This window comes from Lepidothrix coronata, unplaced genomic scaffold (genome assembly GCF_001604755.1).
Source record: "Lepidothrix coronata isolate B3197 unplaced genomic scaffold, Lepidothrix_coronata-1.0 Scaffold11, whole genome shotgun sequence".
Lineage (NCBI taxonomy): Eukaryota > Metazoa > Chordata > Aves > Passeriformes > Pipridae > Lepidothrix > Lepidothrix coronata.
This window is the reverse complement of record NW_016690191.1, coordinates 7454371-7523318: the sequence shown is the minus strand read 5'-3', so window position 1 is coordinate 7523318 and position 68948 is coordinate 7454371. Positions and strand designations below refer to the sequence as shown.

The 68948-nt window shown below is 41.1% G+C and overlaps 6 protein-coding genes and 1 long non-coding RNA gene across 10 annotated transcripts in view; 4 read left to right on the top strand and 3 right to left on the bottom strand.

The window, feature by feature from the left end:
• Nucleotides 1-207, top strand: part of CUNH15orf48 (chromosome unknown C15orf48 homolog) — a 4446-nt gene extending 4239 nt beyond the window's left edge. For both annotated transcript variants that reach the window (XM_017805091.1, XM_017805093.1), the window contains exon 4: nt 1-207. This exon is cut by the window's left edge and continues 1765 nt beyond it. The gene's annotated coding sequence lies outside the window, so the exon portion shown is untranslated.
• The window catches only part of LOC108492602, a 2403-nt gene extending 455 nt beyond the window's left edge, over nt 1-1948 (bottom strand). Inside the window, exons 1-2 of the long non-coding RNA XR_001873168.1 lie at nt 1866-1948; nt 1240-1327 (exon numbers count right to left, since the gene is read on the bottom strand). This is a non-coding gene — a long non-coding RNA (uncharacterized LOC108492602). The remainder of the gene's footprint in view (nt 1-1239; nt 1328-1865) is intronic.
• Nucleotides 1949-10554: 8606 nt separating this feature from the next.
• On the bottom strand, nt 10555-27843 carry SLC30A4 (solute carrier family 30 member 4). Its single transcript, XM_017805090.1, has 7 exons — nt 27417-27843; nt 22479-22625; nt 17083-17236; nt 16102-16339; nt 15702-15807; nt 13322-13456; nt 10555-12677 (listed from the first exon to the last, which is right to left on the bottom strand). Exons 1-7 carry the CDS (start codon nt 27805-27807, stop codon nt 12523-12525), a joined length of 1326 nt encoding a protein of 441 aa, XP_017660579.1. The 5' UTR covers nt 27808-27843; the 3' UTR covers nt 10555-12522.
• Nucleotides 27844-31832: 3989 nt separating this feature from the next.
• BLOC1S6 (biogenesis of lysosomal organelles complex 1 subunit 6) lies at nt 31833-37224 on the top strand. Its single transcript, XM_017805001.1, has 5 exons — nt 31833-31896; nt 32610-32754; nt 33817-33904; nt 34485-34571; nt 35330-37224. Exons 1-5 carry the CDS (start codon nt 31833-31835, stop codon nt 35447-35449), a joined length of 504 nt encoding a protein of 167 aa, XP_017660490.1. The 3' UTR covers nt 35450-37224.
• Nucleotides 37225-40736: 3512 nt separating this feature from the next.
• Nucleotides 40737-50514, top strand: SQRDL (sulfide quinone reductase-like (yeast)). Of its 3 annotated transcripts, XR_001873145.1 has the most exons (11): nt 40737-40791; nt 43995-44246; nt 44588-44758; nt 45180-45233; nt 45790-45984; nt 46849-47058; nt 47533-47716; nt 48538-48605; nt 49507-49685; nt 50030-50176; nt 50416-50514. XR_001873145.1 is itself a non-coding variant. In XM_017804997.1 (10 exons), the coding sequence occupies exons 2-10, from the start codon at nt 44013-44015 to the stop codon at nt 50085-50087; spliced, it is 1353 nt and encodes a 450-aa protein (XP_017660486.1). In that variant the 5' UTR covers nt 40737-40791; nt 43995-44012; the 3' UTR covers nt 50088-50395. The 3 variants fall into 3 exon arrangements, 2 of the variants coding, with proteins under 2 accessions (XP_017660486.1, XP_017660487.1); XM_017804997.1 differs by lacking the exon at nt 50416-50514 and having other exon boundaries at nt 50030-50395; XM_017804998.1 differs by lacking the exons at nt 40737-40791; nt 50416-50514 and adding an exon at nt 40828-40846 and having other exon boundaries at nt 50030-50395.
• Nucleotides 50515-50767: 253 nt separating this feature from the next.
• Nucleotides 50768-53650, bottom strand: NMRK2 (nicotinamide riboside kinase 2). Its single transcript, XM_017804999.1, has 8 exons — nt 53366-53650; nt 53125-53215; nt 52676-52721; nt 52349-52535; nt 52121-52192; nt 51361-51467; nt 51070-51161; nt 50768-50959 (listed from the first exon to the last, which is right to left on the bottom strand). The coding sequence occupies exons 1-8, from the start codon at nt 53389-53391 to the stop codon at nt 50954-50956; spliced, it is 627 nt and encodes a 208-aa protein (XP_017660488.1). The 5' UTR covers nt 53392-53650; the 3' UTR covers nt 50768-50953.
• Nucleotides 53651-55815: 2165 nt separating this feature from the next.
• On the top strand, nt 55816-66315 carry LOC108492553 (CDC42 small effector protein 2-B-like). The gene is made up of 4 exons (XM_017805002.1): nt 55816-56658; nt 58053-58266; nt 58683-58784; nt 59318-66315. The coding sequence occupies exons 2-4, from the start codon at nt 58213-58215 to the stop codon at nt 59390-59392; spliced, it is 231 nt and encodes a 76-aa protein (XP_017660491.1). The 5' UTR covers nt 55816-56658; nt 58053-58212; the 3' UTR covers nt 59393-66315.
• The last annotated feature ends 2633 nt before the right edge of the window (nt 66316-68948 follow it).

The following is a 68948-nucleotide window of genomic DNA, read 5'->3' as shown; positions in this document are numbered from 1 at the left end:
GTGTTCTTCAGTACACCAGTTGTATGGTCTGTAAATACTATGAAATAATTGTAAGTAATTTTTATGTCATTTTTATATTTAACTACTTTTCAGTGATGATTCCAGTAACATATTAAGCAGTATGACTGCTATCAGTCACAGATTGTTGCTTCTCTCATCCTGTCCTGAAGCATAACAGCTTTGGTAATAAACTGTTTTGCCTTGCTAGCTGATCTGTTTTTTGGTTTTTAATATAGATTTGTTGGGAGGGTTGTCACATAATGTGAGAAATCAAAATATTTTTCTGCACTTCAAAAAGATTGTGAGTGTTATGAAAGTTCTTGGGATTTTGTGTCTTCTCTGACTGTCCCTAAAAATCCATCTCTTGCATAGGTGAGGACTTTTGAAGAGCACACCAAGAAAAATTACTGTACCTCCCCAGCTCAACTACTATGTGTATAGACTTAAATCTATACACATAATATACAAATTATTTCCTTGTTCTACAAACAGTAAAGATTCAATTGGCTGAATTTTATGAGCTGATGTTTATCAGAAGAGTAAGACTTCCCTGTCCTGTGTTAAGCAAATCCATGACTTCTTATTCCATGGACAGTTTAGAGGTTATTGAAGTAATTTACAACTTTTTTCCTTCTCTCCATTTTGTCTCCTACTCCATTCTGTTCTTTGGGTTGGGTTGGGTTTTTTGGTTGTTTCTTTTAAACAATGACTATCTTTGCTCGCCAATTCTAGTACTTTTTCAAAGAACTGTATCACCTCCAACTTTCATATTAATTACAAAGTTTAATTAAAATTCTCACTGGCTTGTTAGAGTTTCAAATATAGATTAGAAACCATTAGAAATGTTTTTAATAGTTCTGATCACCATTAGAAATGCATCATTAGAATCTATGGTCACATTTTTCTAATTTTTTCTAAGTAGTCTATTTGTAAATACCTCTCTGGAAGAGAAGAAGAACAGGAGCTTGCTTTCTGCAGTGTACGTGCAATCAGTTACTAATTTTTGTTATTACAGTCGTACTTGAAGGACTTAAAACTGCAGATCTCGTGCTGTTGTGGTTACCAGAGAGCTGTATGGAGTTTTCAGTGCGAGGGTTTTTTGCCTATGATAGCCCTGGTGTCAGCATTTCTCCTTCTGACGTCCCGTAGCCCCTGTATTTCTTTACCACAAGGTGCTGTTAGGATAGTACTGTACTGTCTGGTTACTTCATCGCCATTCTGCAGAAAATAGTAACTTACAGAGGGGGCTGATGCAACTGTTAAAGGAAATGGTTCATCCTGCAGTTGTCGCCTGTCTCAGTGCAGAGGGGGCTGTCCCCAGGACTAGCTGTGAAAAGCAAAGAGAAATGGGAATGATTCACTGGATCTGGCCAATATTTGGTGTGGGACACCTCCCAGAAAAGCTTAAACAAAGCTTGTTTCAGATTAAACAAACAAGGGCACACTACTCAACACAGCTTTAGTTTGCTGTGTGAAGTCTTTGCTGTACAGCACATCCCTGCCGTAAGGGAGCACACGCATAACGAGATTGCCTGAAAGTGTCACTGAAATGGAAATAAAAGCGTTAGCAATGACCTGGCCTCGGGCACTGCTGTGGGACAAGGTGAGTGTTGACCTTCAGGTACTGCTTTGAACAGGCAGCTTGTTTGCCAAAAGCTCTCTCCGCCCTGAAACATCCATCACACTCCTGGCACCCTGCAGAGCCCTCAGCCGGGTGTGTGACACCCCACCTGCAGCGCCTTCTCCTGCGCGCCTCACCCTGACCAAAGATCACCCAGGCTGTGTGATCACCGAGGCTGCACCAACCCTGTTTATGCTGTACCTTGACCTGATGAATAAGGGGGTTTGGTTTAATTAGCTTTTACCTTCAGATAATCTTCTTGTTGTGTGTGTTTTGGCGTTTTGGCCAGCGCTGTTACTGGGGAGGCGCTGCCCTTCCTCAGGGCTCACCCAGAACGTGCGAGGGCCCCTCACACAGCACAGGGAGCCCAGGCCTACAACAAATGTCACCCTTATGAGTGAAAAGCTGCCCCACAGTGTTACCCACTGCACCTGTGGGGGGATGAGGGCGGTGTGAGAGAGCTGTAATGGGGGGTGGCAGAGCCCTCCTTAGGAGATGCATTAGCAAGTGAGAGCCCAAGAGATAGTCTGGCTTCAGGATACAGGCCATGTACTAGCCAACAAGGTTAGGAAATTAATTTAAATATACCCTCATCTATTAGCAGTGAGAGCCCAACAAGGGGTTTGGTTTGTGTTTCGTTTTCATTTTAAGACATCCAAGGTTTAGCCCCAGTGCATCAGGGGCCCGGCTGGGCCTCCCCCCACAGCACTGCCTTGGTGCTGGGCTTGCAGGTGAGCCCCTGTCCTGGCTCTTGGCCTGGATTTGACCATATATAACATTCCCTAAAAGGTGTTCTGTATAAATAACTTGGGCTTCATGATGCAACATTTTTAAGGTGTAAAGCAAGTCACTTTTGTGACCTTGTTTCCATAAGGTTTACAAATGTGAATGTCTGTGAAAATTCAGATAAATGTGCTTCCAGTTTTACCAGCTGTCAAGCAGTAGAAAAATCACTCTCTTCAACTTGAAACATTTGATCTAGAATATTATTAGACTCTGGTATTACTTGCTTGCTGTCTCTCACACCCTCCTCCTATTTTCTACTGATACTTCTTTCTTCTTTCACTTACTGGCACATATTTTATTCTTGCCAAATCTTTTTCTGTCTCACCCATAAAAACAAACATATCAGAAAAATTTAACATTTTTCTTGGCCTAATTTATTTCTACTATTTCTACAATTTGATGGTGCACTTGCATTGTGTTCCTGAAAGGTACACATGTCAAATGAGTAGATTAGAATATAGTTAGTCTGGTGGTTTGAATTCAGAAATTAAGCAGAAAAGGCCCTACTTGTAATGCTTGTCTTCCTTCTCCCTCCCCCTCTTCTACTTTGCTTTATTTATGCTGGTGGGATTGTAATAAATGCACCATTGGAGGTAAAAAAAAGAGGATCCTTACTAGTAACAGTAAGGATGCATAGACTGAAAATTTTTCAAGAAGTCTATATTTTCAGTATGTGCATAAATAACAGAAATACTTAAAAACTGTCTTTCCATTTTTTAAAAAATGAAGCAGAAATTTGGGTCGTAGACGTAAACATGCCTAAAGATTCACATAAAAACATTTGCAGTTTTTCTTTTGATTTTTTAACATATTAACATTATATTAGGTAGGGAGGGTCCATTCCACTGAAAGCTCTCTCTTAATTATGCTGCTGCAGAAAAAATAAAGACCATATCTGCTAATAATATTATAGGAGCCACTTCCTTACCCACTTCTATCAAAATATCTCTTGTTTTGAGTAAAGGCTGTTCTATTAGTGAAATTCAATTCACCTGGTTGCTTCCTAGCAAGGAAAGGCCAAAAGAACTTGTTCATGTTCTGTAACTCCAAAATTGAAGTGGTCAGGCAGGTCTTAACCCTAAGTACTATAAATCATTGTGGTTCCTGTAGCATTGCAGACTGTGATAGTGCCAGTCCAGGCAATAGCTGTGAAACACTTTTTTCCATTCATGTATTTTTTGAGTAATTACAAAACATTTCTTTTAAGTTCAAACTCCCTTCACTCTCACTCAGCCAGACTTGCTGACTTTCCTGACCTCAAGTGTTGCTGAAGCAGGAGCAGGAGCTGATAGGTCTTGAACTTGGGACTTTTATCACAGCAATTGATTTTTAAAGCAGAATTCCCCTCTGATGTGAGTGGGAATGCTGCACAGACGTTGCTGTTACCAGATCATGGTGAACTGAGGAGCTACAGGCTCTGGAGGACAAGTCATTAGGATACAGCACCAAAAATAGACTGTGGGGACCAGAGCTCTGTAGCAAACCCGTCAGCATTGCCTGAGGGAACACACATTGAATCATGCAGTCACAAGGCAGAGCCGCCTGCATCCCACTTCATGGTTACAGCTGTTCTCTAGAACTCTTTGGTTTTCAAGCCACTTTCTAGCATTTTACTCATCTGTATGGTATTTGGCATGACACCAATCTGTTCTGGTACACGAGAGGTGGACTGGTAGGGACTGTGGGCTTGAGGGCCTTGTGCAGGGAACTGTGTTTCATCTCCAGAAAGTACTGCTTTGGTGAAAGTACTGCTTATCTCCCAGCTAGATTGTTAGACAGGTTGTTAACAGCACAGTGTTTGTGTAAAGCTCTTTCTCTTCCCATTTCAGTATTGTACAATATGTGAATTTTTAATTGCAAAGTGCTGTATTAGCTGAGTTAGTCAGAAAGTCACACAAGTTTGAAAAACTTCTTACATGAAAATAAATGTGTTTAAGCTTTCAAACTTAGCAAAACCTTCACATTCTTGATTTCCTCTTGTGTGTCACTTCTTTAATTGAATTAAATATATTTCCAGTAGGCAGGTAACTAATAAACACCATTCTTTACTTGATGCTGCTGCTGCTGCACAAATAAGGAAGTAAATGCAGAAAATCCCGATTAATTACAGAAGTGTCTTATCAGTTTGACAAAGAAAAGCAAAGTCATCTACTGGTAATAAATCATTGATCACTACAATAAAACAAAGGGAAAGGTGTTTTCCTATTAAAGCTGTTAAGAACATTTCATTTAATGATGCAGCTCTCCTTTCTGCTGTAATTTCCTTTATAATTCAGTGAAGCCTAAATATCTTTTTTAATGACTGTTAGCATTATTAAATAAGATGTTTACATTGTGCTGCCATTACTGTGTTTATTTGTCCTCTTGTGAAAGGCTTTGAATGAAACACGCGACAGTCAGAAAAATGAGTTTGCTTCAGAACTGCAGCATCCACCTTGCTTCCAAAAACAGAAATCCACAGCACAGTCCTAGTCACAATGACTTGCACTTCTGGTCTTTGCCTCATTGCCAAACTCTTAGCCATAATTTCAGTGTTACAATAGCATGCTGTACAAAGTAAATTTAAAAAAAAAACATTATTTTGAAGTTATGAGAATGTTTTTATACTGATTTCAGGGACGTATGGAGATAATATGGTAAAAGTTGTAATGGTTGTGTATCTGTACACAACAAGTATGTGTTTTTTGAAAATTCTCTCTCTTCTTAAGAAAAATAAAAGCATTTAAGAATTGGGCATGTCTCTGCTCAAGCTCCTTTATGTGTGTTACCTCAAAGAGGAAGCTTTTGCACAATGCAAAAGAGGGTGTTACATGTAAGTTTGTGTTTGAGGACACACTGTTGAGTGTATCACTTCTTGATAGGCGTCAAGGGAAGATGTGTAAACCCTCAGTGGTAAAAAAAAGTCACCACCAAAGTCATAGATGGATCCAGTCAATAAAGAGCTGAAGTGTTTGACCTTCCTATCTGTCTTTAGGAATCCTCACAGCTGTCTGGTTGGCAGTGCCACAGGTGTGACGTGCATTCCTCAATAAGAAACACTACGGCACAGAGGTGTTACTGTAGCTACAGATGAGCATTTGTTGAAGCCATGTGTAACCAGTTTTGAAAAGCAAAAGGTAAGAGAACTTCTTTACCTACTAGACTTTTTTCTTCTTCACTAAACAAATAAAAGGAAGTATGGCGAACCAACAAAGAAGGGGAGATGGGGGCAATGCTCCAATCTTTTTTTTTTTTTTGCCCTTAGCACAAGGACATGATCAGCACATTAGCATGGTGTAGGCTAGACCAGTAAAACATACCTTGTTTAAGAGAAAATTCTAGTTGAACTGCACAACAGATCAGTTAATGCTACAGCCTATAAAGGAAATTGGTATTGGCTTCATTTCTGACCCCCACAATTTGGTGCAGAAATAGTAGTGTGCTCCATAGTTGGTTGCATGGTAACGTAATGGAGTCCAATGTTTTCCAGTTGCTATCTGCAGTACCCACATGATCTGGCTTTATCTGTTTTCTTCCCTCCTTCCTCTTTTGTACGTAAACACATCTTGTACCATCAACAAAGCATGAACTCCTAAAAAAAAAAAAAAAGAAAAAAATCCAAGCAAACAACCCTGCAATATGAATATCCTACTTTGCCATAGCACGTGCTGGGCCTATTAGCAGGATTTAATTCTCCTACTCTGTGAGCTGCTTCTTTCTAGCTCTGACAGCTACAATTAGGGACAACCTCTTCCCTTGATCCTCCCTCCAGAGCAGCCTCAAATGTAGTAAGTCTGAGTGTGGAAGAAGATCATTCTGAATGTGGAAGGACATTACTGCTTTACAAAGGCAGTTAATGGACCTAATGACCTAGATATCCACGAGTGAGTGTATCTAAAACATATCCTCATTTACAGCTTACTGCCCTTGGACCTTTAGCTTTTGATAAGCAGAGAGTCACTTTCCTTTGAATTTTCTATTATATGACTTGAACTTCGCTCTGTGGCAGGTCGAGGCAGCCAGGCTACCTGAGAACCCTCTTCATTTGTTCCATCTAGGTTCTATTTAAAGCAAGTATCTAAGTAGAAAGAAACCAGTGTGTAACTGGTTGGGCAATTTCTATTTCCAGTTTAAGGTGTGTGTCTTCTGCAAAAGCTTAGAAAACACAGAATTGCTTAATAGCTTGAAGAAATGAAAGAAGACTTTACTGGAAGGAAGTTGTGGTTCTGAGTTCATCAGCCTCTGTCATTTCTATTTTCTCTCTCTGAAACTTGTTCAACTAGATCAAAAGACAACATTGTATTAGCAATTGCAGCATGTAAACACAACAATATTCCATATTTACAATTGTACCTGCCTATTTTAAAACAAAATTTTTTCCCTCAGTGTATATTTTTGATGGAAAATGTCATCCAATTCTTTAAAAAAAAGCACAGTCAAGGATGTTTCAGATGGAAGTATGTGTTTTCCCGGAAATATGAATTCAGCACCCCAAAGAAGCAATACTTATTTTCATAGAAACAAAGGGCTTGCATGATAACTTATGTTGTTTACATTAATTAATATAATTTGTTCTACTTGCATTTCAGATACCTGTCACCACAACTAATTTTCCCTTATACAATGTTTTTATTACATATTGGAAATAGAGGGAAGCATTTGAGCCTGTATTCCTTGATATTTACCTGTATATGCCTTCAAGAAATATCTAAACTCCCTCCCAACAACTGATTAGACAATCTAATTAGACAATGCTTTTCCTTATTGCACCCATGATAAAGTTAAATCCCCTCTGTTATCCTTAGGAAAAAGGAAAAAAATACGGCTTTTTTTTCTTTTTTTTTACTTACTAATAAGACATTTCTAAAATATGTGACAAAATACATTCCCTTCCCATAAAAAGCTCTCCCCAGTACACAACTCTATTTATCAACGTTGGGACCAGTGCGCCATCGTCTGGTAAATTCGGGAACGGCCTGGAAGTTGCCAGGTGAGGGGAGAGTCCTTGTCCGTTCAGGTGTGTCAGACTTGTTCTCACTGTGGGCTTGCAAAAAGAACACGTGAAATCCGTAAAAAATCAACGATAATTGTGTGCTGGGTTCAAATATGGAGCATCATCCTACCTACGAAACTGTTTCTTAACAGCGTTTTTCTCAAAAACTCTCTTTGAATTTAAAAGGCCATTTAGACTTAAATAAGTGGTTTTATAAGTTAAACATTTATTTAGGGATTTATTAGATAATTTCTTTGTGCGGGAAAAAGAAATAGGAAGATTGCAGGGACTGGAGTGCTCTTAATGCACCTGTGACAAAGGCTAATTTTTTGTCTGCTTGCCATCTGGATGCTTTTATTTATTCATCAGCTGAACTAGAGATCCCTGGATGTATCAGTACTTAGTTTACTGCAAAACATACTCATTAACTAGTATCATGTACCCTCATATGGGCTAGTCACAGTCCTGGAAAAACAACTTTTCACTGTGTATAATATAAGAAAATCACAAAGCAGTCATCTCGAGGATAAAATTATGCTTTTTCTTATGAAGTGGCTTTTTTCCTACATAAATTGGTGCCATTCACAGCTGTAATAAAAGCAGTTATTTTGTCCTGTGTGTTTAGCACTGGTTGCTTTCAAACTGTGATACTGAGAGGAAAAAAAAAAAGCAGAACACAATGGAGAAAAGGAAAATAGAGATGAAAAAGTATTGGTTTGGACATCACCATTTTACAGCTGTACACACAGAAGGCAGGTACGTGTGTGCTGTAAGAGCAGATTGCTGTAGCAGCTGGATAGCAGCAAATGGGAAAGATCCATATTTATTCCAGTCACTTCCAAAGTTGTGTCAGGTATTTCACAGAACAAAAGAGCATGTTTGGTCCTTCCTAGGGCATTCAGCTGTGGAAAATGGTATGAGGAGAGTTGGAAGAGAAGGGGATTTGCCAGCTCCAGAGCACAGAGACTCTCAGTTAGTGCCAAGCACGATTTGTTATGGAGGAGAGGAAGAGGTGAAGGTAGAAAGGGGATTAAGGGTGGGGAACATGGAAGACTTCTTTTTTATTTTTTTTTCTGGTAGAAAGGGAATGTAGAGGCTTCCAGATTAGATCTTTCCTGTGAATTAACTAGTTGTTGACTAGAAGGGTTTTTTTAATCTATTGATTAAAGAGGGAATGAACTTTGGGCAAGGACAAGCCTGTACTTGAATAGCAGAGGCCTTGCAAGCTGCTGGGGTGTGTTTCACACCTGGGGCTGTGTGAGAAGCTCCTGGTGACCCTGTAAGCAGCAGGTGCACAGGGTGAGAGCTGGACATCATTAGTGAAACTGTGGAGAGGGAAGAGCACTGCAAGAAAACAAAGGGAGGGAAGCTGAGAGCAGGGGCACAAAGCAAAGGGCTGGTGAAATGTAACGTTGGACTTGGCTGTGCAAAGCCCTGGAACAAGGCAATGTGCTTGGAGCAACCAGCAAGGAAAAAGACCTGGATAATGCTATTTTGGGTGGATAGAGGGAAATGAGCTGGGTATTTACAGTAGATTGTCCCCTTCCTTTGAGATCCCAAGGAACTTCTCTGGCAATGGACTAGTTTATTGGAGTCTAGGAAGCTGCTGCAGTATGTATGTCTAATTACCCAACAACCTCTCTTCATTTATTATAGTCTTGTAGTATCTGTAGAGAGAAATAACACTTAATAGCCCTGCTCTGTGCAACATCAGCACAGTATCCTCATGAGATTCTGCCAAAATACCTGAACAAAAGACTTGCCACTCATCAGTTGATGGGTGTCTTTTGGGTTTTTTGGGTTTATGTCAGAAAATCACTTTTAAATGCCAGCCTACTGCTTTTCTTAGTCATTCTCCCAGTTGGGAGTGATTCTGCAAGAAATAGCAGATATGTACAGTAGTAAAATAATTGAAGACCAGATTGAGGTATGACATTTTAAATGGTAATTCTGCTGGTGTAGAAAGAAATGCTGCTGGTATTGAAAAGATTAAATGTCAACACAATTAAAAAAAAAAATAACAACAAAAAAACCCACAAACCAGCACTAAGCAAGGAAAACATTCAGAAACAAAATACATTTCTGTTAATTTTCTTCTTAGGATAAGGACACTTCAGAATAGAAGAGTGGGATGTGAGGGTTTGTAGTCTACTCCATATGAAAATGCTGTATTGACTCATGTGAGTAGGTTGTCATCAAAACTCTATGTGTGCTTCAAAAAAGGATGGGTGACAATCACAGATTTAGGAAGGAAAAACCTTCTCCCACTATAGACTTTAAGAGGTGGCAGAATTTTCACTGGATTTCATCTGTTCAGTCAGCAAGAGCATTGCAGCACAGCTCTGGAAAGCAGGGATACTAGTTGTGGAAAGTCTATCTTCCAAGTCTTTTGGTTAGAGAGAAGTCCTGCCAAGTATACGCCTTTCATTTCAAGCAGAGGATTTGGTAGAAAGAAAACAGCGTAGGAGAGTGTAAATTATCTTAGCCATGTGAAATAATCTAGATGTGCTGGACATCTCCTTGGAAAGACTATTTCTAGGCTGATACTTAGAATGATCTTGCAGTATCTATAAAAAGTTACTGCTTCTTTTATTCTTTAGTGTCATTTCATCTTCTATTGCCTTTTCTCTGAACTTTCAGTCTACAGACCTTGGTAACAAAAGCCCCTCGAGGGTGAATGTAGGGTTTCAAGAATGTTTTGCCAGTTGCTTTATGGTGATCCTTCACCATTGTTTATCAGTTTATATTTTAAAAAGTGTATTTATTGCATGAGAAATAACAAGATTTAAACTGTCCTGACTAAAGAGAGAGACTTAATTAATTCCATATACAGCATCTCCACACTGAGTTGAGTGTTCAGACGTTTCAAAAAACAGCTGCTATAAGAATCAAAGATTGCTGCAAGAATTCAAAGATGACAAGAGAGAGAAATACAAATAAATATTTTATAAGACAATGCGAAGTTTAATAATTGATTTCATAAAACCCACAACAAAGCAACACACTTCTGCTTTTTTCTTCAATTAAACAAATGTGTAGTAAATTATTAAAAAACTGCAAATACAATACATGTCTACTGTACTTCAACACCTAATTACATCAACTGTAAACCCCAATTTAATTAAAACCCATTTGAGTATTAGTATGTGCAAAATACCTGTTGTTTGTGGTTTGGTTTTTTTTTCCCAGTAAGTTTGTAAGGATGGGATGCACATTTTTCATGAACTGTGATATGGCTTAATTAATGACAGTGTTTGTATTGCAGCATTACCTTCCTGAGCACAGGGCTGCTCTGCCTCTGAGCTGCCTGAGCTCCCATGCTGGACTCAAGTATTCCCATTTCTTGCCAGAACAGATACAAACACAATCCAGTGTTACGTGCACTTTGTCCAAATTCACAATGTGCTGCCACTTTTAACCAATAAAAATTCAGCATGTGACCCCTACCTCCAAAAAGGGAAGAAAAGAAGCCAAGATTGTTACCACCAATTGCAGGTACAAATCAGCCTGATGAATATGTGAAACTCTAGAAACAGAAAACAGCTTAAGTATTCACAGCTGAGTATCACAATATCCATAACTGGGTGGAAATTTTCCTTTCTGATCCACAACAGAGAACTACTTTTGATGTCAGTGGAAGTTCTGCATAAAGGTCAAAGTCCAGAATAAACAAAAAAAAATATTTGAAGCCAAGTTCTTTCCATCTTCTAAACTTTGCAGGTTGTGTTCTTGCCACCCTTAACTTCTTCAATGCCAATGACTTCACAAGCAGGCACAAATCTGAGCTTGCAGGTGTAGGACAGCTTAGTGTCAAGATTTATATCTTGTGTACATTCAAAGTACAGGGGTTCCACAATGAGGCCAAACAATTCAGCTTTGGGGACGCTGAGGTGTCCAGATGAATGAACAGTCCTTTCAGCTGCCTCATCTCTATAAATACAAAAAGGCCTTTCTGCCCCTGTAGGTTGTTATGACATTGTCCAACACCATCAGGTTACTGAGCTTGCTTGGATTTTGCTTTATTCATGAGCTTAGTAGTGGGAACTGCTATTGCAGTGGCATTCCTGTCAGGATACTGCCGTGCTGTGCTCAAAGCAAAGGTGGAAAGGTCAGAGACCCGTGACTGAGGGAACAGGACATCTCTAAAACTCCTGCTCCCCACTTTCCTGTTGGATGCACATCTCTGGCATGTCTGCAGATTGCACTGGAGAGCATCTGCACATCAAGCATTATTTCTAACATTTGACTTTTCTTTTAAAACAGAACAATCATGGAAAAATGATCAATTACAGGACATTTATTAATTACAATTAGAGTGCATGCTAAGCAACTGGCCTTTTAATGTGATGGGTTTAGACATTCAAGACTATTTATAAGAAAGTCATCTTACAAGTCAAAACTTTGTAAAATAAATAACCTGTTTCTAATGTATAAACCCTATTCTAAAATACATTAAGATAACTGATCACTTAAAACACTTTGGGTCCAGTGTTGGGTCTCTAGTTAAATACCACAAGTCTGGGCAAAGATCTTCCTGTCTGGATCTCTGAATGCCCAGATTAAAGCTAACTTTCTGGTGTGGGTATAGTAAATTCTGTATTTTGCAGTGTCTCCAAAGGGACAGTTTCCACAAGAATTCAACTAGCACTGTATGCATTCCAGTTTAAGATACTGTATGAAAATTACTATTGCAAAAATACTGATAATGAATTTGGGGATCATGACATATTGTGCAACCCTGGCAGGGTCAGCATTAAGAGACTTTTGATTGAAATACTGAATATTTGATGCTCCATTTGGAGTGCAGGTACTTTGTGGTACATAATGACTAAAGGACAATATTGGACTGTAATTTGTGAGGTATCTGCAGAGCCACGTTGCAGTTTGTAAACAATAATCTGAAAACAGCTTTGTCTCAAAATCATAATAAATTGAATAAATCAGTACAAGGGAGAGAGTAAAACACACGTTCTGTAGGGCAACCACTGCACTTTCTGCAGCACCAGTTCTCCCTGCTGCATGTCCCATGGTACAAAGCCACATATTCATGGTCACTATTTGAGAATTTTCATTTTGCATTTATTGCTCTCAGTCTTTGACTACAAGGTAAAGAATAAGGCAGCAGTTCCCAAAACATATGAAATTAGGCACTGGAACTCTGACAACTTGCACAGGTTTTGCTGATTTCCTGTTTGTAACTCTGGAGCTGGACAGAGCACTTGTACATTCCAAAGGTGTTCAGCAGCAGGTGTCGGGCCTTGGACTGAACGTCCTCCCATTTAGATGAACTACCAGGAACTGGAAAATTAAGAAAATCATAATAAATTCACTATCTAAGAAACTCAGACAATCCATCTGTTCTCAAATGTATCACAGTGTTACCAACTACAATAATCTTTGTTCAGGCTCATTTATTAGTTTAATGTTGTTCTGTGGTCACTGTGTACTCTCTCTCCATTATTTTACACTTTTAGGTCTATATTCTCCAACTAGATTCAACTCTTGGTAAAACCGTATGTGTTAGACACCATCCCCCCAAAACCTGAGCTTTCTCACTAAGAATTAATATTCATGGTATAGTTAGATGTGTAAATCAGCATATGTTTTGGCAAAACATTTGTTTTTCACATGTCAGATTGTTCCACGTTAGAACTTCCCCTTTTCTTTTCCTAGGCAAGTGAGAGAACTTCTGAGGAAAAATTGTGTGTTGCTTTTTTACCCCTACCCAGAGAATCTGTACTGGATGTTTTGGTGTGAATGTATTTTATTTGCACAATTTTCATTTACACCATATCTTTCTGGGCAAAGAGGTTTTATTCCTCACTGCACAAAACCCCAGAATAATATTTCTTGGTTCAACTTAGATAACAATATGAAGAGGAAGTGGTGGGGGTTTTCCTACACTTACATTTAATTTAGAATTATGCTATACAGCAGCTTACCCAGTTGCAAGTGGACTATGGCAGTTGTTTTTCCTGCAGTGAGAGACCAAACATTTAAATCTTCTATAGAATAAACATCTTCAATTTTCATCAAGTCTTCCTTGATGCGGTCCACGTTTAAATGCCTCGGAACTCCTGTGATTCCAAACAAGAGATAAAATTAATTCTGTCTCCTGGAAACTCTCAGTGGCCTTTCATGACAGTACTCAATGCCAAAAAAGATAGAATTTATACTGTTGGAAGTGATAAGTAACTTCCATGTTATTAGCAGAAAATAATATGGAAATTGGCCTGTATGGACACAGAAGTTGAACAGGAATTGCAGTGCTGCCTCAAATGTAATTTGTCCTGCCCAGAATCCGCTCTCTGGCAACAACCAGCATTAGATCCCTTGGAATGATGTACTTTTGTAGACAACTTTACTGCGGCTTCTAACCCCCAGTAACTGCTTCAACCAGACTCTGAGGTCAGAATACAGGAAAAAAACACCAGGGCCTGTCTCCTGAAACTTCTCTTCAAGTAACTGGTATGATGTTCACAGGCTCACAGTAACCCATCTGCAGCATTAACTCACAGGACTTCATCTCACAGGGTGGCACCTCTGCAAATCACTGACTGCTCTGATCAAGTCCTTTTGGTATTTTCAGTAGTTGCAGCGCCTCTATAGCTTCCCACCACCACCCTTGATCTGTACAAAGGGCAAAATCAAAATTCTAGATGATCAACATGGGTCAAAAACTAATACAAACAGACTGAATAAACTCTGAATAGTTTTATTTCTATAAAAGCTTTTTACTGTTTATCTTCCAGTTTTATGGAGTTTCTTTATATATACTCGCTTCTCAAATTTCTTCATTTTTTGCATGATTTCTCCAAACCTGATGCCTTACTTTCTTTTAAATTATGTCAGTTCCAGTACCATCTCTTTTGAAAGTTCTATGTCTAGGATTGTCTCACATGAAACAAAATTTTCCTTCTCATGGAGACCATCAAAAGTTATTTAGCTGATAAATAACTGCCTGGTATTATTTGTACAGCTTCCTTTTTCCCAGGAAACACAGATTTAAATCCTCATATCTACAACACACTCTTGACAAACTTCCATTCTGCTTTATTAATCTTAATGAAAAGCTAGAATCTCATTGCTTGTGTTAGAAAGCTATTCAATGTTTTAATTTAGTACTCCTAGTCTAATGATGAAACTTAAGTTGAAATTAATACCAAAAGGACCAATTTCAAGGATCTTGAAGTAGTTTCCAATATAAATGCAAGTTCATTCTCTGGAGATCCTGAATTTGAGTTGGAAAAATTCCCTGCCATGCATAAAGCCCATGTATCATCACTTTTAATAATATCATTAATAGGGGATTTTTATGACAGCTGGGATACCTATGCAAACAGCAACAACTCACAACATCTGGAATCTGATACATCATTAGTCTTATCTGTTTTCTGCAGCCAAATCTGAGCTATTGCCTTGGAGCTAATTAAGGATTCTTGAGCAAATTTCATTGGTTTTGCCTTCTCAGTGAACTTCCATTTTGTTGCCTTTTTTTTTTTTTAATCCTAAGTGACAGCAAATACACTTGAATGAAGATTCTGAGTTTTCTGATTTAACCTCGTAACATAATAAAAGTAAAGTCAGTAATAATTCACTTGAGACAGCTAGGAAGGTGCAGCTAAAACCTAGCATTTTTCTCCCAGCCCTAACATCTTCACTTTCATAAAGTAAGAGCACTAGATCAAGCAGTAAGAGTTGGCAGGTAAGCTACGATAAAGCAAAGAATGTTGCTGGCATCTTTCCCTCTACATGAGATAAGATTCTTTAGCCTATGTTCAGGTTTTTCTTCCCTATTTTATTTCTTCTTTTACACCACTCTTTACTTGTAGCTTCCCCTGTGGTAACAGCAGAAGCACACAAGTAACACAAAGGCACTTGTGGAAAAGGGGAAGACAGGACAGAGGTGAACCATCTGTCCAGTCATTTGGTCTAAGCTTCCTCCTTTTACACTCATCCACATCCACTTCAACTTCACAAGTAACTGAAGTGAAAGTGTAGAACTGAATCTGAGCAAAGGTTCACTTGGTTCAGCTGAGAGCCACTGCAGACACACAAGAAAGTTGTATGTGTTTCACTTCCCCACCTCCTGATGGCAAAGTGGGAGCACAGGTAGGACTTGTGTCATTCTGGCAGAGGACAAACACACCCAAACACTGCAGCAATTTAGATGAGCCGTAAGGAACCAACAGACAGCAGCAGCAAGACAAACAGATCTCCAGGCACAATCCACTTAGAAATGGTGATTGTGATGTCAAAAAAATTGCCAGTGCTCTCTGGTATTTGGCATGTAAAGTACTGCAGACTGTGCACAGATCTTACCTTCCAGAATAATAACTCCCGTGTCACAGAGAATTCGAACTGTTGTGAAAACCACCAGTATGGAAAATACATATGTACATATAGGATCAGCAATCTTGTATTCTGGCTGCAAGGGAAAATCCACAGTGTTAAAAGGATGTATGAAAATAAGCTCACTTACAAAAATGTGACTCAGAAAATGCAGTTAGTTCTAGTTTCAATTTCTATGAATTTTTTTGTTCGAATAGTTATAAAATATGTAGTAGAGATAGTTTTGCTTATTTTGCATGAATGTATGAAGCTTATAATAAAATATCACAGCTATTTTTCATACTTATAACAACAGGCCCCTTTTTAATTTAATCACTGGAGTTTAAGTTAAAAGAATTCCACGCTGCCTCAAAGAGCAGCCATTCCTTACCTTAAAGCGTATGATGTAGGCAGCCACGAGCACTCCAATACTTTGTACCAGGTCCCCCAGGGCGTGTACAAATGCTGCTCTCACGGCAAGGCTGCTGTGTCCATGGCCACTGCCATGTCCATGGCCATGGCCACTGCCGTGGGCCGTGCTCGGAGAGCTCGACTGAGGTACGTGAGAGTGAGGGTGGGAGTGCGAGTGAGAGTGAAGGTGGCCAGACTGATTCAGCAAAAAACCCATTCTGAAAGGGAAAAAAGAAAAGCACTCCAAGAAACAGGCTTTTAGAGTTGGGTGTGTGGGTAGGTTTTCACAGAATCACAGAATATGCCAAGTTGGAAGGGACCCACAAGGATTGTCAAGTCCAACTCTGAGCCCTGCGTAGGACCATCTCCAAGAATCACACCCTGTGCCTGAGAGCATTGTCCAAACACATCTTGAGCTCTGGCAGCCTTGGTGCTGTGACCACTGTTCTGGGGAGCCTGTTCCAGCCACCCTCTGGTTGAAGAACTTTTTTTCTAATGTCCAACCTAAACCTCCCCTGACACAACTTCAGGCCATTCCCTCGGGTCCTGTCTCTGGTCTCCACAGAGCAGAGATCAGTGCCTGCCCCTGCTCTTCCCCTCACAAGGAAGTTGAAACTGCAATGAGGTCTCCCCTCGGTCTCCTCCAGGCTGAACAGACCAAGTGCCCTCAGCTGCCCCTCACTCGGCTTCCCCTCAAAGCCCTTCACCATCTTGATTGCCCTCTTTTGGATGCTCTCTAATAGCTTAATATTTTGTTGCTTTTTTCCCTTTCAGTTTAAACAAAATAATTGAAAAAGTAATACTCAGCATAATTTCTGGTCTTATCTACGAAATTTAAGAGGTCCAGCAAAATTATATCCCATGGAAAAGTTACATGGGAAAAGTTACAGGCCATGAATGAATTAGCAGCTTATTCAGAAATACATTTATGAGTGTTAATGGAGAGAAGGGGAGATCTTACATTAAGTTAACTGCAACACCGACGGCCGCTGTGATCAGCATGATATCACCATTTATTTCATAGTCCATATGGATAGTTCTTTGAACAGCCTCATACAAGAGGAATGCCATAAGGATATAGACCAGCAATACACTAATGATGGCTGACAGTACTTCTGCAAAAAGAAAGGAAACAACATTATAAAAATGTGTCTCAGATCTATTTCTATTTCCAAATTAGAACATGGACAGAGCCTTAATGTTTTTAACGATTTTATGAGTATTATAAAACCAACTATAAACTAATATGTTTAGCGGTAAATAACACTTGTAAAGTAGGATTAACAAATGGAGTTTGTTCTCATCAGCTCCTTCATGCTTCCCTGCCACCAGCATATCCCTCAAACTATGTCTTCTCTGAAAACTTCTGCAGAGGTGATGACCCTGACTTCCTCAGACAAGCCAGAACATTTGCCTGAGAAGCTGCAGGCAAAGGCCGTGCCCAGGGGAGAGGAGGACAGGTGATCTCAAACATCACCAACACACCTACAAATAAGAGAAGGCCTGATTTCAAGTGTCCACAGTATTAAGCTGGATTTAGAAATGACTTTTATATATCCTTTTGTATTTAGGATGGAGAAGAAATTATAAAAAGATAAAGAAACTGAACAGTACAAACTGGTCAGACATGACAGTCCTAAGCTTCTACACATACACATTACCTATTGCAGATTTCAGCTACAAAGGATTGCTGAATGTTAGTATCTCTATTGGTGTGATATGCTGTTTTAACATTATCTAATATTTACCAAATATTCATATTTCACAAAAGTAAGAGCATTATGACCAATATTTTGGTGTAGGAATTTTATCTGATCAGCAGGGACTTTCAAAAGGAAATATATAAAGATAAAATTAGAAAGTTAATAAAAACTCCTAATTATTTGACTGCACTGCACCTTCCACTGCCATTGACATCTGTGAAAAGTGGTGAGAGCTCTCTACAAGGTTCCTCCTGTTCAGATGTGAGGTAAACAGGTCTGAATATTCTACAGGTCAGGACCTTTTGTGCTGTTTGCCTCAGTGACGAAATTGGGCTGGTAACAGCATACATAAACCTGAGGAGGACGAGTCTACACTACAGTTTTAAGGTCTTACTACAAAGAATACAGGTATTCCTAAATGGGTCACTAGATTCATTTTATCATAAACATACTTTTACCCTCTAGCTTAAAATTATTACCCTGCTGCAACTGAAGTTTAAAAAAAGGAAAAAAAAAAAAAAAGGCAAGATAGCTGAGAGAGAAAACACTGGCCCAGTTAACAACTGTCTCAGTTATAAGCAAGTTAATACAGGGCTTTGCAAAAAGCACTGGGAAGACCTTAATGCTCACTCCATTGTACTTGCATGCAAATCTGCAGCCATGCCTGAGTAATCTGTAATCATTATGTGTAATGCTCATTACTGTCACTTGCCAGATGGATCACTGGGACCTCAGCCTTCCTGTGTGAACTCAAAGATCAGAGTTAGAATTAATTTACTTGAAATTTGAATGGTTGTTCTTCCCCTTAGGTCCACACATGTTGCCCTGATTTATTCCCCAGTAAGGGCAAAGTTCTGCTCTTGGCTATAGCACAGCTCTGAGAATACTCATCTGAGAATTGCCTCACTTCTCCCTCCACTTTGAATCTGTCAGCATGTAGATTTTGTAACCACCTTTGATTACTGCAGAAAATGTCACTTCTGACACAGAAGTGTTTTAATTTTATTTATTGAATATGACATAAAAAGACCCATGCAGCCATATCAGCATTTTAATATCACCAAAATCACTTGATCCATACACTGAATTACGGGAGGAGAAACTCACCCCAATGCATTCAGCTGCTGGGTGGTGTGTCACTGCCTGGACAAGTACCAGCATTACCAGGCAGTAACAAGGCTCTGAAAGGCAACTGTCTCAGATGATTTCAGAGCAACCTGAAAATCCTGGAAATATCTGTGTAAGTGGCAGCCTTCTTTACAAAGTTGGCAGATTACTCAGGGCAACAGCCTTAAAAACACACAATACATTGCTTAGAAGGTTTTCCAGAATGCTTTTTAAAAAACTTTTGAAGCCATGGCACATTACCATTTACCAGAGAAATAACATAGAGTGCTTCTACAATCTAAACCCATGTTTTCTGCAATGGAAGTCAGTGTTTTCCTTGCAGGGCCTTCCACAGTCACTGTCGTGTCAGCACTGTACATTTGTGCTGAGATCTTTCACTTCTTGTGAAATGAACTGTGCACTGGCTCAGTGGACTGGCTGATTCTGTCATTACTAACATTGTCTCTGCAGCAATGGAAAAGTGCCAGGTTCCGTATCTATGCTTAAATCTGCTCGGTGTCTTGCTGAAAAGGAGGTATCTACACTTGGTGGTGAAACAGAACTACTTCTGCCTTCAAGAATACAATCCTTTTTAGACGTGACTGCAATTTCCATTACTTTGTCTTCACTTTTCTAAACCATTCCTGAATCTGTCAGCCTCATTTTCACCCCTGAGAATGGAATAAAACTGAAGATGGAGCATACATAATGTGCATCCAGAGAGAATTCAAATAAATGAAAACTAGTACTAACTTCCCTCTGGAATTTGACTAGACAAGTAATAGGTCTGTTGTCTTTACCAAGCAATGTTTATGGGAACAAGTTTGAAAATTCATCATTTTACAAGCAAAAATGATAATGAGTACCAGAAACATTGTTCATTAGAATGTTCTCATGCCTACTGTATGTATGGATTATCTTAAACTTAATGTAAAGCAGGTCAGTGATGAGACAGTTCTTGCATATATTCCCAGCTTTAAACAAGCGCTCCACATTTTTCTGTGACAGATGCCCAATCTGTACCCTATTTTTAACATTCTGTCATGTTTTAACATCTCTCACATGGAATTTAAGCTATTGTTGAAATGATGTTATTTGCTGACAAGCTTCTTACATATAGGTTATTTGGGAAAATGTGTTACAGCAAGGATATACCCTAGAAACTGCTTTGTTCCATTGCCAGCATTCACTGATGTGTGAAAGTGGGCCCTCAGGCCATGGCATTCAGACTGGGTGCCTAAACCAGGCATATAAATTTCACAAACGGGATTTTTAAAAAAACTCTGTGTAGCAGTTTTGAACCATCCCATCTTCTGTACTTTGGAGGTCCCTGGTAGAGCTTTCACCTGCTTCCTCTTCCTTACTACAGCCACAGAAACTCTCCCCCCAGCCCCAGGTCCTAGTCCTCCTCCTCCTCCACCAGACAGAGCGGCACTGCTGCAGTGCAGAACAATGGCTGAGGTAGGAAGGAACCCCTGGAAACTGTGCAGTCCTGCTCAGAGGAGGGAAACTCCAGCAGGTTGCTCAGGGCTCCTTCCAGTAGGGTTTTGTGTTTTTCCAGTTGTGGACACTCCACAACCTGTTCTAGTCTTTGACCACCTACTGGCACTGGGCAGCAGAAAAGGAGTAATTGTTGCAGAACTGAGAGGCTGCTCCCTGTAGCTTCTCCCAGGGACAAGGTGGTAGGCAATACAAACTAATTTTATTGGCTAGATCGAGCCCATGGACCACCACTGGATCAGTCTGGTCAGTACTTTTCCTGGCAGTAAAATGACAAGAAAAAGAGATATAGAAAATGAGATGGCAGGAATCCTCAGGGATTTGTCCTTGCAAATTAATTGAAAAGTCAGTGAAAATTTACAGAATTGAAAAAGATTTTAATGGTTAAGTAAGTTTCTTTTATTTTTCCCAAGATAAACTGTTTTAAGCTAGGCCATGGCATTTTTAATTTATGTGCTATTTGGTTTTAGAAAAGTTACAAAGACATATAAACTACTCAAATGATTTTGAAATAGGGTTAAAGTATGTATAAATGCTAGCAAACATCCTTCTGGAGAGTATGAGCAAATGCCAGGGGCCTACCTGCAAGGTCAGGTTTCAGTATTAGGGGAGCTCCTATGGCAAAATTAAAACTTCATGAAAGAAAAGTTTGTAATGGGAAATGCTGGCATTGCTAATGCTTTCTTGCTAAAGCCCCAAAGAGCTTTGCTAGTGTACAGAGTTATGCATTCATGCATTAGTGACTAACTGATGACAAATGACAAGGAGTGATGGAGTTGTTGAATTCTACTGCTGTTCTAGCAGCCAAAATAAGAATTGCAAATAATGACTACATAAGACTGAAATTCCTTGAAAAATGTATTCTATAGAATGTATAGGGCACAGGTAGAAAATGTGACAATAGAAATTATCTATTTCATGAAAAATAAAGCTTTGAAGATTTTGATAAAATGTCTAGAAGACCTGCAGCTGTATATTGTGAATTATTATATCCAATTCACAACCACAGGAAAACACCCTGTATCATCATTACATTTCCAATCATGAAGTAATGAATCCTGAAAATACCCTTCCAAGGTTTAGTTCATAATTCTGTTTATACTTCTTTTTACAGACACGTAAACCAGGCAGAGGTTAAATAACTTGCTGTATTGCAAACCACAGGACATTTTGACCTCAGCTTTGTGTGGTTTGGGGAATGCAAGAGGAATGATGTATGCAACTTCGGGCAGGGCACGGCTCTCTAATAATATGTTCGACATAACTTTTTAGTTCTGGATTAAAATGTCATTTTTCACATTGAATAAGACCTTTTTCCAGTGTCACGATTCTGCTGAAGTCAATGAGACCTCATAAATCCTGGGCACTGGCAATAATCTGTTGTGAACAACAACAGACTGATGTGCACAGCTCCTGCACCAACAAGCTCCTCAGTGTGTCACAGGAGCAGTAACAGTGGTACAGCAGTGAGTACAAAGAATGTATCCCTCTTTTGCTCAGCAGCCTCAGTTCCAAAGCACAAAGGTGCACAGGGGCCTGAGCTGATGCAACAGCCCATTAACTATGGACGGGCTGTGAAACACAGCTCTGCAGCCACCCTTGTTCTCACTCAGAACAGTTTCCCTCCTCTGAACCCTTTTTAATCATTTTAGGCCATGGTTAATTTGCAGGAAGTCACAATGTGATCATGTATCCAATTCCCCAACCTTCCTCTTTAAGATAAAGATGAATCAAGCATTCAGAATTTAACTCTGATTCTGCCAAGTCCTAGTTCCACAGAGATGAACAGACTCATCCTGCTCCCAGTGAATGAGACTCTGCCATCAAACTTTGAGCCACAGGGGTTTTTTATCTATTCCCTTGTGGCAATACTACCTAAGTAGTATATCCACAATGGCCAGTGAAAGGGCATTAAGAGTCAGGGTGTTAAAGCAACTCTTAGGTTTGCTGCTACTTTCTTTCTAGTTACTTATTCTTCTAGAACTTGCTGATCTTTACAGTTGTTGCTTAAAATACTCTGTAATAGCAAAATCTGATATTTACATACCTAAGCGATGAAATCCAAAAGTGAACCTCTTTGTTGGAGATTTTGCAGACAGCCAGAGAGCAAGCAGGGTCAAAATAATACCACTAAGGTCAGTTAACATGTGAAGTGCATCTGTCATAATTGCTAGACTGTTAGCAACATAGCCACCTGAAAACAAAATTGGAAAAGTCAGGACACACGACATTTTTAATTATCCTATATAATATCCTCTTGGCACAGCTGACAGTTATTTATTTTCAGAACAGTGCATTAAGTGCAGGAGAGCCCGTCTTATAATCACTAAAAGGGGGGGTGGGTTTGCTATTACAAGCAAAACGCCATGCTGTAATTTAAAGCTACCACAGTTAAAAGTGCAGTCAAGTGTGCTTTCTATTAAGAGTAACATAAAAAGGATTCACTCCTGTTATTCTCACACAGACTACTTGCATAATAACCTGTGCAAGATGAGGCCCAAAATAGTTTTGTATCTTTCCTCTATATATTACTGCACATGTGTTTAATCAACTGATCCTTTTATTAAACTACCTCTGTTAAACATTGTGATATTTCAGAACAGGGACAGAAGTCCAAAGACTCAATAAAAAGGAAATTTACCCTGCCCCCTTTCTATTTTTGCTAAAATACCTTTTAACCTTCATTATTCCCTGTCCTGGCAGGATTGTGTGAGTTCTGCCAATATCTATTGCAAGCAATGACTTTCAATTGCACAGCATTCTTCTCTGTTATTTATTACCATAATTTTTTTCTCGTAATTATGAGCTGTATTGAGACAAATAACCCGAGATCAAAGGTTAATATCTTTGTTCCAATTCAATTGCTAATGCCACTACTGGATGGTGAGAGATTTGAACAATGCACCTCTCTCTTAAGTATCCCTTATCCAAAGGGGAATCAAGGACGGACTGTGTTGTCTTCCATATGCTTGAAGGTAAGCCCATTTTCTCAGGAAAGATCACATCTTCAGTGTCAGCTCAGCCATGATTTGGTTTCTCTTTTTACCTTGAGATTGTCATTCAGCCTGTAAATTTGTACCAAGTGAAGCATGCAGCTGGTGTGCCATTTGTGTGCCATTTGGCAGGCTTGAGGCTCCAACTAACATTTCAAATAAAGCAATTTTACATACAATTAAAATTGTCTTAGTGAAGAGGCTGACCACGAAGAAATGGCAAAGAGGAATTCACAACTTTGTTTTTAAGATCAGTCATAAAACCTGTGTGTGTGTGGCTGTGGGTGTTTGTATGTGCACACCTGCAGACAGAGCTACTCTCTCCTCCCCAGCCAAACACGCACAGCGTGGCTGCTGCTGTAGTGTTGCTGTACTGTGGGTAACTACAAATACACTACATTTCAACCAGTTCCCATCCTAAGTCAAATTCCTCTTCTGAATTTCTCCAAAAGGCCATCACAGCTCAAAGATTTAGCAATTCAGTGGCTTTTTGAGTAAAATGAGTTACGGCTTTCCTTTCTGAATTAGTTTGTGTTCTCACATAATTTAAAAAAAATACTTAGGAAAGTGCAACTCAGCCTCTTTTATAGTCAACAGAAAAGAAAAAACAATTTATTTCTGAAGACATTCAGTTCAGCAGTTTACACGTATCATTATTTACAGTATATATGTTAATTCTAAAGTATTAATTTTGAGAATCACTTCAGTCCAAGGTGAGTCAATTCTATTTCACCCAGCCTCTCACCTTTAAAGCCTTTCAAAATAAAATGGTAAAGAAGGAATTCAGGTACTGAAGCTGACCATAATGCAGTGTGTGGATTAAGAAAACATTATTGACATTTATTGAATTCTGAAATCAAAGGTTCTCTGTTCCCAAAAGTTCATTGCTTGGTTAAAGGTACTGCCTAGGGGCTATTTAAACACAATTGGCAACTTAGAAAAAAAGACATGTATAACCTTTACAAATAGACAGCTTGATGGTTCACCACTGTTTTCAGTGACCTGTGAAGGATAGAAGTTCTTCTCATGCACAATCAATTAGAAATCCTCAAACATAGCTGAAAACATCAAAACCCTGTCAGAAAAGCTAACTAGGTTTTGTGGTATGATTTTCTTTTCTTGATGCAAAATGGTTTCCACAAAGCGTAAGTTTTTACCTGACTGTTCATCAAATTAAACAACAAACACTGAGATAGGCTGGAGTAATGAGCTTGGCTACCCTTTGAAAAAAATATGTCAATCAAGATTTCACAAAAAAAGCTGCTGAAATAAGATTTCCTTCATCTTGACATTAGTAACAGACAGCAGAAAGATTTTTACTGAGTGAATTAATCGTCTGAGAGGGTCTTCTGTCTTTTTCTCAGAAACTCAAATCTGTCAAAGGTCATAGAAAGAAGTCAGTTACAACATCCTATATGATCAAACAGTTTCCCAAATACCTGAGCTTTAGATCAATTCATAAAGTTCCAAAATTTGAAACCAACCAGACAGAACACATCACAGGGCTGGAGTGAAAGAAATTAAACAAGTAGGGCACTGACCCAGGACTCGAGGGCTCTTTCTTTAGTTACTCTTCTGCTGCTGACTACTTGCCCTATTGACAAGTCATTCAGGTCGAGATCCACGAAAGTACAGAGATGCCCAAGCCCTCTATTTATTCTCTGTGGAAGATGGATGCCTGAATATTTTATGGGTCTGGCCTCAGTGCTCTCTGATTCTGTGCCCAAAGAATGAAACAGGGGTGGCAAAAGCACCTGAGGAGGACAAGCCTTCACTACAGCACTAATGCTTTGTACAGACAAATCCACCACCCTGACTGTATGGGAGATGTGACAGTGATGAGAGAGTATTATTACTCTTAACATCTATTTTTTTCAGAGCTCTCCCTGCACTAGCTATGGAGAGGTCTACAACAGTGTGAATCAGACCCAAAGCCCCAAACACACACTCTGAGTTCAGCATCAACATGCCAACAGCACAGACATATTATTCAGCAAGAGGTCCTTCAGAGGAACTAAGTTCGGTGTACATCAACACTCTGGTATTGGTATAAATAAAACCAAATAACATCATTCTCAGGTTAAAGGGTGTCTACATCTAAGATACAACACCGTTACTTATCAAATTAACCTGAGTTCATGCTGAACCAAAACCTCAGCCAGAGAAAAACCATGGAGCCAGGGGGCAAGTGCAGGCATTCGGCCAAATCCCCACAACAGGGTTGGCACGAAGCACCTTATCCATGATAAGCTGATGTATTGTGGCAGTGTTATTAATGACTAACCACACACTGAGATATGCTGAAGGACAAAACCACTTTTTTTTCCATTAACCCACATTCCTGAAATAAGGTCCCAAATAAAACTGGTGCAGACACAGTATTCTGGTCTCTCTCTGAAAAACAGAACATTTCTCCTAAGGATTTTTTTTCCTACATCTGTAGGAAAAATGGCATTATTTATCCTCTATTTTGCTTCCTAGCCATCTCATACAGGTTTGTCTTAAAAACATAATTCAGAGCTGTCCTAGGACAAGCATCCAAGAGCATGAGTTCACTTCACATGAGCAAACAACTGACCAAAACTGCATAGCTGTGGAGGAGGAGGGTGTAGGTCTCATATTACTATACCTGAGGCATCTCTGTTCTTCACTTTCAGGAAGTTTTTATGATTACATTTCTTTTTTTTTTCTTTTTGTGAATTATGGCAAATAATTCATCTGATTAGCTCTGATTTAGACTTGAATGTTGAAATTAAAGCAATTTAAAAGCAATTAATTGCTACAGAGAGACCTGGCTCAACATACATATCAATGTACCGGCACTGCATAATGGTCCCCATGACTCCAAATCAGGGGACAGTGCTTGGGAACATTTAAGCATTCTTCAGGAGGCTGAGTCCCACCGAGCAGACACTTGCACTGAATGGCATGGATGTACCCAAAAGACAGATAGTAACAAGACATGCGTACTGGTAAATGAACAGAGATTAAAAGATAAATATTAAACTTTGTAAAAATGATTAGATAATGGCAAAGGGATAACATTTAACAGCTAATCTATGCATCCCAGGGGCTTTCACGTTTAATTTTATTCCAAGCCTATGCTGCAAGCCTGCAACAAGCCTGCTGGATAAAGCAGTTGTTGGGTACAGATTGCTGTATAATTCACAGGTTTTCCTCCACCTGCACAGCACCTGGTTGTGAGCCCTTAGGAGGGAACAATAAAAGCTGAGCTTGAGCACAAGATTCATTCTTCTGACCAACGACAATCAGGTACTTATACAGGAACTCATTTTCAGGTAAAAACCCACCATACTTCTGCAAGTACTAACAAACAAAACCCACAAATAATTTAATCCAACTACTTGGTACCTCTTATAATTTGCAATGGGAAGTATTAAAATATCTATTACTTTAATTGACTGTGTATGATTTATGTCTGGATGGAGCACATGCTAGTCCAGACCACAGGAGGACATCAAGAGGTTGTCCAGAGAGTGGCTTCTTCACTGGATTGCTATTGATAGCTCAGGACACGTCTTTTCAGTTCTAAGTAACTGTGTATTGCTGAATCTGGTGTATTTCTCTCTTCTCATATTGCAAACACAGCGAGATTTTATGGAAGTAACTGAACAATACTGAGAATGAAATTGTTCATTCTGCTTCTCCTTTGTTAAAAACGCCTTACAAACTTATAGGAGAAACTTACAAGGAGAAATAAAAAGCCATTAAACATACAAAAGAATACATATTTTATGCATATTTAACACATTTGATAACAGATTCGGGCAAGGGAAGTTGCAAATTTTTTCATTGAAAATACACGTTGGACTTCATTCTCTCTCACTACTCTGAACGTGCTGCTAATGTCTCTGATTTCTCTAAAGGACTGATGGTTTCTCTCAGTAAATACTTGAAGCCAAGGCAGGAGCAGCGTTAACAAACTGTGATGCACCGCGCCCAAGGGATGGCACAAAGGGCCCCCGACTCACCTATGAGCTCCCCGGTCATGAAGAGGAGGTAGAGGATGGCAGCGAGCGCCAGCCGCTTCTTCACCTTCCTCTGCTTGGAGCGCTCCCGCCGGCTGCTGCAGCCGCTGCAGGGGTCCGGCCGGCCGGCCCGGGCGCTGCGCAGGGCGATGTCCCGCTCCAGCAGGGACTCGTCGTCGGACGGCAGCCCCGGGGGTGCCCCGTTCACCGGCGTCTCCGGGGCCGCCTCCGAGCCGTCGTCCGCCACCACCACGCGCAGCTTGTTAAACCTGGGGAAGTCCTCATCCCCCACCTCGTCCGAGAAGTCAAAGGCACTGGAGTCGTTCAGGAACAGCGGGTCCTCGCCCCTCCGCAGCAGGGACTTGATGCTCGCCCAGAGCCCGGCCCCGGCCATCGCGGCGGTGCCCGGGGGGCCCTCGCCGTGCGCGGCCGACCCGCCGCGGGCGGCTCCGCTGGCGCAGCTGTGCCCTGGCAGGCGGCGCCCGACCGCTCCTCGTCCCGTCAGGGCATGTCCCCTACATCGCCCCGCGGGGCCCTGCGCAGGCCGCCCGGAACGCGGCGCGGGGCTCCGGCACGCCCGGCGCACTCCGGCACCCCCGGTCCGCACCGCCGCCCCCGCGCCGGGCACGGCGGGCGCTGTCACCGCCGGGCCGCGCAGCGCCCAGCCCCGGTCACGGCGCGGCCGGGCAGGCGGCGCCGGGCGCAGGGCCGCCTCCTCCCTGCCGGCGCAGGGGGAGCGCCGCCGCTGCCGCCATGCGCGTCACATCCCCCCGCGGGCGGGCACCGCGATCCCGCACCGCGATCCCGGGGCCGCCCCGCGGGACCCGCGTCCCCTGCGCGCCCGCGGACCCCGCCGGCACCGCGCCTGCGCCACCCGCAGCGGGGCGGCCGCGGGTTCGAGTCCCGCCGAGCGCGGGGCGCGGGGGCCGCACGGCGGGGTCGGGGCGCGGCGGGGCCCGCCCGTCCCTCGCGGTACCTGGCGGGCTGTTCCCGTCCCTGCTTTTGTGCTCAGTGGGTAAATGCCGTGCGAGGTACAGACTGACAACTGCCAAAGCCCTACAATCCAGGTGTGATCTGTGAAAGACAAGAGGCTCTTTTCAATTACACTGGAAGCCCCGACTGCATGGCCGTGCTCTGGCTTGAGATTTTAAAAGGCAGAAGTTTGCATTTTGTCGCTTTCTCTCCCTGTCAAAGGCGCCGCTCTTCACACCGTTTCAGTAGCTCCATTTAGTAACATGCACTCTTCTGGACATTCCTTAAATGTATCCCTTAAAATATGACCTTAAGAATGTAGGGAGAAACAAACATCAGAGACCCTGCTGTTCTGTAATTCCTTTCATTACTGTGTTCTAACTTAAGAGTAATTAGATTTTTGCCTTTATTATTTTTTCTGGTTATTTAGAGTTAGTCCCCCTCCTCGCTGGTCTGAGTACTAGAATTTTCTTCTAATTTCCAGCCTCCACATATTCAGCATCAGTTTGTACACATGGCCGAATTTTGTTACTGCATTCAGTCAGTTCCTTAAGTCATAAACATTTCTGCAAAAACACTCCTGTCTCAGGGAAATTACATATCCTGGGTTTTTACTTGGTTGAAGGAGGTTACTAAGTGAAGACTGGAGAGCTGTAGAGAAGTGCAAGATTTTGGAGAAAGGCACTCCCTTTCTGGTCAAGGACTGATAGCAGATTCTGGCGGGTGTTGGGGTACTGCCACAGGATGTGGAGTGGAATGTGTTCCCTTCCTGGAACAGGCCCTGCAGGAGGGGAGCCCTGTGTGGTAAACTGGCCTTGGGCGGAGGTTGCTTATTGTTGTTCTTGTTGTTCTCCGTAATGATGTCCACTAATAAACAGTATGATGATTTGTCCGAGCTCCCTTGCCACTTTACAATGCAGCTGTTTTCCTTCGCATGTAACCTCAAGTTATTCTTTCTCAGGTGGTTAAAGAGGTGCCATCCCTGGCCTTTTCACCCACCTCGTAATTCCCCCAGCAGAGCTACCAGCACAATTTTTGTGGGCCAGGCAATGAATTGGGTCCCTGAGATCTACGAGAATTAAAAAAATACATATTGAAAGGGTTTCAGACGTATTTGTATGTGTAACTGAGACTGCTTCCATGACCACAACTTGCATAGACATCCATGTGACAACCGAGGGGGCAGCCAACAGTGTGGGAAGCAGCATGAGCAGCCAAGGCTGGGAACCTGTTAAGCCAGCCTAGGAAAGTGCTCCCAGCTGTGTTCCAGTTCATGCATTTTTAACGTTTCTGTTCTCTCTGCGTGATTTAACTCACTCTGTGTTTCAACAGTTTCACCACTTGTACCAGCACAAGTGAGCGAAGACACGCAGGCATGAACAGCCAGGTTCCAGGAGCCACCAAAACAACTGCTCTTAAGACTCCTAAATTGTTGAGCTTTGCGCTGGGGCTTTGCCACTTCTACAGGAACAGAAACTTCCAGCACTGAGTAAGGGTATTAATCTGAGGGGACTTAACACTTTAACACCCTAAACCAGTACCCCAAGGTTTGCCAGCTCGTCTTTTACTGAATAACTAAGACCACATTTTTTTCTTTGCCAAGTCAATAACCAGGTCATACATTGGTGAGATGAACCTCTGTGGAACAGAGCCTTTTGTAACAGCCAGCTACACTCCATTTCTTTATTGTGACAGCCAAGGCTGTACTTTTTCAGTAGTCTCGTTTACTTAATAAGGACAGAGAGTCTTTAAAAGGTTACCTATTTAATATTTCCTTTTCATGCTGCCATCCCTGAAGTCATGCAGCACTTCCAAAGCTGTTGTTTTAAAACATCTTATTTGCTATACAATTCAAGCTAACTCACTCCATTTTCACTCAGATTTCTAGAGTGGGACAGTGTTACATACCTGCTTAAATCAGTTACAATAAAATCCAAAATGTGTACGTGACAGTGTTGCATTAAAGGATTCTGAACGCAGTTGCTACAAGATGAATGAAAAGGAAACACAATTATTTGGTGTTACAGTGGTATATACATGGCATTTGGATAATAGTTACTATGAAACAGAGAACATTTTGCAGAGGAAAAGAATCAGGAAGGGCTTTCTGTCGGTCTCTTTTTTGGAGCATTTGGGTTGATAAATAGTTAAATTTTAACTTATCTAGAAAACCAGATACCAGTTTTCTATTCCAATCCTTAGTCTATTTCTGCAAGACGTGGGAAGGCCTAGAACAGGCAAAGCAGGAGCACAAATCTGAAACTCCCACATCTCAAGTGAGACTATTTCAGAATCATTATCTCACTTGCTCTTACTAAAAATTCCATCTGGAAGCTTAGAAGTCTTTCCCAGTGAAACTTTCAATAAAAGTTTTTTTTTTCCCCCCACCAAAAGAAACTTGAAGTAAAGTTGCTAATCAGTTGTAATTCAGAATTTAAGTTAACAGGTTCCTGTTGTTGCTTCTTTTTTAGAGTAAAAGCAGAAAAAGGAAGAAAAATGTGTAACGTTTTTAATCTGATGACAGAATACTGACATAATTGTGATCAACAGTTGATTAGAATATACATATGAAGAAAATTACAAATTAATTTGCAACAATCTCACTGTTAAAAATGTCAGTTTTAAGGCTGACAGATCACCTCAAAAGTCTGGTTTTTTGCCCTGATCTGTTTCTGAAGAACATTAGGGGGACTGCCTTAATTTAATTTAATCTTGAAGGTTTAGGGGTTTATGGAAATACTGCATTCCAAAAACACTCTGAGTGGTTCCTTCATCAGTTTCTTTCTATAGTTGCACCTGCATTTCCTGGAAAGATCTTTACAGGTAAAAGAGGGGGGAAAAATATAAATCCTACCATACCTTTTAAAGTGTTTTTTCATTAAATATATATATGCAAGTTATTATTGCTCTTACGACTGTTGAGTGAGATGCCGAGACAGATACATACACAAAAGCCGGTTATGTATTTCCTAAGAAACAAAAGCTACAAGTAGTGAATAGTCCGCATGGTTTCTGGAGAATAACATACAGATTTATCAAATATAGGAGGACAAAGAAAGGCCACCCTGCGGTGATTTCAGCTGTTTTCCCCGTGGCAGCAGAGCTGGCTGAGCTGAGCCGTGGTGCTCCCGCGGGGCCGCCGCTCTGCCCCGGGGCGGGTCAGGCACCGCCCCACGGCGGCTCCCGGAGTCAGCCCCGTCACTGTCACCCCTCACGTCATGATCATCACTGCACGTCACCCTCGTCACCCACACGTCAGTACCGCACTCCACATCACTTCCGCGCCCGGCGCGGTCCCGTCCCCGGGGCACAGCGGCTCCTCTCTATGGTGCGGCGGGGCGGGGGTCGCCGGTCCGCCCCGCTCGGTGAGGGCACCGGACCCGCCTCCCTCCGCCGCGGGCGCGGCCCTTGCCCTGCCGTGCCCGAGGGGCGGCCGGAGCGGCGGCGATGAGCGGCGCGGAGCGGCCGGAGGAGGCGGCGGCGGCCGCGGGCGGCCCCGGGCGCTCGCTGGGTACGTGAGGGGCGGCCGGGCCGGGCCGGGCGGGTGCGGGGGCCGAGGAGGGACTGGGGCCGTCCTCGATCCTGCGGCCGCGCTCCCTCGGGGCAGAGGGGGCACTGCTGCCGTCGTTCTCCCCCAGGCGGTGGGGCCTGCGGGTTGAAGGGTTTTGTCTTCCAAGAGCTCTGCACGCAATAAATAATAACGGCGCGCTAATACGGAGCTTACAGTAGCTCTTAACCAGCTCCTGCAAAGTCCTGGAGTTCGGCACGTGGTGTTTCAAGGAGGTCTTCTTGTGTTTTGAGTGACAGGCGAAGACCTTCCAAAGGCCTGGTTTGTTCTCTGACTTTAAAAGCAAAGGGGGGGTGTTAATGTTTAGATCTTGATGCATAGCCAGGACAACTGATGTTGCCCCTTTTCTTCCTCAGTAGCCTGGAGCATTTGGGGTTTTTTTTTGTAAGATGTCTGTGGAATATTCTTATTTCTCCTCTTTCTATTCAGCTGGTTTTCAGACAAAAGGGTTCACCAGGAAGCTCGTGATATAGGACTGGGAATTAGGAAGGGATAAAGAGGGGGAGGAAAAAGGAAGCACAGTTTAGTTGATAAAGTGCAGAGAATTGTAACTTTAGTGTTGAAATACTTTTGATTTAAACAAGTAAATGTAGCTGCTGTAAGTGACACAGTGCGTGCTGACCTGTCGCATTCAACCTTGCTATTCTTTGCTTTAGGCCCTAGTGTTGCATCTCCAGATGAAGGAGTAGTAGAAGATCTGCCTTTAATAGATGAGAAAGCTGTGGAGCAGCTGACTGAAGGATTGATTTCCCATTATCTGCCTGATCTTCAGCGATCAAAATCAGCACTGCAGGAACTTACGTAAGCAGATTTTTAAAACCGACTTCATAGACGTGCACACTTTGTTTGCCACTTTTTTCAGTTTAATGTGCCAGCTCCCCTTAACTGCAATAGAGTTTATCACAGCATTTCTGTGCCCTGACTGGAGCAGCATGAACAGTTAAGTGCTCTGCAGGAGTACTGGTGGTGTATAAGCTGCCATGTAGCCTGTAGGAACTTTGACTGAAGAATGTGTAACATTAGAACACTGAAATCCCCTGAGCTGGTGTAGCAGAAGACATGGAGGTTTCTTAAACACTTGTTCACATCTGTAGTGGAAAGTCTGCTGAAAGCTGGATTTATGTCACTTGCAGAGATGCAGTTTGTATTCAGAGCAGCTTGTAGTCCAGTGAATTTTTTGTTGTCCAGTCTCTAATCTCCGTTGCAAAAGCTACACTTGAAAAATATAAGTAAGAAGCTAAATAGATGAGAATTCTTTGTACATTGATATCTCAGTGATAACTGAGAGTAGTTGATTTCAAATGCAGACTGGGTCTGCCATGGGTGCAGAGATACTGCAAAGGACTTTACACAGATCCATCTCAGGTTCTACAGGGTACATTGGTTTGGGTTTCATTACACATGATGTGATTATGCTGCTGCCAAGGACAGCCCGTGTCTGGAGAGACTTGAGCTGATCTGTGTGGGATGGAGGATCCTTAATAAGCACCAAGGATCCACACAAGTTCTATACAGAAATAACTTGGTCCTGCAGTGTAATGCAGAGGCACCCAAGTGGAAAGGCGAGAGCTAATTGTTTTTCCTTTCATTCAACCACTGCAGCCTGGAGGGTGCCTCTTCAGGGGTTTTTGGGTATTCATCCATGCTGTATGATGCCAGATGAATTCGTGTACTCAGCTGGGATTTTTCTAAAACCATTTACTCATGTCTTTATTGAAATGACCTAGCAATGCATAAGAAGAATCTGATATTGAGAAGTGTGTATTTATATTGTTATAATCAAAAGTCCTATTTATTTAAAGAGCTGGTTGAAAAGCATATGTGTTGCTTTACTTTGGGTTTATGCATCTTTTTTTGTTTTAGACAGAACCAGGTGGTATTACTAGAAACGTTAGAACAAGAAATTTCTAAATTCAAAGAGTGTAACTCCATTCTTGAAATCAATGCTTTGGTAAGTACCAATAAATACCTTTTTAAATCCCTATTAGTGTAGGTTTTTCTTGCTGAAACATTAGTAGCAACTTGTGTATATTCCTTGTTCTTAGTGGCCTACAGGAAGAAAACCAACCAGTTCAGATATTTGGGACAAATTGTTGCTGGAGAGGGTGGGAACCAGCATATTTCTCTTAAATAGGAAGGGCACTGGGAAGAGAGGGCAGGCTCAGTCAGCCAGTGGTAGTAAGACTAGTCATTCAAAGCCAGCAGCCAAAGCAAATGTATGCCTTTTTCTGGCAGGACTAAGCTCTGTGCACCTCCCAAAACTAGCAGGAGGGGTGCATGAAAACTCATATATGGTGCATGGAGTAGTAATATTTTTATTCTATATGATGAATTTTAATTTGGTAGATTACTGGGTGTCCCTGTTGAGATATGGTATATATTGATACAGGTAATATATAAATTTATATATTTGATGCATTAGCAAACTGTTCTGGTAATCACTATGCTTGTGATTGCCATGTTGCTGTGTAGCTTTATAAAACAACCATTACAACTTGACAGTCACTGCTTTAGCAGTTGTGTTTTTTAAGTTTTCAGAAGCTAAACACTATCACAACAAGTTAGTGAATATTAGAAATGAAATGATGATGATCCATGAGAAGACGTCAAAGTTAAAAGTGAGTGAAATAAATATTTTTACTTTCCAGTATAGATAATTTCTTATGTATTATTGACTTCTAGCTTTTGGATGCATGCTGAAAGTTCTGATTAAAATAGAATTGTATCTGAAAGGATGTTTCCAGTAGCACCAAGCCACGTGTGTTTTTAAACTTTCACTTACTCCTAAAGCTGCTTAAGCAACTTTTACATCTGAACTACTAGTAAATCTCAGTGTTTTCAGCATGTTTAGTTGGTATAAGAATCACACTTTGTTCTGTCACTTAAACCACTCCATTCCAACCAGTTCTCTTCGTTGTTTCAGTTTCTTTCTAATGAAAAGTAGATTGTCATAAATGTAAGAATCGCTCTTTCTATTTAATGTACCAGTAACAATAGTGTAAGTTCACTGACTTTGTGCTGTATAGTCAGGTTACATTGTGGCAAGTCCTTCAGTATGTTGAAGGAGGAGGATTTTCCTCCAAGAGGATTTTCTCTTGGAGGCAATAAATTGCATAGTAATCACTTTGTCTGGTATACTCAAAGGGTGACTTTTAGTGAGATTGAAGGGAATCCAGTTTGCATTTTCCCAGTGCAGATCAGACTTGCCATTTCTGAACAGTAGGCTGCAAGTGGGAGGAACGAAGCAAAAATGAACAGTTCAGGCAACATTCGGTCGTAAAGAGGGTGGATTGGAGAAGGGAAGGGATTTTGTTGGTAGCTCTAACTTAAATATATCTGTAAAACTTACAATTATTTTCTTGTCCTTTCTGTTTAGAAAAGAGCACTTAAGCTGCAACAAAAGAGGCAGAAGGAAGAACTAGAACGAGAGCAGCAACGTGAGAAGGAGCTTGAAAGAGAGAAACAGTTAACGGCAAAACCTGCAAAGAGGACATGAAAGCAGAGCATGCAACAACTTGTCTGAATTAATGATTTCTGCATTCTCTGGAATTAAGGTGGACTTTGCTTAAACTGGGCTATAGCTGTTACTGGCAACCTCTGGTAATACCCTATGGTATTATAAATTCCAGAATGGTAATAACAGTGTTGGTAACATTCACGTTTTTTCATTTCAGCCATTCAAGTTGCCTTCTTTTGTAATGCTATGCAGTTTGATATTATTATAACGTAAGTTAATTTTTTATGTATATGTATATTGGAGAACTTAGGCATCATAATTTTAAATATCAATTTTTTTTTCATTTGTCCTTCTGGTGTTTGGAATTCTGAGAGGTATTTGATGACTGGTACGCATGTTTTTCAGACAAAATACAGAATACCAGTTAAAGTTCCCTTCTCATCACTGATCTTCAGTGGCTGCCTGTTTCACTGAAACTGCTTTGTTTCAGGCAGTTGGGATCTGCCTTTGATCACAAATACTGACTTTTTGTGCAGCCTTAGTTTGGTCCATCTCTAACGATTCAAAGAAACTTCCAGTGTATTTGCCTAAAAACTCACTTTATTGCTGCAATCTTATTTTTTTGGCATCAAGTAGCTTAAAAACAGTTTTAAAGTAACTCCTGAATAAGTTCCCAGCTGAATTGATTGACGGGGGGGAAGCAGAACACGAAAGATTGTCGAAATTGATGTGTGCACAATGCAGAGATTGATGAATTTGTGCTTCCACAAACATTTGAGTCAAACCAGGGAACTGTTGCTTCTGTAATGTCATCTAAGCATATTTTTTGTGGGATTAGAAGTTACAGTTTCTTTGTCTTGTGTGACAAAATAAAACATAACCAAAACTAAACAATTTCCACTTCAGTTACCTGTAGGAAAACTATTGCATTTAATGTTTTTTCCTTAACAAATGAATCATTTGCACTTTGGGGCAATGTAAGAGAATTTTTGTTATGCTGTCCTTACCCAAATTGATGATTATTACTGTGTACTGATGATAAATTTGAATGGAGGTTGATATCCATTTCTCTGAATGTAATTCTTGTCTTGCAGCACTTGGTGTGAACTCCCATTCCAATGAATGTACATGTTGTCTAGACTGGTAAAAGAGCTTTAAACTATTTGTTCCTACAGTCTAACAAACTAGCTATTTTATATCTGTGTTATTTTCTAAGTGGTAATGTAAGTGGTGTGTTTTGAAGTAAGATAAAGGATAAGCTATGTAAAGTTTTCCATAAAATATGTATGGAAAGGTATCAGAGAGGCACAGGCAATTTTATTTTTTCTTCTGTTTTAGATGACTTTTACACACTGTACACCTGCCTGGATTCTTCTGTATTGTGATTTTCTCCTAATTTCCTGTTCTTAATGTTTGTCATCTTTTTCTAACAAGTACCCATCCAACATGCAAGGTAAACTGGGATAAAATTTAGGGGCAAGGAGAACAAACTACTTAAAGCCTACTTAGAGTCTGAAGAGACACTGAAATGCTGTTACTGAAGCAGTAATAGATTAAAACTTTCCACAGGTATTTTTCCCTTAAGTTGACTTGTGTCTGTTACTTGCCAGTGGATTGTTGACCTGTGCTGTGGTTTGTACGTATTTCTAAGAGAAATGTAAAGAATTTCCACAGTCCATTTTTTGGAGCAGAATGTACATAAGTAAATGTTGTTTAAATATTTTATTTTGTAATGTAATTTGAAAATCAGATTCTGGGAATTTAAACAGTTCTCATTAAAGTATAACATAAAACTAAATGCCTCAGTATCCAAATCAGGATTGAACTCCTTTGGTGTTTCTTGATTTGTGTTCCCTCATCTAAAAACTCACTGTGTTTTAAAATCTGTTTACTGTGTCAAGTTGTAATCTCTCTCTGTGAAGAACTGTGGGTGGTTTTTTTGTTTTGTTTTAAAACTCATGGCTACTTTTACTGAAACTAGAGAATTCTAAGCATAGAAATTGATGCCTTTGCAAGTGCACACTTCAGCATTTCTTTGGAATAATTTGTGATCAGAAGAAGAAAAGCTGACAGTGCTTGCCTGAGGAATCACATACATATACAGAAAAATGTAATTGATTAACTTTTTCTGTAAAAGTATAGTAAAATCTGTTTTTTCTATGAATAAGGAACTAATTTTACTAAATTACCTTTCTGTAATAAAGGGGAAGGCATAAATAAAAATATATAGGGGGAAGTTTGTTCAGTTTATGTAACTTTAATTAATGAGCTTTTAAATTACTTTGATCAAAACTACAATTCATTATCTCTGTAGAATGTTGTTCTCCCAAATACTCTTATATCTTAATGCATAAAAGTAAATACTGCACTGGATGAGTTTAACAATACTGGCATCTAAACTTGTGTTCTTGCAGTAACGTGCACAGCTACAACGAGTAATTCTATTGCTGTATACATTTAGTCTGGCTTGATTTTATAAAAATTACTTGTCAAATAGATAAATCCAGTAGTATTAGACATTACTTACTGAATTTTTGTCCTATCCATGTGAGAAGGTGTAGTTAGCTGCATTTTTTTAGAAACAGATAAAATGACAGCATTAAAACAAGTTTGGGGTTTTTTTGTGCTGTTTCATACTCAGTGTACTCACTTGTTTTTAAACAATCAAGTCATAGCAGCAGAAGTAAGAACTTAACTGTGCAGTAACTATTTGAATTTTTATTTTGTAAGGTTCTACAAGTTTAGGAGTTACCATGGCTCACTGGGGAATCTTGGTTTCCCATGCTGTTATCTTTGCTGTTGTTAACCCGGATGCTTCTTTTGGGTTTCCCTACCTATACCTGAACAGCTTTGCATGAGACAATTTTTAATCCAGTGAAATCTGGCTTTGTCACTACTAGGGATATTCATATATTCATAAGATGAATACTTGTTTCCTTTTGGAAAATGGCTGCAGAATATTTTAGCTGGTTTTCCTCTGTATGCTGTGACCTAAATGATAATAGCGTAAATAATAACATAAAGGCTGTTTCTGTAGCTGTTCTGTTGGAATTCCAGCAGCTGAGAGAATTCTCTGGCTGATTTATTCTGAATTATGCTTCAGTAGACACTTTCTGCCACAATTGCTTGCTTTGCAACACTGCTGGCTGTTCTTTATTTTAATTCTGAGCTTGGTGCTTTAATGTCTCACCTTGCAGGGGTCAGGTTTTTTTAAACCTCATTAAATCTGATTGCTTGTTTGATCTTTGTTGGATTCATTATGTGAATATAACTAAATTCCTGCTAAAAACTGTGCAGGACTTGCAGTTAGTGATGCAAATCTGTAAGAATACAAATCATAGCAGAGTAAATATTAATATGGCTATTCATGCCAGGCAGAACAGTACACACTAAGTTTCTCAGTGAGGCAGTATGTGAAGGTAGCAAAGATGGTTTGATTTATTTATTTCTTTATTTATTTTCAAATCAAAGCTTAAGGTGAAGGAAAGAGTTGGGTTTGGCCCAAATATCACTGCTTTCCAGTAATTTGAAGCATATTTATACTTACTTTAATCTTCTCAGTCAATTAGTAGAAAAACAGGTACCAAAACTGGACAGTGACATCCCCCCCACCACCACTGTTGTGTCTTCAACCCATCCTTTGTGATACCAGCGCAGCCAAGAACTCTTATGATGTGACAAATTCAGTTTTCTCAGACCTCCTCTACATAGGTGATTGAACTAAAACTGATGGGAAGAACAACTCTATTAGAGTCACAGCAGTGCTGGTGTGGAAAATTGGAGAATTTTAACTGTTTTCCCTCAGGCAGTAACTTGACAACAACATAGCTGGGAGGTTGGGACTAACTCGGGTTCACAGTCCAAGTTGTTCATGAAGTGCTGTGTGGCTTCAAAGCACCGATGTTGGCCATACCTGGTATATCAGTATTTCCTTCTTGGTTTTGCTCCTGTGTATCAGTTTATCTCCATGATGTCAAGTCATGGGGTTTATGAAAGGAAATAGAACATGGGGCATTCCAGGAAAGCCTGGTTGCCTGGAGAACAGGGAATGTTATCCAATCTGCTCCCACAGCCACCCTGGGGTGCCAGTGGCCCGGGCAGTGTGTGCCCAGCCCTTGCACAGCAGCTCCCACCCTCTCATCCTGCCTGGATTTTGCTGTTTTGGGAATGTTTATGCAGCACTCCCTGCAGCTGCAGGAGGGCTCTGTGCTACAGGTGAGTACTTTGTGTTTGGTTTGTGAGTTCTGTTTCTAAGTTATGGTATTCATTTAAGTAATTATTTTTTAATTAAAATTACGGACCATCTGTGTAAGAAGTCAGTGGGGAAATATGCATGGGAGCATAAAGAAAATATTTTAATATTTAAGGACAATCCTAAAAATACATGTTTTAAAAAAAACAATATGACCATTTTCTTCTCTCATGGACTGAGATGAAGATTGACCTCTTAGAACAAAAAGAATGGGAAAAAGGCTGTACTCTGGCTATACCAAGGCAGCTGGGAAGTCGAGAAACTCTTAAAAATTATAGAAGTGGGCAGTCTGGGTATTTTAAAAGACGTGACTATAAACCATGGTTTATTTTTTTTTTCTCTTTAGAGAAGTCACTTGTATTAACAAAGAAGCCTAATCTCCATGTAATATTTTTTAAGATACTGGTTGTGTCTTCTTTCAATACATTTTCTGTCCAGTAAAACCCATGAAATGTGGGTGTTCAGCAGCACCTTGAAAAGTGAGCCTTTGCCTCTCACTGGGAATGCACTGTCACCAGACCTCGTTTATTATTAATTCTTGATCTAGTATGTGTTTTGGTGCTATTTTATTAAAGTTTAATTAATTTAGCATTTTCCTGTCTATACAAAAATACCACTTGATTAAGGTTCAGGGTTGCTGCTCATGGGTAACCTGAGGAAGTTCAGATATGGAAGTATCAGTGGTCACTTCGTCACACCTATTGTAGTGGTTGTGATTTTGGTTTAGCTTAGCCTGACGTGAGCGACCTCTGCCATCTGGGTCTAGGTGGGACTGCTAGGCTGGTGCCAGCAGCTGAGTTTAGACCAGGAATTGGCAAAAGTCTAGGTTTAGTACTGGAGTTTCAAAACTGAGAGAGAAGCGCGGTGTTTGGAGCTGTAGGTGCGGTCGGTACCTGGCCCGGCTCAGCAGCTCGGGGGCTCCTTGGGGCTGCGAACACACGGGCAGGACGGGACGGGACGGGACGGGACGGGACGGGACGGGACAGCCCTGCACGGCTCTCCGGGCCGGAGCGCGGCCTTTGCCCGCGGCCGGGCAGCACCGCTGCCCCGAGCTCCGCCCCGCCGCTGCTGCCGCCGGGCCCCGCCGCTCATCGGGTCCTGCCCCGCCTCTGCCCGGCGCGGCCAGCAGGTGAGTGCGGGGCCGGGAGCGGGGCCGGGAGCGGGGCCGGGAGCGGGGCCGAGGGGTCAGTCCCGCCGGGAGGGAGCGGAGGGGCCCGGGCAGAGGGGCTCGGTTCGCCCCGGGCAGAGGGGCTCGGTTCGCCCCGGGCAGAGGGGCCCGGCCGCGGCGTGAGGGGGCGGAGGTGGCGGGGTGGCCCCGACGGGAGGGCCGGGGAGGGAGCGGCGGGAGGGCCGTGGGGGGAACGGCTCTGCCCCGGGGTTGTCCCCCGAGCTCCGGGGTTCTGCCCCAGCCCCGGGGTTGTGCTCCTGCTCGGGGACAGCCTTGCAGGACCGGGTGCCTCTGGTCTCGGGAGGGCGAGGGGCAGCGGGTGCCGTGAGCCTGGTCTGTGGGGCTCGTAGGCTCCGCAGCGGGGTGAGGGATTGCGTTCTGTGCTCGCACAAGTGCATGGGTGGAATGTTTGAACTGCTAATCTGGGGCCAACTGTTTAAAGAATGGTTACAATGATCTTGTTAGTGAGACTTTTCTAACTTCGTTTGTTCCAACTCCCTGCAAGAGATTGTTCATGAACTGGCTCGATGAAATTGTCAGGCTTGGGAGCTGAGTATAGGGGAGGTACTCCAGAGAGGAAGAAAGTATAGTTGTCCTGAGTGTCTCTGCATGAACTGCCATGCTGCAGTTAAGTGTTTGTTCTGGGCACTAGTCGAGATAGTGCCAGTGCTGTAACAAACCACAGTGTCCTGAAAGCATTTGTAGAACAGATTTACCTCTCCTAGTGACAGAATGAGTTTTAAACAGCAGAACTGTCCCAGGCTAAGTAGAGCCCTTGATAAGGTGAAATGTACGGCAGGCTTTGCCTTTCTAGGCTGTACTCTGAGACTCGTTTATGGATCTTCGTTAGGAGTGTGATTTTGTGCTATATAAGGCCAATATCAACTGTCGTGTTTTGTTGTGCATAGTTTAAAGGATGATGGATAAGTGTGCTATCTGTTAAAGCAGTCTTCTAAAAGCATAACATTTCAGCTCAGTTCAGTAGGTTAGCTGTGAATTTTCTCCTTTACCTTAATTTTAGTTCTGTAATTCCCCTGTTCCTCTGTCTCCTGAGGCCGAAGGAGAGAGCTGATGTTGTTGTTGACTGAATCAATTGTCCAGCTGCTGCCTGACTTGGGAGTTTAATAGGAAGCTGCTCTTTTTGAAACAGCTGTCTACAAATGATTGTTTCTATATACTCTGAAACTACTGAGAAGCAACATAATGCAGCATTTGCATCAATTACACTGCTGTTAGTTAAGGAACATCTTGTGTGTGCTTAGAAGCACACTTACATAAAAATCTGTGTGGTCAGAGAGGATGATTATTCCTTAGTTAGCATTACAAAAATGGAGTCTTGTTCTCTTGGTCCAAAGTGTGTTGTCAACCAGCAGGCCACTGGACATGTTCTGTGTGCATAATAAACCCGAGCAAAATTCTGTGTTCATGAGTTTCTGCAAACAGGATGTTGCTCTTAAAACTGTCTCTCAAATGAAAGTCTTGAAACCTTCTCTTCACAGTTCGTCTCTCTGATTTGGAAGGAACAGGACACATCCTCATCAGATAACTTTTATATCTAGGCCGAGAACAACAACTTTTTCCTCTTGTATGTGCAGTCTGTCCACATTTTTAAACAGCTGCCTGCACTGACAGATGACAAACAGCCTCCTAAAGTGAAACCAACTTATCTTGGAGTTGGGTGTTTTGTTCTGAATGGGGAGGGGATGGGAAGAAAATGTCTACATCTTGGAAACCTTCTGTAAAAGAAAATGATTAATTTTTTTTTTTTACAGTGGACACCTCTGAGATTTTCCCCTCTCAGTCACAAATTAGTTGTAACTCTGAGGATTAATAATGGAACATTATGAAGAATTCAGGGTACACAGAGATGAGGAATGTTAAGATAGCACATGAAAATGCAGAATGAGTTGCTCAACTACATCAAGTGTAGTGGAGAATTTTTGAAGTTGACCTTGGAAGATTTTCCTGAAAATACTTGAAGTTTCAGGTCTAGTTTTCAAACTCTGGTCTGTAGGTACCATAAATGAGTTCTGCTCTTTTTAAGTGAAAAAGCCTGATGACTCAATGAGTTAAGCAAAGGGGAGCAAGTACAGAACACAGGAAAGTCTTGTTGTAAGTTCCTTTTCATGATATAATGCTTACTCATTCTTTACTGGCAATGTGGCAATAAGGAACTAAATCAAAATGAGTTTATACCTGTTATATCACTGAAAAGCTAAAATTTGATATTCAGTGCAAACGTGCAAACAATGGATTTGGAACAAGAAAAGCTCTTGTTCCCTCTAGCAGCAGGAGGGAGACTTATGAGTTATCTTGACTGTCTTCCAGGTAATGCAGTTGCACATCCAGTGCTACAGTTGCCAGGATATATCACACTTTAGGGTCCTGGCTCTCACTTGCCAGGTGACAGCTTTAGCAAGACAAGTACCGGGTTTCTGACCTTTGTTTCCAGCTACTTTGCTGATACAAAAGCAAAGAGGTGACCACGGATAGAGAACCAAGTATTTTGAACATACTCAAAGTTCTCAGATTTAGGAAGATGTAAACTCTTGTTTCATTGTAACTTTGTTTTCCTATCAAGCTTAGGGCTCACCATGCCTTTACTCAAAGCACCTTAGGACCTGGCATGCTCACCCTGAGGGCTTGCACCCTGAGAGGCAGTGAGGAGGGGCAAGTGCTGGTACATCCTAACTTTAAAATACAAATGTAAAGATGTGTTTGGCTGACACATCTAGGCCAAACAGTTAGTGGGATTACTGTTAGTGGGATGGCACACAGTATGTTCACACAACTTCCTTGTTCATTATTTCAGTGATCTATACCACCTTGCAATTCTTGTTTGTTTTTGCAGCCCTTATCTTTTCAGGATTGTAATATTGCATCTGGGGTTACAGCATATGCACTGCCTGTGCTATAGGATCAGATGGACTTGCTACAATAACCAGAAACTGTTCCTTTGCTTGTATGAAATTTCAGTTTCATGGCAGAGGCCATGATGGACCTTTTTTTTTTCTTTCCCGAATTGATTACAGTCCATTTTCAAATTAGTGGTTTAACCGCAACAAAAGGTTTGGTATTATAATGATTGCCCTGAAGACTCATCCAAGCATATAAATAAATTCTACCTTTTGTGATTGTTACTGATGCCTTTCCTTATCTCGTAGCTTCCCACCTAGTGAAAGATGTCAGCAATAGGAGTAGCGTCTTCCTGTTCCTGTTTCCATCCTGGTGTATGGCTGCTGAAATCAGGGATGCAGAAGATGAGCTCCTTTGGCTTACATACAGCAGCCAGGTGTGCTGCCAAGGATTACTATGAAGTACTGGTGTTGGGTGGAGGTGCTGGTGGAATTGCCATGAGTGCTCGGATGAAGAGGAAAGTGGGAGCAGGAAATGTGGCTGTTGTTGAGCCAAGTAAGGTGAGTCTCCATCTGCTGTAAAGCATTGTAAAGAATAAGCTTTTTTTTTACATATGTGACCAGATTGGTCTGATTCTCATCCCCCTCCAGTCCCACGTTTCTAAATGTGGAGAGGAAGCCAACTAACCATCTTTTAAAAGGCTTTGCATGAAATTTGTTACTTCGTGAGATGTCTGCATCCCTCCAGCTTTGTCATGCAAAACTCTTGGTTATTTATACAGCTTCTTTTGTTGAGAATAATACAACATTAAGGGCACATTGCTTCCCATGTGGAGTGATGTGCCTTCATCTTGAAGCCTTTTTAAACAGTTCCTAAATGTCCATTTGGACTTTTATTTCAGACTCATTACTATCAGCCCCTGTGGACCCTGGTTGGTGGCGGTGCAAAGCAGCTGGCGGCTTCTGCACGTCCAACGGGAAGTGTAGTGCCCAAAGGTGTGGAGTGGATCAAATCTCGAGTTACAGCATTGGATCCAGATAAGAACTGTGTCTGGCTGGAGAATGATATCAAGGTAGAAACATAAAGAAAAAAAAAAAAGGAAGTTTTTTCCATCCCCTTGGAACTGCCTGTTGAGACCTCTGTCATCGAGGAGGCTGGGAAATTCCACTTAGTCTTATGAGAAGTATTTGATCCTAAAATCTTTTTCTGATAAAAATTTTGGTAGGCAACTAGGTTAGAATAGAATCAGCTTAAAATATTATCATAAGTCTTTGCCCTGTTTATGGTGATAAAGATGTTCAGATGTTTTGCTCCAGATATTTGTGTATAGCAAAGGCTGTGTGTAATGCAGTTTGCATTTTAACTAGAATGCTTAGAGCTTAACTTATATTACTAATACTCTCTAGATTTCCTTCCGTTATGACTCTATTGCTGTCAGATAATGCTTTGGTTTCTTTGTCTAAATACTTCTTTTTTTTTCCCTTACACAACAGGTATCTTACAAGTATCTGATAATTGCCCTCGGAATTAGCCTGCATTATGAAAAGGTATTTGTTTTACAGTAATCATGTTTTTACTAGTTTTAAGAGCATCACATACATTCATTAAGGCTTTTCAGTACTTTTTTTACTGCAAGATATTGAACATTATCTGAATGAATGAACCAGAAGACTGATTTTACCACTTCCACAGATCTCTGTAATAACCCAAATTACCCATGGGAAGGTATTTTAAGACAACTTTGTTGCATCTCTATGGAGATATCAGCAGATGGGCAAGCAAGTTAAATCTAGAACTTAAAGGCAGCCTGTAATAATGAGATAATAAGGCATGTTGACTCTAGTCCAAAGCATCTCTAATGTAACAGAATGAGGAACACACAGCAATCAGTAAAATCTGTCCTGCAGAATTAATTTGTCCTACCCTCACCTTTCTTAAAGGATGCACTTCAAAAGGAACCAGCTGAGTTACCACACCTGTGTTCAAACTTCCTTTTTTGCTAGAAACTTCTTATATAGCTCTTTCTTAGTCTATATCTAATACTTGTCAATTGTGACAAAATTTTTGCCACCTGTACTTTAAACCTTCATTTCTTTTTCCTAGATCAAAGGCTTGCCTGAGGGTTTTGATCACCCTAAAATAGGTTCCAATTATTCAATTCACACGGTAGAGAAAACATGGAAAGCTATACAAGACTTTAAGGAAGGAAATGCAATCTTCACTTTCCCAAATACTCCAGTGAAGTGTGCAGGGGCTCCTCAGAAGATCATGTATTTATCAGATGCATACTGGAGAAAAGTAAGTATTTTACCCTCTCTGCCAGTGCTTGTCCCTACAGTCGGAAGGAAGGATTTTCTAAGGGTTTCATATTATCTTTAAAACAAATATAAACCACATGAGATGACTGTGACTCAGGATTCTTGAAGTGAGTGAGTTTCTTTTTCTATTATTAATGTATAATGAAGATAGGTAAATGGATTGTACATAAATATTTAGCATACGTTTAATACAGAGAGCCTTGTAGAATTCAGAATCCATAAGGAAAGAACTGCTTACCCGGCTTCTGGTGAGCTGCAGATAGAACTGTTCTCAGCCTGATTTATAACTTCAGGTCCTGCACTAATGTAATACTGGTTGGAATTAACTAATTCTTGTTACTTTAAGTACTTGATACCTGTTGCCGTTTGTCTTTCAACTAGTCTGAGAAGTGGCTATGCTTGCTCCTTGGAGCACACAATCAGGAGGAGTCTTAGCCAGGCTGTTAAACAAGCTTGGTGAAAGCAAAAGACAACTTCAGGTGGAAGTGTCAGGCTTCATATGCATATAAGTGTCATGAGTTGTCTAATGGGTGAGTACCTGACTAAGGCATAGAAGTGAAGGTTTCAGAAAGCTATATAATGCTAAGCTGCTACAAATGCTTAACCTGCACACAGCAGTTCCTCAGTGCACTGCAGCCACCTCTTCTCACAAGCAGTTTGAGGGTCTGCCTTTTAACATTGGGTGAAATAGCTGTGTCTGAGACTTCTAATGTTAATACTTCATTAATAATTGAACTGCATGAATAGTTCTCTCAGCTCTTTACTAGTGCAGCATAGTTCTTTTGTCTCTGCTAGCCTGTCACAGCTTCTGAATAGAAAAGGCTAATTTGATCTCTTTCTGCAGACAGGAAAACGTTCCAAAGCAAATATCATGTTCAACACTTCACTTGGTGCAATTTTTGCTGTTAAGAAGTATGCTGATGCATTGCTTGAAGTAATAAAGGAGAGGAATATTGCTGTGAACTATAAGCGTAACCTTGTGGAAGTTCGAGCAGACAGGCAAGAGGCCGTGTTTGAAAACTTGGATAAACCTGGAGAGATTGAAGTTCATCAGGTCAGGAGCTTTCAGACCTGTAGTTTGGTTCTATTTCTTTTCCTTGTGTACTGTAACATAACTTCCACACTATAATAACATGTCTGCTTTTTTGTGTACTGCTGTTCCTTCCTGAGAGTACCTACCTCTAATTTTAGCAGAATATTTTAAAGTTTGAAACTAAGGTGGAGAGAAGAAAAAAATATTTCATAAACTATGCCTGGAGTCCTGCATGCCATGGGAATGTTTCAGGTGTGCATGGAGGAAGGCAAATTGCTGTTATGCCAGTCCAGATGGAGTTCCTTGATAAGGTTCATGTTCATTAACTGATGTGCTTGAAATCTGAGAACAAATTTTCATTCTATACCCTTGTGTTTAAAAAACCAAACCAAACACAAACCCAAGAAACTCTCTCCACACTGTGCTTATTGCCTTATATCGACGCAGAGTTTGCTCTGACAAACTAAGCATTGAGCCCCTTTTCTTTCTGTTTAGTATGGAATGCTTCATGTCACACCCCCCATGGGGCCACCTCCTGTACTCATCAACAGTCCTGTCTCAGATGCAACTGGCTGGGTGGATGTAGATAAGGAAACTCTACAACATAAAAAGTATCCTAATGTCTTTGGCATTGGAGACTGCACCAACCTTCCAACATCAAAAACTGCTGCAGCTGTAGGTAAAGTTGCGTATCTGTGTGTTTGTGGGTGTAATGACAAGTGTGGAGTCACAGTAAGCCTTTTGTTTAGTTTGCTACTCCCAAGGTCTTGACTTCAATTTTGAGCTTTTAAAAATACCAAAGTTAACTACAAATCATGCTAACGCCACTAACCCACACAGTTCTGTTGTTCCAGATACCTCACAGATGAACTAATTCTATTTTCTGTGTTCACAGAATGACATGACTATTATTCTTGTATTCCATCATCATTCAGTAACAAAACTTTCTGCTTTATCTTAGCACCTCATGCATATGTGTCAGCCAATTGATAAGTCACTATCAAAAAATCACGTTCTGTCCCTGTAGCCACCAATTCCACTATAAAAACACTTTGGGTATATGGTCTTACAACCAAAAAAAGGTAAATAAAAGGGTGGGAAAAAAGAAAAGGTATACACTATGTTATTGGTGTAACTTAAGAAAGGGGAAGTCAACTATTTCAGCAAAAGGGTCTACAATACTTCTTTCTAAAAAAGAAATTCAGTGTGCCAGAATCTCAGTGCTTGTGAAGACTGAGCAAGTATAATCTATCATAGGAGAATGGGTATAGGCTAAGAATATCAGCTCAAGTTTCATTAAGCTTAAGCATGTTCCAAGCAGCGAGGCCAAAGCATTAGTCCATTTTTCTTTTAATCTGGGACTGTAAACTTACATGTAAGTTCAATTGCAGCTGAATTGTCCAACAAAATGCCTGGCTGCTAGTGTTTGCTTTAATAATGACAATTGCTACCTGAAACAAAGCCTTAGTATACTTTTTTTTTTTTTTCTCTCTTATGCAGCTGCCCAGTCTGGAGTCCTTGATAAAACTATTTCTCTGGTAATGAAGAACCAGTTGCCAGCTAAAAAGGTACTCACAGCTCCTGGATTTTTTACAGCTCTTGTCTTACAGATAAATTATCTTAATGTTTTCCCCATTCTCATGCAGGAAGTCTTGCAAGCAGCTGAACCATGTGAACAGGAAGGGAGGAAGGGTTTTGCAGCAGCAGTTGGGTGCTAAATGGCTCCACACTGCATGTCAGAGTAGTAATTTAATTGTACAATTCATGCTCTTGATACTGCCACTAAAAACATTATCTATTTGTTTTTCTGACTTCTGAGTTGAAAAAGCTTAAAGGCAGCTTAGTCTGGGTTCCCCACCAATGCAGGTGATTTATTTAAACTGTTGACTAACAATCCCTACTCTAGGAACTCTTGCAAACTTGTTTCCCCTGTAGAAGCATGATCTTTTAAGGAGTTAAATTGAAAGTTTTGTACTACAGCTGATAAGCATGTAACTATGTTCAGATTTCTGAGGCTTTACTCTCATTCTACATATGGCTTCTGAATTAATATTCGTTGGGGCACCAACCTGAATGTCCTGCGATCTTCTGGAAATTCTTGCAGTTAGATTCAAGATCCTGTTTGAGCCTGTTGAAGCAAACACCAGTTCTCATCCTGATCTACTAGTCACCTGTTCTGCTGGTTACAGTAACCAACAATTAGTGACATAAAGCCCTATTGTTCTAGGTTAGTTCTAATTTAAGCAGTGTTGTCAAGCAAATATACATTTGAAATAGAGGGGCTTAATATTATGCTTATTAAACCATAATCAGCTTAGCAGCCTTCCAACTTCACTGGTATTAAACCTGTAAATGCAGAAAGCTCATAGTAACTTAATTTTGAAATGTGAATGTTAACCATATGGCTTGTAATACCTCAGCATTTAGGCTTTGTTCAGATGAATGAGAAGTGGGTATTTTTCCTTGCAGTATGATGGATATACTTCCTGCCCGCTTGTAACAGGCTACAACAAGGTGATTCTAGCAGAGTTTGACTACAATGCTCAGCCTCTGGAGACCTTTCCCATTGACCAGAGTAAGGAGAGAGTAACCATGTACCATATGAAAGCTGATATGATGCCTTTGCTCTACTGGAATGCACTACTTAAGTAAGTATTTCACTTCTGTGATCAGTCAGAAAAAACCCCAACTGTTCTAGTTTAGTTCCTTCCTGGAATAGAAGCAAACCAAGTACATCCTTAGTCATAACTAGGACCTGGACCTTCTGAGGATTATGGGCACTTTGATAGTAACAGGGGTTTGTTCAAGAACAGAGTTGAATTGCAGAGAAGGGCAGCCATTGCCAAACTGAAAACTTCACTGAAACAAACCTCCAAAACAATCCCTTGTCACTCATCTTTTAGCAGAAAAGATTTCTTACAGAAATAAAGAAAAACTGTCCCCAAATCCTACTTCAGTAGTAGATATACAAAACAACTTTCTCTGTTTCTAGGGGATACTGGGGAGGACCAGCTCCCTTCAGGAAGCTGATGCATCTGGGCTTGAAATAACTGCTCATTCTCGGTGTCGGGTCAAACCCTTTTGAAGAAAATGGACTGGTCTCACACTGATCAGTATCTTCCCTCTTGGAATACCTAATAGACATTTTGTTCTTTTTTTTTTTTTTTTAAATTTGTCCTAAATTTACTTTTCCCCCTATTAGGGATTGACCCTTCATATGCTCTTCCATGTAAGCCAAAGCCTTAAACTACTTCTGTATTTACAGAGGAGCCTTAAACCTACAAAACACTATGGAAATTTCTAGCACAATCAATACTTTTAAAGCTGTTATGTATATAAAATTTTCTTCCTTACTCTCAACTGAATTGTCTGTATCCAAGATGAACATGTACAATGGATTTAAGAGTGATTCAATGCTAGTAAAATGGCCTGAAAGTCTCCCACTGTTCTCTCATTTTTTAAGAACAAAATCAACCCTAATTTCTAACCATACCTGCTGCCTAATTATATGGATTATAGAAATTCATGCAAGACACTGAAATGAAAGTAAAAGTAGTGTATGTGTATATGGATACATACACACACTCTCCCAGGACAGTTGTGCCCCTTCACATCAGTTCCACTCTAATGTTTTAACATATGGCAGTAAAAACATCATAAAAAGAATTCCCAGGAGACTTGGAAAAGACTGAGATCATCTGACACGACATACTAAACTGAAGCACAATTTAGGATCACAGACAAGAGGGGAGTGCTTTTTAATTATGACCATGTAGAACTCCAGTTTTCAAGGGAAGGTTGAACAAAGTTGAACTTAAGAGCTGAGTCTTCACAGAAGCTGGAACTTTAGTGGCAGTCAGGTAGACAGCATGGAGCAAACAGGAATCATCTTCAAACAAGAATCAGCAGCAGCACCTTATTTCTAAACAGAAAGATAGAAGAGAACATATTTCAAGTTACAGCTTCATGCATTTTCAACACAGGCTTTGAAAGCGTTGCCTTTGAATTGCAGTTATAAGCATGAACACCTACCTGGGTGTTAAGTAATTCTTCAATCTTATTCTGGATCTGCCCATACACTTCATTAAACAGCTCCTCCTTTGATTTTGTTCCATTCAAATGCACTGAAAGTAAAGTAAGAAAGCTATAACTGAATGTTTCTAAGCTTACCAGATCCTAATTTAAAAAGCATGCACCTGACTGGTATGAGAGAAATACACTCCCTCACCTGCTTCATTCACCTCTTCTCATGCATCTAACCAGTATGTATAGAGCAGGTCTGAAAAGCAATCTCATGAAGTCCTTTTGTCATTAAAGACTTACCCACATCAACTCCAAGTTCTTCCATTATCTTCCTGTGCTTTACATACATAGGCCAGACGTGGCCATCAAACAGTCCAGGTGGATCTGGTACAGTGTAATTCCTTGAACTGTAAATTAAGGCATTGTTACTCAAAAGTAGTGTAATTACAGTTCAAAGAAAAGACATTTTACTCAGTTTCTCTACACACTAGCATGAGCCTGTTGTCTCCAATGTAGTTTCTGAGCTTATGGAAAGTCAGTATTTAGCAAGAGCTGCAAGCACAAAAATACCCAAGTAAGTTGGAATTTGATGGGCAGGTCCAAAGAGCTCAAGATGCAAAAGGAGTTCCCAAGACAGACTGATCTAAACATTGATGAGTAAACTCTGAAAGCTACAGCAGAACTTTGGGTAAAACAGTCGTTTGCTTATTTGTTTTGAAATGTAACTTCAAGTTTAACACCTTCCATTTGCATTAAGAACACTGTATATGTACAACAGTACAGCCAAGTGTAAACCCCCACATAGTTCAAGATCTGAGAACCCTATCATTGGAAAACCAGCAAGGGAAAAGACTAGTGAAAGGTCTGTGCAGAAACTGAGCATTACATACACAAACACAATAGCTTGGTAGGAAGCTTTGGGTGAAGGAAGCTTCAGTCTTCTAATAAAACAGCTACATTAGCATTTATGCCTTTTTATCTAAAAGCTTCAGAGAAACAAACTCTTGGAACAGAGTAAGATGTTACTGGGCTAACAAGGAAACTAGAAAGACAAATTTACCTTCTTCTCCTTTTGCACTCTTCATATGGAATGGAAAGAAAGTACCGATGGTGGAATACGTCAATCAGTGGCCTGAAAGAGACATGTGGTTGGTTACAGTAGCAAAAAATGGAGAGGTAAAACTACATCCATTTACTGTACCTAGAGCAACCTTCAGACTTGTGACATCTAAACTCGGCAGTAGTACATAATGTAAAAGTCAAAATGTATGGATGCATATTTGATTACCTGTAGGTGTAAAGCAGGAAGCCTTCAACGATAAGAATGTGAATTGTTTCATCTCCTCCCTCCTTATCTGGCAAGATCTGGGCATCCAGTGTGTTGTTGATCCCATGAGAACGTTCAAACTTGACTGGGTTTTTTATCCAAGCATTTATGGTGCTCATCATGGCTTCCATATCTAACGCACTAATCACTAAGACAAAACAGACAACTATCATTAAGCAGTAATTAAATATTATCTAGTAATACAGTCAGTACAAAACAGTGCACATAAAGAATCAAAATGCTCCAAGTTTTTGAGTTATGCTTTGAAATACGGTAAGAAAGGCTTACCATCATACTGTTTAAACCCATCTTCAACTTCTATTTCATCTTGGGGCTGAAACAGTAATAAGAAAAAAAAAAAACAAACCTACTTGGTCAGGAAAACTACCGAGAAGCTCAATACCCATTTCAAAGCAAAATTCAAGACTCAAACCCTGAAGCTACCAAAAAGAGGCTCTTCACCCTCCACCAGGTTCCTTTGCATGCAGATAAAAACCAACGGTACGAGGCTCAGATAAAGCCGCTCGCTTCTCTATCTTCCCAGCGACACGAGCACACCGTGCAGCCCTCCATGGGGACGGAAAATCACCCGAACACGCTGGAGCGCTTATCCGCCGGGCGCACGGGCCCAGCCAGGCTCTGCAGAGGCGGCGCAGGGCGGGCACCGCGCCAGCAGCGCGGGCGGAAGCCCGCGGGGGTCACCCCGCGCCCTCCCGCGGCCGGCAGGGCCCGCTCACCTTGAAGAAGTCGTCCTGGTGCACCACGCTGCAGTTGGGCAGGGCCCGCATCAGCCGCCGCGTCAGGGTGGTCTTGCCGCCGTTCGTGACCCTGCGGCGAGAGCGCGGCCGTCGGGGAGCGCCACGTGGGGACCGGGTAACCCACACACCCCCCGGCACTGCGGCACCGAGAGGGCCGGCAGAAGGGACCCGCGCCCGCACCGCACCCCGAGCCGCCCCCCGGCCCGGCCCTGGCTCTCACCCGCCGATGCCGATGATGATGTTCATGGCGTGTCCCGCGGCCGCCCGGCCCGACTCCTACCGCCTGTCCTGAGGGGCTGGGAAGGGGGGGGACCCGGTGTCTCCGGTACCGGCCGCCTACGTGCCTGAGCCGGGACCCGGGCAGGGGGAGGAAGGGGCCGGAAAAGAGGAGAAGGTGGAGAGGGGAGAGGCCAAACGTCAACTGCGGGTCCGCGCCATGGTGGCTCTGAGCAGCAGCAGGGCCGGTCCGCGCCGCGCCGCGCGCTCCGCAAAGGGGGGTGGCTCCTCCGCGCGCGCGCCTTCCCCTCGCGCCCCGCCGCGCCCATTGGGCGGCCACCGCCTCCCCCCGGCCAATGCGGAGCGGCGCGGCGCGGGCGCCTCGCGGTGATTGGCTGCGGCGCTCTCAGTCAGGCCGGGCGGTGTTACAGCGCGGCCGCTGGGGGGCGCTCGTTGGGCGCCACGCCGGGCACGGACGGGCGCGCCGATGGCGGGGGCGTGGCGCCCCCACGCGGCTCCGGCGGCGCAGCGCGGGAGAGGAGCTGCAGCAGTGCCGGGCGCTCGGCCTCCGCTCGGCGCCGCTCGGCGCGGGCCTCCGCCGTGGTGCTGCCGGTGGCCCGCTCCGGACACCGGCCCGGCTCTCGGCACTGAGGAGCTGCGCTGGGGCCGGGCGGCGGCTGGGCCGGGGCCGAGGCCTGGGCCGGCCATAACTCCCCGGGAGGGCGCGGCGGGGCGGGGAGGCCGCGCGCGCGGTGCGCAGGGCGCCCCCTGGCGGAGCGCGCGGCCCGGCGTGTGTGAAGGTCACGGCGTGTCCTCGCGCCGGGCCGTGAGGGGGCTGCGGGAGCCGGGGAAGGACTGACCGGGAACGGCCCCGAGCAGCCCCTGCTCCCCCTGCTGCCCTCACACGCTGCTCCTTGGCGGCTGTGTGAGTCCCTCGGCAGCGGCTGCCGGGGCTCGGACTCCTCCAAACGGCTGTGCCTGAGGGACTTCACCTTTTCTTTCTTTTATCCTTTCATAAAGAAGGGAAACTTGTCGTCACAGCTTTCTTTTTCTTTTTTTTTTCATTTTTTTTCCCTGGTAATTTAATCTGAATTTATTTTTAGTAACATTAAATTCCCTACGTTACAAACCAGTAACTCTGTTCACCATGTTTACAATGCCAGTGGTTGGTGTGCTGCCAACCATTTTCTTGCTTCTCATCCTTTTGTGATTTTTGCTAATTTTCTTCTGGTAAGACCACAGGCAAATCTCAGTTGATTTCTTTTGCAGTTATTTTTAACTTCCAAAGGGAACACATAATTTGGTCTATTCCTCTTCTTTTTTGAAGAGGAATAGACATTTAGTTGAAAATATATTTTTTTCATTTTGTGATTACGGTTATTTAGCTCATTTTCACTGTGAAATAGAAGAACTGCCTTTGTGGTTTGGGGTATTTTTTGTGACGGTTTTGTTAGTTTGTTTTTGGGGAGGTTGTTGTTATTTTTTAAATATATGCACTTTGAATATATGGCTTTGAAAAGGAGGAGCTCCTCACGGACTACGCCCAAATTCCTTAGGTTAAAAATACCAACACACCTAGACTAATGAAGGTCTCAGGTGAAACCCTATTCTCAACTTCCTAAAGCTCCAGGATGGCAGAAGACCAAGAGATACATTCATGCTACATAATAGCATTATTATGTAGTGAGGACTGTAGCCCAAACTTAGTTCGGAATCTGTACATACTCTGGTAAAATCAGGATGTTACTTGCAAGCAGTTAAACTCACTCTACTTCCGGATTTTAGCTGTTTGGCTCCAAAGTTCTTCCAAAGTCTTGGTCATTTATTGTCTTGTACTCCTCAACTTTCACCAAGCAAGATGCACTCTTCAAGTTTCATGCTCAAAACCAGTATTTGAAATACAAATGCTGATTTTTTGCCACACCTTGCCATTCAAATATATAAACATACAATTGTTGGAGGATTTTAACAGATATCAAATGAGCAAAGGATAATGAACAAATTAGAAGCACAGAGGCAATTAGGCTGAAATATGCTTCTCACATCAACTCGGTACTGATAGAGCTGGAATGAAAATGGCAACTGGAGTCAGTTAATCACAGTTTAACAATGAATTGGGGCAGGGTGATGGCAGCCTGTGCCTGATGTGTGATAATATACATGAACTGTACCCTCATTGTCCTTCACTAACAGCTCCAGCCAAGAATTTTACATTATCAGACTTTGAGTCTAAAGTTGGGAAGAATAAACATGTTTAGTGTTGTTAATTGTCAGGATCACTGTGCACCTCTCATGTCTGTGCAAAGAGGATTCTTTTGTTTTGATTCGGGCAAATATTTTCCGTTGATACTTTGTAAGTAAAATAGAAGAGTATTTTGAATACTTTTTAATACACAGCAATGGTACAACAAATTGAGTGTTATGCTCAGGAAAGTAAATCTGAGCCTTCATAAAGCTCTTGGGCACTTTAAGGCTCCCGGCTCCAGAAGGGCAGTGCATCCTGCCATGGGATCCAGCATCCGTGTCTGCGCGTGCTAGCCATTTCCCAGGCCCTTTGTCCCCTCTGCTCGATGATACTGCTGCCATGGTGAAAAACAGAGGGAAAGAACAACAGGATATTGTCCCATTCTACTCTGCGTGCCAACTGTGACAAAATGTTGTTTTCTCCTCGATTTGGGGATCCTTGTTGGGGATTCTTGTTGGCTTTTACTAGTCCTGAGTGAGCCTGGAGACACTGAGGTGTTTTTAAAATCCTCCCAGTTAGTGTGGAGACCTTGAGTCTCCGGGAGCAAGGTGGTGTCCCATGCACTGGCGCGAACACCGCCGTCCTGGGGGATGATTCTCTGACTCATGTAGCGGAAAAGAAGCGTTGTGGTGTAAAACACAACAGGAAGACGCCGAGCACGCCGTGTGCCGGGGGACACCTGCAGAGCTGCCGCAGGGGTGGAAGTGAGCCACGGGCTGCAGGGGGAGTGCTGAGAAAACTGCACGGCTGCACAAATCTGACGCCAAACCAGGGCGCTATTTTTGGTCTCCGCTCTGCTGTTCTGACACCTGTGGGCTCGCGTGAAGCGCGCAGCTCACTTGGGCAGCACCTCCTCCCGGAGCCGAGGAACCGCCGCAGGGCACGGGATCGCGGCGCAGCGCTCCTGCTTGGCCAACGGGACTAATTATAGCCCAGGAATATGAACTGCGAACGTGCTGGAGTTGCCGAGACGGGAGCTGGCTGTGTGCCAGCGCTCGAATGAGGACACACCATCCCGGCAGGACTGCCTGGGAGCTGCAGGAAACCCCGAGGTATGCGCGAGCCCCACGGAGGGAGATTGGACACATGGGGGTAGGGCTGGAGGATGAGAGGCGTTCAGCCCTTACTGTGGGATGGGGATGCTGTCATCTGTCAGTCTGCTCTCGAAATAGGTTATCACTGCAGAGGGACACACTTTGTGATTTTTAAGAAAATCTGCATGTGAAGTGATAGCAAAAGCTTCGGCTTCTGCATGTTCTTACGGTAGTGTGGGCCACTGTCCCTTCTAGTGGTGATAAAGACCATTGTGAGAGGGTGAGGAGAGGTTAAAAATTAATCTACCCAGGATAAAATGAAATAATATATGACATGTTCTGCAGTAATGTATCATATGGACTACCTAAGGCAAGGGGACAGACATAACAAATGCTTTGAAAGATAAATGGCAGAAATTTAAGAAATCTGCTTGAAGTGTGAGAAGTGAGGAAGTGTAAGAAAACCACAAAGGTGAAAGAAATAGATGTGCTAATTACATAATTGTGGGACTACATAAGAAACGCCTGTGAAGGGGGAAGCTTATGCTGTTTGGTTGTGAGAGCTTTAGTGGGCGTCCAGAAAGATTGAATTGCTGAAGCTGTGACTTCTGTTAAACTGTAAGCTTGAACAAATAACAAAATCTTCTTTATAAATGAACAGGTTGTAATATTGTTTTAATGAACAAGTTGATATGAAAGGCTACTCCGTAGCCCTAGGTTTGATTCGAAGGAAGCTATGTTAAAAAAAAAAAAAAAGTCAGTGACTACTAAAAGTTGGGCTGTGTCCTGGCTGCAGGGCACTTAGAGTCAGTGAGTCTCCTGGTTGCGTCTCCAGTTCAGGAGTGCCATGCTAATAGTTTTGTGTGTTCTGGGAAGCTCTAGGCTCTGATGAATGATTTCTCTTGCTGGTATACAAGGCTCTTCTTTTCTCTTTTAAGGGCTATTTGGAGTTATACAAGGTTCTTGGCTTTAAGCTTTTCTGTGTCTAAGAAGAGTAACCATATCAGATGTAAAGCCCAAACTTTCTTTTGCACCAGTTTGTAAATGTTAAGTGGTCAATCTGTGGTGGTTCAAAGTTAGTTTCTTTCGAAATAGTAAATAATTCATAAGTATTGGCTAGCTCTGCTTACAGACAGATTATAGACTGTTAAACAAGACCTCACTTAATTCTAGCATTGTTTTTATTATATTTCTGTAAAGAACTTATGTTACTGTCTGTGATTAAATACACAGAGTTCTTACCCCTGATTTCTGACATGGACATACTGATTTTAAATTGATGCTACTCTCTTTTCCTGGTGTTTTTAAGAATGTAACAGTCTTGCTTTAGTCTTATGAATTGCCTGTTTCTCAATAACTCTTACAAAACTTTGATATATTCAATGTAAACTTAAATAATAATCTCTTTACAGGTATACTGATCAGATGCATTCTGTGATCTTTACCAGTGAACCTGCACAAGCAATTCCTTTCTAAGCTCACTCAAGGAACTGCATCTTGGTCCTTGTACTCCTCAAACTCCCGGAGAAATAATTTCACTTAACAAGACCTTGTTACCTACTGAGAAATATAATGACTGAATTCCTGGTTTGTTTTAACTGGTGCAATGGTGAACAGCCTCAGCCGGTAGGTAGATGCACAGCTGCCACCTTTGTCATATTTGAAATTTTTTCTTTCAGTTACAGAGAAAACACTTTCATTGTCCTGTTGTTTTGATTAATTTGGGCAAAGTAATGCAAAAGCCAAAACCAGTCCGTTTGAACTATGTGTGCTTTGCCAGAAACTTGGACCGTATGACTGTTTGTAGTTCTCAGACCCTGACTTTCCAACATTAAATGAAGTTTTTGCTAAAATGTAATTAGCAGCAATAAAAGTGACTTTGATCTTGTCTTATTGCAAACAGTCTGAAACTTCAGCCTGGTTGCTGTGAGGTTTAATTAGGGGTCAGTGCTGGCTATCTATTTTTATCTCAGCTGCTTGTTTCTATCTGAAAGCTGCTCATGTTTTCTGAACAGAGACCTAAGATATCTTCTTTTTTGTAGAAGAGGCGTCGGAGACTGGACCGGAATATGATCGGAGAGCCAATGAATTTTGTACACACCGCACATGTTGGGGCAGGAGAGATGAGCAGTGACTACACATCAGTAAGTGTGCACCTCTTGGGTAACCAGACACCTCCACTCAGTAACCTGTAGAGCAGGCAGCTAATAAAATATTAGATAATTGTAAGACAGAGAAAAACCTGACTTTTTTTTTTAACCAATAGAAGAGCATCAGAACAGAACTGTCTTTTGGTTTGTAAACACGAGATACTGTGGGAGATGCACTCAGGAAGTGCCCATTTCCTCAGTGTCTTTACATATGATGAGAACCTTTCGGATATGGATTCTGTGGATGCACTTGATACTGGGAGCAGATAACACATCACCTTGAAGTCAAAGCTGTGCCAGGGTGAGGGATGTAAGAATAAGTGGATTTTGGATAGCAAAACACATCTCATACACTGACTTGAAAGAGTATTTAATAATCCTGGGTTTAGTTGTTATTTTTCCCTACTACAGTTGGAACGTAGCACTGTAAACACATAACCCACCTGTCTTTTCAATTTGATGCTTTTAATAATTGCTCTGGCAACCAGAATTTACACGATGCATGTTCTAATAAACTTTTTTTCTAGGCTGTATCAATTCAGGACCACATGAAGTCTAAAGGTGGCTACACAAATGGCACTTCTGCAACTGTTGAGATGTAGGAAACTGAGAGAAGGCTGAAATCTGCTCTATGAGGACCCCCTGGACTGTGCTTTCATATTCTCTAAAACCTCTTTATTATGGAGTAGGGAGAGTACTTGAATTATAAATAGGTCAGTACAAGCTTTGGTGTTCTTTGCACAATACCTTCTGAAGGGGTTATTGTAAATGATCCTTAAAATGGTCTTTTGTGGTAGTGTTTGTAGTGGCAACTGTAATTTGTCACTGTGGATGAATTCCTAGCTCTGTCCCAAAAAACCTCACAAAGTTGTCTTGTAGGATGGAATTTGAAGTCAGTATGAATTGTTTGGGATTTTGGTCTCTGTCTTTTTCTCCCCTCATGAAATGCAGATTGATTTAATTGGAAGGTATTGCATGTTTTCACTTCTAACATAGGCTAAATTGAGAGCCAAGTATGGTCTTGTAATTTTCATAAAACTTTGGACCTGTTTTTTAGATGTTTTACAACCTAAGGCATAACTCTTTGGTATTTTTAATGTCTTTTGATGGTGAACAGACTAATGTAATATAGTTAGCTGAGTCTGCAAAACACAGTGAAACTTCTGCCTTGCTGTGATAACACTTTTGTAACTAAAAATGGAGGTTTTGCAAACAGAAGGACTCTCAAATGAGACTTAGAACAACAGATGTGTCTCAGTGACTGGGCTGCCTCCCATCCACACACACACTGGTGTGACTGGCAGGTATTACTGCAACACAGCTGATGGCACCTGCCAGTTAACTTCAAGTGGTGCTGAAATATGCTCATAACTGTGTGTTAATTTTGCATGATTACCATTGAATTTTAAACTAAACTTATATAAGATCACTCTCTTTGTTACCCATCTCTAACAGTAACCATACAGGACTTCAAGGGATATCTTGCTGATGTTTCTGGCTCTTTAATTGAATGACTTTGTTTCAGATTTTTTTCTTGCATGTGGTTTAAGTGATACAACCATGTGAAGTACACACTCTCAAAGAATATTGTGAAAAGTTGCGGGGGAATAGTAAATGGAAACAGTGTCTTGCAGAGTTCCAGCACTTCCTAAATATTTAAAGAAATAGCCATAAATATTTAGACATACTGAAATTACAGTTTATTACTGAGTTCCTATTGATCTTTCTATTAAATGATAGGACAAAACTCTTGAAGTCAAGCAAGGTTTTCCTTTTACCCAATCACTGATAACTAACTGTTCCCCAGCTCAAAATTTTTATGACTACCAGTGTAGAAACTCAGGACATCCTCTTGCTAGCAGGGGATTAACTAAACACAAGTATTTTAATTGCTGCCATGTCAGCACCAGGTATGCTGGAAGTCAGTGAAGTTCTTTCCTTGCACTAGGCAGAACATCAGTCATGAACTTCTTTCCATTTAAAAATATATCTAGCTGGCAAATCTTTTAACTTCTTTGATTCTGTTTGTAGTTGGTGATACTTCTTAAATCTAGATTGCAGGCTTTGCTGAATTGTTAGGCTGCCTTTCTGAGTACAGTAGGGAACTTAAAACATGAAAGGTAGCTCTGTGTTCCTGTACGTGTTCAAAAAATAACTTCCCCTCCCCCATTTCATCTTTAAGGGCCAAAGAGGAAGGGGGAGTATCACTTTCTGTAACAGTCAACAGCTGATCATAACATTCTGTAATCACATGACAGAAATCTAATATCTAATGTCTTGCTAGATCTTTAGTCTTGAATCAAAATGCACGTCAGATTTTAATATATTTTAAAATCAGCATAGTTAGCTGCACATTTAGCTTTTGAAAGTCTTTCATATTACTGTCTTCTAACTTCAGGTATATTCCAACCACCTAGTTAAGACAGAGTTTAAAGAAGATAAATCCTGCATACTGTTGAGGAAGCATAAAGTGTCCAAGCTGTTACAAAAAATAGATTCCAATTCACCTGCTATTATATTGAGTTCATGCATTCAATTATTCGATCACCTGCCCAGAAAAATGGGTGGTAGGGCAGATGTCATGAAGAAAATGGGTTGTAAGAAAACAAATTGAGCAGGAGTTACAGTTTCCCAAAGACTCATTTGGTAGGTTTAAGATTAGTGGTGTGACTAGAAATAAAGGAGTTGGTCATCATGTCATTTCTTGTCTCTAAAAGTAAATCAACTGAGAATTTATTATTAAACTGTTATTTAGAGAAAAATCCTAATTTTCATCAAGTACCACTATCTGATGTAAAACTAACCTATTTTCCTCAGAGTATAGAGTATTATATAGGTCCATAATAAAGTATCACATAATTAAAATGAAATTATTTGTTATTGCATTAAGAGTGCCATTATTTTTAAAAATCTAAACAAACATAAACACGTCTTGGGATTTAGGTATTTTCTTGCTCTATATTTAGAAACCTTACGTAGCTGTAATCTGTCATGTAACTCAGTATAAGTCTATCTCAGTTGTAACAAATATGTTGAATTGGGCACCTGAACTCTTTTCATACTGTGGAAAATCTTGATATTTTCTCTGCACTGAAAACCTGTTGGTTAAGTGGAGGGATCAGCGTGGCTTGAACTTTCACTGCACGAAATCAAATTTCTCCACTAGAGAGCACAGTTTTACATCAAGTCTTCTCTGCTCTATGCAAGCTTTCATTCCATCGTGGTGTTTGGTGGCTTGTTTGGTGGTTTTTGAACTTGACTGGAATAAAATACAGAAATAATACCAATTGATCATATTTTTTACTACACTGTAGGCTGTGAAGACCTTTTGCCAAGACAATCAAGTACCATTACTACTCTAACTTGGTGGCATTTTATGGTTTCTTTTTGTAGTCAGAAGTAAAATAACTTGCAAGCAGAGCAGGATCAGGTGTTTTATATGTAATCTGTCAGAGCCTCACCACTGTTTGCTTCTTTAAAAAACAAAAAGTCATGGGAGGGGGAGTTACTTCCAATACTGCCTGTCTTATCCCTTGATGTCCCTGCTAGGCTTTACTGACTGTCCCATAATGCTGCATAAACCTGTGGTCAGTATGTAGAAAAGGTATTTGGCTTTTTCACAACCTAATGTGTCTAATGTTTCCTGTAGAGCAGCTTTATAACAATTATGTGGTGTCATGCTATGTTCAAGTTAGCCTGTGATATAACTTGTAACCCAGGCATGCAGTGCTATTCCTTTGTATGCTCTTGCCATATTGGACCATCAGGTGCTTCTGTAGCTTCCACTCTGTACTGACAAAAAACGTTAAGAGATGAATAAATACCCTTAACCTTACTATGCCAGCAAGAATAAGCACAATTCAACAATGTTAATTTTTGTGTTCATGAAATTCACTATATATTACTAAATGCAGTAACACTGAAAAAAATAATCAGATCTGTCAGTGAAAGGCTGCTCCTGACTATGGTCAGATTTACTTTGCTATCAGCAATGTGACACTGCCATAAAAACCCAACAGCTGAAGATAAGAATGATCTTGTCTGCCTTTCATAATTACTGGGGAACTACAGGAAGACAACAGTGCTGTTTTATAGCTGTTTTAACCCCACTGCAGATATCCTGTGGTGAGTGTGTTCCTGTAAGGCTTCCAGATACTTTGTGGTTCTGCAAACTTGTACAGTCAAGAATCTCAGGCAGTTTTTTCACTGTGTTAGGAAATCACTGAGATGAAGTTAGGTAGTTGGGGAATATGAGGTAGAAGCCAGATCCTCCTTCCTAGTGATTCTGTCTTCTGTTCTCAGGAGAACAAACTCTTCAGTGGGACAGATTACTGAGACTGCTTCCCAACTCTGGTTTAGTAGATTGTGCTTCTAGTTTATGGCTCCTGGGGGTAAACTTTGAATTCTAAAATCTGTAAGGCAGGTGAGTCACGCACTAAGGGCTAATGTCAAAGATGTGGAGTTCTGAAAGAAAAAAAATCTGGTTCATTAGATTGCAGATTGGTTTTAGGGCAGAAAATGCAGACAAGCCATAAATAGAAAGTTTTTCTAAAACCAAGGCTGCTTGGAATAAAACTTTCTCATTTATTTATTTTTAAAAAGCTGAGACTTGCATTTTTAGCTCCTTGCTATTGTAGTACCACTCTTACTATGTACCTTTCTGTTTTAATACAGGGACTGAATTGACAGAGTTTAGCCCCAAGTAGCAGTTAATGCTTGAAATTCAAAATTTTAGCTGCATACCACTACAGCTGAAGTCCTGTGTGCCTAAGGATGCTGTAAGTAGTTGGTGCTTGGACTTCTGCAGATAAACTCGTTTCTTCATTCACAGTAATTTGTCTGGCACACAAGGCCCAAGGTACTTACATGAGTAGTTTTCCTGATGATATTTATGTGATTACAGTGTATGTGTAAAAGGTTTCTAGTCCTGTACAGAATAGGTCCTTCCTAGGAACTGGCCTGTTGGACAGCTTCTCCCTCAACAGAGCCTTAAACTGTGGAGTTACTTCACCTTGTCACACACAGAGCTGTGAGCTCTACTTTGGTGTGTGAAAGCATAAAGTCCCCTTGTTATGGCTTAATTCTTTGCACTCCAGGGAAGGTGTTGGAGAGGCCAACAGGTACATCAGGAACTATAAAAACAATGAGGTATAGAAGTGAGGGAGGTTTATCCCTGGAGAGGCACTGTGGTATACAGTGATGAGGAAGGGGCAGGGAGCAGAACACATGCATGTTGACATTTGTTATCTGCAATGCACAAGACAGCTTTGTCGATATCAGTTGGAAAATACCTGTAATATGTGCATAATTGGTATATGGAGGAAACTAGGCACTTAATGCATGACTAAGCTGGGACTTTGAGACACAGATTGCCAATACCACTTTAATGAATGATAGTATCCTCTTCCTGCAGTGACTTACAAAGCTGTTTACAGAAAGTATGGAGTCACCCAGAAAAGTAGCTCTGGTTTCAGCTGTTACACACTGATGTCACATATATGTTTGGGAGACAAGATGGCCTTTTCTTTTCTTTTTTTTTTTACTTTTTCTTTCTGCTGTGTGTGAGGTTGCAGATATTCTAAACGCTGAGGTCTGCTGCACCCAACAGAAAACAAGCCAAATGAATTTAGTGAATGCAAAATAGCAGTAGTAAAAGGGTATTTGCCTTTGGTCCACTGTGCTGCCAAAGCTTCAGGGAAACTAACTAGATCCATCTGATATTCAGATTCCAGGTCTTGGAAGGATAGGGACAAATTGGAGTGAAAGGTCATGAAGACTTCCTTGAGCCCGAGGAAGTTTGGGTAATAGTCTCCTGGACCCTCTGCAGGCTGAGATGTCAAGAGGCCACCATGGCTACACCAGATTTCCATTAATGCCTTTTCTCCTGAAGCTGTGTAGAGAATGGAAAGACAAACACAGGGAAAGCACTTTGAGGAGGCAGAGATGTTACTAGTATGTGTTTTCCTGTGCCAAAAAAGCTCCCAACTTGATGTACTTGATGCTGAGGCTGCTGACTTTACCTGGGAACTTAGAGATGTGCAAGTGTTGTAACACAATCCTGTGCCCTTTCAGGGAGAGTGGGGTGTACAGGGAACCATGGCATGGTCTGCTTTGGCCTCTGCACTGCCTAAACCCAGCTTATCAAGGTTTGCAGTAAGGCTACTGAACACCTTGTGGTTGTCACTTGTTCCATACATCCTGTTTCTGTGCATCCCATTAGCATGACCAAAATCCTAAAATGATACCCAAAACCTTAGTTTGAAGAGAAGTTCTCTTAATCTAGTTTTAATCTCATTTAGAAGACAGTAGTAACAGCTGGACAAGAACAACAACTTTGAGGTGTCTGTTGAGACCTCTACGATAAATTAGTCATGAAATCAAGACCACTTGAAACTACTTTACCTTTTAAATTTTGTGTTGTTATTAAAACAATGTAAAAGGGAAGAATATTCTAAACAAATTTTAAGTTTCCTCTGATATTTGCATATGAATCCAAAGTGAACAAAAACAAGGTTATTATTACTAAGGGCCCACCCTAATTCAGGGGTGAAAAAAAAAAGAGTGAATTATGTCTTTTAGTGCTTTAATATACATTTTAATATATATGTATATATTTAGACCTTCATCTTAAGTAATGTGTAAGGAAATAAGCCATTCTTTTAAACTGAAATTAGTATGATTGCTCTGGCTTACTGAAAGTTAAAAAATAAAGGACTTAAAATCTACATGTAAACTACTGAGAGAGAATCTGATGTGCTTTTAAAGCTGACATTGGCCTGTACAAGTGGATGACTAATTAATTTCATATTTCTTCATCAAAGAGTTAGAAAAAGTGTTTGGTTACAGGATTATTTTTATTTTATATATAGTAGTGTATTTACATGCATCTGATCTTGCTGGTGCTTAAGAAATACATGTACATTTTACATAACTTACCTGAGCTGAGTCTAAAGGTGAATGAAGACTATCCTGATAACCAGTAATTAGCGAGCTCTCTGAAATTAAGGATTCGTAGATCTGACAAAACGATGGCACTTATTCTAGACATAAATCTATTTTTTAAAAATTGATCTAATATATGTAATTTGAAAATCCAGACTCAATGTGAGCTGGGGCTGCATAGTAATGGTGAAAGAAATATGCTTTTAAATGCAGTTATCCACATTTACCCTTGCAGTCTCTACCACAGGGAATATTAAAACTTGACTCAATACTTTTGAGGGTGTGATACAAACTCGAAAATATAATTCAAAAATAAGGTTTGCAGCCCTTCATTAATGCATGCTAATGTGTCCTTGCTGCATAATGGTGTATGAGTAAGGCTTTCACTAATTTCTTTCAACTACTTTAAACATTACCTTGAAAATGCATTAAATTAGTTGTTCTCTCTGCTGCATAATACTCAGTGAACTAGGGTATGTCTTGCTTGCATAGATTAATACTTACTGGTGTTCAGATAAGGCTGTTAGTCCATGGGGAAAAGTTGCTACATGTGCTTGTGTTAATAAATAGTTCTTAAACACTGTCTGTGTTCTGGATCATTCTCTTGCCAGGAGATACAGGTCCCATCAGGCTGCTGCACATGTCCCTGTGCTTGCCATGTGTGCCAGTCTCACAGAGACAGCAGGTTCCAGCAACAACGTTTCCTGTGCCCTTTTAATCAAGAGGTTTCACAGTGTTATTTTGCTGTTTCCAGGCTCCAGCCAAAAAGCTGTGAAAGTATGAAGCACTGAAAAGAGTTTATAGGATGCAGTAAAATATTCTTTGGTTAAGCCACTTCCTTTTCCTCGTCACCTGTTTTATTCTGTCCTATTTCTCTAGTGCCTACTAATTTTCTTAAAAATATACTCAGTATTTGGGACAATGTTCTCTTCTAGTTCTTAGAAGTTAATACAACATGTTACAAATTCCTTCATCCCTTTGAAGCTTGTTGATTAATGCGCCCAAAATCCCTTCTGTCTGATTTTTGTATGACATAACTGTTTGGTGAGCAGAGTTTAGTCACTTTTGCAGTTCTAGTCCTGCAAAAATGATGCAATATTTTCTCTCAAAAACCTAATGCTGATAGCCACTCTCCCAAATGTGCCTACCTGAGAAGGCAACTATCTTCTGTTTACGGCATTTTATGCAAAATTAACAGAATTAGACAGTAATTCAAAGTTAAGCTATTGGAAGAGCTAATTTCATTGCATAGGGAGATATATAGGGAAGGAACAGAAAAAGGCAGATTGGTTGGGATAAGTTTACTCAAAAGCCAAAGGGCTGATAAATATGAAAAACACTAAAGGAGTTAGGAGAACAGCCCTGGATAGAATAGAAGAAATAAAAGATATCTTGGATTTCTTTCCTTGTGAGTGAAATCATTAGTGTTTAGAAGTGTAAGTGCTGGAAAACAGCAGAGGGAAGGAAAGGATAATTTCATTATGTCTGTGAAAAGGATTTCAATATATGTGTATTATTCAAGCAGTTTACTTTCTGTGCTAATTGTTATTTAGACTCAGTTTCCACTTTTTAATTAATGTGCTCAAAGCTTACATTAAACATTTCCATTCCTTAACACTTTAGGAATGCCTGAGTTGAGTTATGGATTTTATTCCAAGTTGATATTTTGGTTGGGAAAGGGATTTTTCTGAAAGTGGTGTTGCTCTTCTCTCTGATGGGAAGAATTATGGTGGTATAGAAGGATAGAATTCTTTTTAGTATCTTACACTGGTCATGGGTAGAGGCTGTATTGTTCATTCCAAGTAAGAAACTTCAGCTTTAAAACTGGAGGGGGGAAAAAAAAAAAAAGAGGATCCTTTAGGCTTTGAAGCCATTCTTCAAGGTCTGAGTCTTTAGAGCCTGGGTTTCTTCTGCCTGGCATTGGAAATAACATATATGAACAAAATCTAGTTTTTCTCATAGTGTTGAAATTTGAGACTACATCATGTTTTTAGTTGTGGTTACACACTAAAGCTAATGGTAAAAATTAGAGACTACTGAAGTTGCCAATAAAGATAACTTAAGAAGTTTTCCCTGATACCCTAAATGTGGGCTCTTCAGTGCAGGTATTTCTAACCCACACAGTCCCACTGGACTGCAGGATGTGTGTTTAGTGTAAGAGATGTTTTCACAATACCTTTAAATATGCATCAAGGCAGAGGACATCAAACCAAACATACACTTTTTGAGAGGGAAATTATCTCTTTATTTAGAGGAAATTGTATTCCTATTTCTCCTTGGCCCATTTTTTTTTCCCCCAGCTGCAGACAGAATAAAAGCTGCTGTGCTTTCCTGGGAAACACAGGGAGAGGGATTAGGATGTGGTAGGACAGGACATGCCACCATTAAATGTGCTCCTGTGAGCAGCTACGCACTCGCAATTCAAATTAAACACTTCTTCCATGCCTGAAATACACTGTCATGTATATACCCTTAGCTCATTTCAGATCACAGAATTGGCAGATTTATTGAAGTAATCAGTATTCATCTGTCTTCCAGATCTTGTTAGACTCAGAAGAAGAGACAGTAGTCAGGATAAAGTGTCATGGTTACTCTGACAACAGCACTAAAATAGAAACACACAGATGGACAATGTGCTAGCCTGTTTGGTTTTTTCTTTAAATACCAATTCTGCATAGAATCTGAATTATTAGCTGTGTCACAGTGTTCCATTATCTTTCACTGTTTACGCACAATAAATTGTTAGACACACTTTTGCAGCCCAGCAATTCTATAAGATGCATAAGCTTGTTCTGTTGCTGATCTAATGATGAATTGCAGATTGTCACTGAGGGAAAAACAAAAGCTTGTCTGTTACCATAAAAATATCAGTATTGATCAAAACACTCCTTATGTACAGGTATGTAAAAGTTACTCAGATTTTTACAGCAACAGAGGAACTTCTTGAAAAGTTGCCACAATGCAGTGGATAATGTTCTCTGTAGCTGTTTTACGTGGCTTTGTCCTTATATTCACGCATAGGGAAAACCATGCGTGAAGGAATCTCCTTCCTCAGTAATAACTAATAACCACTTAGTTTGTGAGCAGCTCAAAGCAAGCTGGCTACCCACTCAAGGCTCTGATTGACTGATGCTGGACTGCAGCTCCACTCTCATCCTCTTGCCTCTCCCTTTCCCTCACTCTTCCCCCGTCTGGCTCATGGCCACATCCCCTTCT

What these genes read in the sequence shown, in the direction of transcription:
- SLC30A4 (XM_017805090.1), bottom strand. Translation starts at nt 27,807, where the DNA reads ATGGCCGGGGCCGGGCTCTGGGCGAGCATCAAGTCCCTGCTGCGGAGG. An exon ending in CATGACCGGGGAGCTCATAG is followed by an intron (nt 22,626 to 27,416) that starts GTGAGTCGGGGG and finishes TTTTGTTTTCAG; the next exon opens with GTGGCTATGTTGCTAACAGT. An exon ending in GGTGTTGCAGTTAACTTAAT is followed by an intron (nt 16,340 to 17,082) that starts GTAAGATCTCCC and finishes TTTCCCTTTCAG; the next exon opens with AATGGGTTTTTTGCTGAATC.
- BLOC1S6 (XM_017805001.1), top strand. Translation starts at nt 31,833, where the DNA reads ATGAGCGGCGCGGAGCGGCCGGAGGAGGCGGCGGCGGCCGCGGGCGGC. An exon ending in TTCTTGAAATCAATGCTTTG is followed by an intron (nt 33,905 to 34,484) that starts GTAAGTACCAAT and finishes GTGTTTTTTAAG; the next exon opens with TTTTCAGAAGCTAAACACTA. An exon ending in AGAAGACGTCAAAGTTAAAA is followed by an intron (nt 34,572 to 35,329) that starts GTGAGTGAAATA and finishes CTTTCTGTTTAG; the next exon opens with AAAAGAGCACTTAAGCTGCA.
- SQRDL (XM_017804997.1), top strand. Translation starts at nt 44,013, where the DNA reads ATGTCAGCAATAGGAGTAGCGTCTTCCTGTTCCTGTTTCCATCCTGGT. An exon ending in CTGTTGTTGAGCCAAGTAAG is followed by an intron (nt 44,247 to 44,587) that starts GTGAGTCTCCAT and finishes CTTTTATTTCAG; the next exon opens with ACTCATTACTATCAGCCCCT. An exon ending in AAAAACTGCTGCAGCTGTAG is followed by an intron (nt 47,717 to 48,537) that starts GTAAAGTTGCGT and finishes TCTCTTATGCAG; the next exon opens with CTGCCCAGTCTGGAGTCCTT.
- NMRK2 (XM_017804999.1), bottom strand. Translation starts at nt 53,391, where the DNA reads ATGAACATCATCATCGGCATCGGCGG. An exon ending in ACCAGGACGACTTCTTCAAG is followed by an intron (nt 52,722 to 53,124) that starts GTGAGCGGGCCC and finishes TTACTGTTTCAG; the next exon opens with CCCCAAGATGAAATAGAAGT. An exon ending in TTCCTGCTTTACACCTACAG is followed by an intron (nt 52,193 to 52,348) that starts GTAATCAAATAT and finishes TGTCTCTTTCAG; the next exon opens with GCCACTGATTGACGTATTCC.
- LOC108492553 (XM_017805002.1), top strand. Translation starts at nt 58,213, where the DNA reads ATGACTGAATTCCTGGTTTGTTTTAACTGGTGCAATGGTGAACAGCCT. An exon ending in ATGGTGAACAGCCTCAGCCG is followed by an intron (nt 58,267 to 58,682) that starts GTAGGTAGATGC and finishes TCTTTTTTGTAG; the next exon opens with AAGAGGCGTCGGAGACTGGA. An exon ending in TGAGCAGTGACTACACATCA is followed by an intron (nt 58,785 to 59,317) that starts GTAAGTGTGCAC and finishes CTTTTTTTCTAG; the next exon opens with GCTGTATCAATTCAGGACCA.